Source organism: Urtica dioica, chromosome 12 (genome assembly GCF_054948205.1).
Source record: "Urtica dioica subsp. dioica isolate 48M chromosome 12, U.dioica_male_clone48M_v1_H2, whole genome shotgun sequence".
Taxonomy (NCBI): domain Eukaryota; kingdom Viridiplantae; phylum Streptophyta; class Magnoliopsida; order Rosales; family Urticaceae; genus Urtica; species Urtica dioica.
Window position 1 is genome coordinate 9,169,848 of NC_142767.1, and position 72,089 is coordinate 9,241,936.

General features: G+C 39.5%; 1 protein-coding gene, 1 long non-coding RNA gene and 1 pseudogene across 4 annotated transcripts; 1 reads left to right on the top strand and 2 right to left on the bottom strand.

Moving 5' to 3' along the window:
• Positions 1-7,078: 7,078 nt before the first annotated feature.
• Positions 7,079-19,303, bottom strand: LOC149378972 (transcriptional activator DEMETER-like; annotated as a pseudogene).
• An 11,178-nt stretch (positions 19,304-30,481) lies between these two features.
• On the top strand, positions 30,482-33,286 carry LOC149378973 (uncharacterized). The gene is made up of 2 exons (XR_016294166.1): positions 30,482-30,788; positions 32,820-33,286. It is a non-coding gene; the product is annotated as an uncharacterized LOC149378973 (long non-coding RNA).
• LOC149378974 (transcriptional activator DEMETER-like) lies at positions 31,482-41,905 on the bottom strand. 3 transcript variants are annotated; one of them, XM_089603191.1, is made up of 22 exons: positions 41,750-41,903; positions 41,545-41,665; positions 40,489-41,287; positions 39,242-40,012; positions 38,440-39,153; positions 37,965-38,327; positions 37,243-37,333; positions 35,815-37,168; positions 35,615-35,694; positions 35,415-35,499; positions 35,213-35,304; positions 35,069-35,137; positions 34,891-34,927; positions 34,704-34,786; positions 33,789-34,232; positions 33,524-33,560; positions 33,382-33,439; positions 33,000-33,136; positions 32,850-32,915; positions 32,370-32,484; positions 32,243-32,281; positions 31,482-32,144 (listed from the first exon to the last, which is right to left on the bottom strand). In XM_089603191.1, exons 3-22 carry the CDS (start codon positions 41,120-41,122, stop codon positions 32,029-32,031), a joined length of 5,385 nt encoding a protein of 1,794 aa, XP_089459317.1. In that variant the 5' UTR covers positions 41,123-41,287; positions 41,545-41,665; positions 41,750-41,903; the 3' UTR covers positions 31,482-32,028. The 3 variants fall into 3 exon arrangements, with proteins under 3 accessions (XP_089459317.1, XP_089459316.1, XP_089459318.1); XM_089603190.1 differs by lacking the exon at positions 41,545-41,665 and having other exon boundaries at positions 41,750-41,905; XM_089603192.1 differs by lacking the exon at positions 41,545-41,665 and having other exon boundaries at positions 41,736-41,903.
• Positions 41,906-72,089: the final 30,184 nt, after the last annotated feature.

Sequence of the window (72,089 nt, forward strand, 5' to 3'; positions counted from 1 at the left end):
AATTTAGTTAAAGATCAGAGACTATTTGCGCCAATTAATCTTAAAATTAATTGTTTGGCTCTCTCAACATTTTAGATTGACTCCAGTACCTCGTTGCTTAAGTCTATATAATTTGTATTGGAGTAAAACACGTCAGCGTTGAGTTAAAATTACCTTCATGCAATAAAGCTCAACTGAAATGTACAAGTTTGTTATGCTTTAGATTAGTGTATTGTATGCTATTTTGACTTGAGTATAAAAGCTCAGCTTGTAAACGTTGATTATTTGAGATAGTTGAATAGAAACCTTATTTCTCTTTTCTCTCTATTGTAGAAAGTTCTTTCATGGTATTGTACGTTTGGAAGGAATAATTTTTGTATATTGATCTCAGTCAAATGGGCTTAGCTAAATAGATACAGGTTAAACAAATAATGCATAAAAGTAGGAATATGTATCTAACACTATCTTATATAACTATATATGTATATAACAATATCTGATCTAACTAATTATGAGATATTTTAGCTAACAATATAGACTAAAAATATACGATTTTCTACACTCCCCCTCAAGTTGGTGCATAAATATCATACATGCCCAATTTGTTTACAAAAAATTCAAACGTTGGCCTAAACAACCCTTTCGTCAAGATATCTGCTGTTTGCTCCTTGCTTATGACGAACGGAGTACAAATTATTTCATCCTCCATCTTCTCCTTTATGAAATGTCGATCAATATCTATGTGATTAGAGCGATCGTCTTGTCACTACTACAAATTAACATATTAGGTGCGGAAGGGTATTAGGTGCGACATGTCGCACCTAAGCACATATTAGGTGCGACATGTCGCACCAGATAATCCTCCAAGCGACTAACAATTTCGCTGATGATTAGTGCTATCCGGTGCGACTTTGTCGCACCCAATATGATAATGTCGCACCTGATACTATTGGGTGCGACATCTGTCGCACCTAATACCATTAGATGCGACATTTGTCACACCATATGGGTTTAAAAATTTAAAACGGTCAGAAATTTCCCCCGAATATTTTTGGTTCTGGAATTTCACATTAGGTGCGACATTGTGGCACCCAATATGACTATTAGGTGCGACACTTATGACTATTAGGTGCGACACTGTCGCACCTAATAGTTTTAGGGTATTTTAAATACCCAAGCGTCTTCTTCCTCGCCCAAACCGCCTCTCTCTCTCTCTAACTCTCTCTCTCTCTCTCTCTCTCTCTCTCTCTCTCTCTCTCTCTCTCTCTCCGACGCTCGTTCTTCTTCCTCCGCCGTGACCTCCCCGCCACCGTGACCCCTTCGTCGTCCTCCTCCAAGGTACGTCTCTCTATCTCTCTCTCTATCTCTCTCTCTCTCTCTCTCTCTCTCTCTCTCTCTCTCTCTCTCTCTCTCTCTCTCTTATTCTATGTCTCTCCGACTTGCAGGTCGTCCCCCGCGCCGCCCGTGACCACCTCGGCTCAGCCCGGTCGTCCCCGCGCCGCCCGTGACCTCCCCGCCGCCCGTGCGCCTCTCTGCCGCCGTGACCTCCCCGAGCTGCAGGAGATGCGGCAACAAATCGCCTTCCTCATCCAGATGCACAACCAGCCTCCCACGACTCCCCAACCTCCACATGCACCGCAACCAGGTGGGACTGATCAGCAGACGCCAGGTTCCACGCCGGGTTCTACGCCTGGTTCTATGGATTTTTTGCGAGACCGTCCTTACGGAAGCGGCGGAGCGAGCGGCAGCGCGTCAGGCAGCGGTGGACGAGGACGCGGAAGCGGTTCCCGAAGTTCTGGCAACTTATTCGGTAGAGGGAATTCTACAATCGATAAGTTTTATAGGAAAAAAAATTAGGAATTCATTTTTTCGCTTTTTTGGAAAGAATTTGTATTTTTAATTAAGAATTCTATTTTCAGAATATTATTTCTAATTAATTTAGAATTTTGTTAATTAATTTTTATTTAATATTAAATGAATTTTGATTTAGTTTTTTAATTTTGTATTTTTTTAAGGGTAATTTAGCAAAATAGCCAAATCAAACCTTTAACATTGCTAAATAGCCAAGGTTTTGTAAATACTAAGTAAATAGCCAGATATCATTTAAGACACTTCTACATTTACTAAAAAGCCCAGGCATTTCCCGCCCATAAGCACACGGTTTACTTAATTAAAAAAAAAGGAGGTAACGTGTAAACGAGAATCAAGGAAGTAATAACTGCAAATTAATTACCGATTATCTCTCCACCAATATTCAATCTGCCATTAAGAAAAAAATCTCTGTTAATGTATCTTGATGCGTTGTAAAATGTAATCATGTTTCAGTGTTAATGTATGGGAAAAACCATTGCGAATGCGTTTAGAATTTTGGGTGTTTGGATGTTAGAATGAAAAAATAGGTGTTGACATATTTTGCAGTAAATCTAAGTAAATATTGGGCAGTTTAAATTTTTGTCGTGTGTAAATCTTTATTTACACATATTTACACCGAGTATGTCAATCCTTGGATTTTACAACAATGTATGGTTGTTAATATCTGTAGTAAATGTGTGTAAATATTAAGTACTATTATATTTGGTTATCTGGAAGTGTTTATTTACGCATATTTACTGCATAAGTTGTCATAACCTTAACTTATTTACATATATTTAAAAAATAAACGATACAATATATTTCTGGCCGAAAATATCAGAAATAATCTATAAAAAGAAACAAATAAATTACAACTTCCACGTCCATTTAGTTCCTAAAATAAATTGAATCATAAATTGACTAAATCATGTTCACACTTATATCAGGAAAACAATTCAAAAAATTTCGGGAAAAAATTTGAACCAAAAATTCAAATATGTAATTCAAAATTCAAACGCACATGGGCAATTTTCGGAAATAAAAAAACCTATTATTGGGCCACGTCATCGGCATGGCTATTTACTTAGTATTCACAAAACCTTGGCTAAATAGCAAATCATAAGGTTTGATTTGGCTATCTTGCTAATTTTTTGTTTTTTTAATTTAAAAACCATATTCGGTGCGACAATGTCGCACTGAATAATATGGCGGGAATGGCATTAGGTGCGACTTTGTCGCACCCGATATGAATTTACCCGCCAATGTTATTAAATTTGGCAGGAAAATAGCTTGGGCAGTAGGTGCGACATGTCGCACCTAAAGGTGTACTTATTCGGTGCGACATGTCGCACCGAATACCTTCTGCGACGGGTTATCAGGTGCGACGCTGTCGCACCTAATGTTGCACCTAATAAACTTTTAGGTGCGACATTTTAAGCTTTGGGTGCGACATTCGTCTCACCGGATAACGTTTTTTGTCCTAGTGTGTACTGGATTTTGCGCGGTGCTTATGGCTGCCTTCTTGTCGCAAAACAATCGTAGAGGTAGTTCGGCTATTTCCCGAAGGTCTTCAAGTACCCGTTTTATCCATAGCCGTTCACATATGTCATCTCCCATTGATTTGGATTCAGCCTCGGCGCTACTTTTTGACACCACATTTTTTTACTCCTCCAATTAACTAGATTTCCCCATACGTAGGTGCAATAACCTGAAATAGACTTCCGGTTAAATGAGCCAGCCCAATCTGGGTCTGTAAATGCTTCTACAGCCTTGGTTTCGTTCTTCTTAAACAACAACCCTTTTCCTGGACAGCTCTTCAAGTATCTTAGAATTCGGTTTGTGGCTTCAAGATGCTCCTCACACAGGCTATGCATAAACTGACTTACTAGGCTCACCGCAAAGGCTATGTCAGGCCTTGTGTGTGCTGAGTAAATTAACTTCCTACTAGTCTCTGATACTGTTAGACATTCACTGGAACTCCATTTTTTATATTTCCAAGTTTTTGATTTGGATCTATGGGAGTTTCAGCAGGTCGACACCCGCTCATTCCAGTATCCCTCAAGAGATCTATGATGTATTTTCTTTGAGAGGCAACGATACCCTGCTTTGATCTTGCAACTTCCATACCTAAGAAGTACTTCATTTCTCCCAAGTCGCTCAATTCAAACTCATGTGCAAGTTTTTCTTCCAATTCTCCATAGTCATCTCATGTGAGAATTATGTCGTCTACGTATACGATCAGCACCAAGATCTTCTTTTCCTTCGAGAACTTTGTGAACATGGTATGATCAGAATGAGCTTGGTTATACCCCTGCCCTTTTACAATTTGGGTGAACTGATCAAACCTGGCGTGCGGTGACTACTTGAGCCCGTACAATGCCTTCTCCAGCCTGAAAACTTTAGACTTGAAGCTGTCTTCAAATCTGGGTGGTGGACTCATGTAGACTTCTTCTTCAAGCTTTCCATTAAGGAATGCATTTTTCACATCGAATTGTCTTGGTGGCCAACCATAGTTTTCTGCAATAGATAACAGAATTCTTACAGTGTTTAGTTTAGGAACTGATGAGAATGCTTCTGTATAATCTATTCTGTAATTATGAGTAAACCCTTAGGCCACAAGTCGCACTTTGAGATGTTCAAGAGTACCATCAGCTTTAAATTTCAGCCGACTATGTGTTTTCCCTTAGGCAGCTCCTCCACAGACCAAGTCTGATTCTTCTCAAGAGATTCTATCTCCTCAAAGACAACATTCTTCCACTCTGGTTGAGTTAATTTCTCCTGAACACTACTAGGAATAACAATTTCGGATATATTTATGGTGAAAGTGGAATAAGCAGATGAGAGTTTAGAATATGAGACATATGAGGAGGTAGGATATAGAGGGTATTTAGTACAAGCACGTTTTTCTCTCCTAAGAGCAATTGGTAAATCAGGTTTAGAGGTGGACTTACTGATTTCAGAATCTTTTTCCGGTTTGGATTCTTTGCTTGCCGGAGATGTGACAACTTCTATATCTTCAGCTGGAGCCTTCCTCAAGTAAGTTTTTTCAAACAGACTACTTGTCCGATTATTGTACCAGTCCTTTTGAGATTTATTTTCTAGTGTTGTGATACTTGGTTCTGTTTCTTTGATAAAAATCGTTGACTCAATATCACACTAGTTTTGAACATCAATATTTTTTATATTTTTTATTGTTTCTGTTTCCTGATTTTTTGCAAGCATTGGATTATTGTCTTCAAATTTTCAAAAAAGGGAAATCATTAAGTGAATCTTCACCTCTTGAATCTCCCCCTGAAGATTAGTGGTAAAAAACAGTATGTTTTTTTTAAAAAAAAGTAGGGTCCATTGTAATGATGGTTTTTTTGTGTAGATGGATCAAAAGAATTTGTACCCTCTTTGAGTTGGGGCTATCCCTTAAAAACACAATTTTTTTCCTTTAGGATCGAGTTTACTTGCACATGTTAGGGTTTCGAATAAACACACTGCACCCAAATATCTTTAATGGCATAGAATGAAACACTTGATTTTGAAAATTCTTTTTGAAGAAGGCTGATTGGTGTTTGAAAAGACAAAACCTTAGAGGGCATGCGATTTAAAAGATATGTAGAATGAAGAACACTGTCTCCCCAAAGGTAATTTGGAATTTTTGTTGAAAACATTAATGCACGAGTGACCTCTAGAATGTGTCTGTTCTTTCTTTCAGCTATGCCATGTTGTGGTGGTGTGTCAACCCATGAGCTTTGGTGAATAATTCCCTTTTCTTCAAAAAGATTGTTTAAGGTTTTTGCAAAGTATTCTCGTCCATTATCACTCCTAACCATTTATATTTGAGTATTAAACGGAGTTTGAATCATACTATAAAAGTTTTTGAAAATATTTTCAACATCTGATTTTTCTTTTAGTAAGAAAACCCAAGTTACTCGTGTGTGATCATCAATTAAGGTTATAAACCATCTTTTTCCAGTGCATGTTGGTACTCTAGATGCACCCCATATATCACTATGAATCAGTGAGAATGGTTTAGTTGGTTTATATTCCCGGGGTGGATAGGAGTTTTTATGATGCTTTGCTAATGCACAGATTTCACAATAGAAAGACTTTTATTGATGAATAAACCAGGAAACAATTTTTTTAAATAGTGAAAGCTAGGATGTACTAAGCGGAAATGCAGTAAGTAAATCTCATTATTACTTGGACTTGATGTTCAGGCAAGAACTCTCTTGACCTCCATTATTTGTGTCCGTCCCTCCCTGTAGGATAAAGAGTCTGTCACATTCTCTAGCACTACCAATCGTCTTCCCCCGAGTCTAGTTCCTGAAATACACAATAAGATGGGTAAAAGGTTGCACTATAGTTTAGGGCTTTTGTTATATTGCTGATAGAGAAAAGATTACAGAAAAGGTTTGGAACATGTAGCACTTTAGATAATGGCAGAGAGGTTGAAATATTGATATTTCCTAGTCTTGCGATTGCCGAAAGGGTTCCATTAGCAATCCTAACTTTTCTATTGCCAGCACAAGGTTTATATGTTGAACAAAGGTTAGAATTTCCTATCATGTGATCATTTGCACCTGAATCGATGATCCAGGTGTGTTTGTATTTTGAACACAAGTAGGAAGATTTTGTGCGAAAGAACATGAGGGACTATCAAGGTTGGATTTTTTTGATAGTTGTAGTAGTTTCAAGAGTTGTTCGATCTGATCCTTTGTGAAAGTTGGCTGCTCTCAGTTAACTTCTTCTTCTTGAGAAGTTTCAGTTGTAGTCTGAAAGGCCTTCTCATTCTTCTTCTTTTCTCCAGGTAGTTTCCAGTGAAATTTCCAGCAAGTTTCTCTCGTGTGCCACACCTTTTTGCAGTGACCGCACCAAGGCGTCTTCTTTTCTCCTTCTTGTCCATTCCCTCGGGTGAAGAGAGTGGACGATTCTGTTTGGCTCGCAGATTCTTCGCTAATGTTAATCATGATCTTTCTTCTGTTTTCTTCCAACCGAATTTTGGAGAAGACTTCTCTCATTGACGATAGTAGACGTCTTCCTAGAATTCTTCCTTTTACTTCGTTGAGATCCCTGTTTATACCAGCAAGGAACATGTATACGCAATTGTCTTCTTCGTATTTTTGTTGTCGAGCATAGTAAGTCGCACTCTCCTACGTGTCATCATGGCACTGGTCCAACTCCTGCCACAGAGACACCATCTCATTGTAGTAGGTGGTCACATATCTTCCTCCTTGTTTGGACTGCCATAACTTCATCTTCAATTCGAAGATTTGAGATAGTTGCCCAGATCCGAGTACGTCTCTCTGACTGACATCCAGATTTTGTTCGCCGTCTTCATGAATAGATGAGGCTTGGCGTTCGATGCGTCCATCAAGTTGAGCAGCCACGCCATTACGAGCGAGTTTTCTGATCTCCAGGCGTTGTAGCAATCTTCGCATTTCTTCAATTTTTTCATTTCGCCAATTAGGTATCTTAATTCCCCTCCCCCCGGTCAATTGCAAGCTTCACTGATTGAGCCCATTCCAGAAAATTCCTTCCATTCAGTCTATGTTCTGTGATGAGTATAGAAGAATGAATGGACGACTGAGATGTCTCCATGTTGTTTGCTTGAGGAAGAGGATTTTTTATTGGTTAGTGTTTTTTCCATAGGATCGGTTTTGAGCGTAAGCTCTGATACCATGTACATTTGGAAGGAATATTTTTTTTTTATATATTGATCTCAGCCAAATCGGCTTAGTTAAATGGATATAGGTTAAACAAATAATGCATAAAAGTAGGAATACGTATCTAACACTATCTAATATAACTATATACGTATCTAACAATATCTGATCTAACTAACTAGGAGATATTCTAGCTAACAATATAGACTAAAAATATACGATTTTCTACAGTATCAAAGCTCTAAAGGTGAACGACCTTGCTAAAAAATGGCGTCGTCAATGTCAGATCCTAGAAGTAGCGAATCGTCAACAATGTTTCAAGCTGCTCCCAATTTCCTCCGCTCCTCAATCTTTTCTCAATCAGACTCAATTGCAACAATTTTGTTCTCTAGAGGTCACAAGTTCTTCCTAAAGTTTGTTCGCACGGATTCAAGGAGATTCTCAATGGAACTGCACCAATTCCAGCTCCGTTCATCAAGATTCGGCCAGATCCAAGTCAACCTCCATACGAATCCATAGTTTATGAATTGGATGAGATACAATTAGTTCTTAATGAGTTGGCTATTCACTGAGTCATTTTCCCTTGGCAAGAAACATGACATCCCAACCAAATGATAGAGAAAAGAGACTCGCCAAATCCGGCCCACAAGGAGCTAATACAACCCAAAAAGGCATGTTTAAATGGACGCCCAAAAACGGCAAGTGACAAGACCGTCTCGAGAACGGCAAGTGACAAGACCGTGTTATGAATATTGTTCACTAAATAAAATAAATCAAAGAAGAATGATTAATGAACGTAATAGAAAGTTTACTTTAATAGCATTATTGATTAGCGGGTTGTTTTCTAGTTAGAATCATTAACAATTATCATTCATAGCATATGTATTAAACCGAATTACATGTTGGGCATCTAAGTTGCGACGGTGAGCTAAAACACGGTCGATTATTAATCTAAGCTTTGGTAGCTGAATTGAAAATCACATATATGGAACACTGGCGAAAGGCTACTCACTTAGTGGGAGCATTCTACACAGTTTCTCTATGTACGGCCTGGACAGACTTTAAATTGTTGAAGTGTAGCTTAAGCAACAAATACGACACACTAACCAATATCGCTATGTCACAGTGAGACTTGATCTTAGTCTTGAAGTGATCACGGATTTCTAGGTTATATTAACTGTTGGTGATTATTCACTCATATAACCATGCGGAAAATTAATCACACTTACAAGGTTAATTAATATTGATTATATAATAAGATCTAGATTTACTTTAATTAATATTCAGCATGAGAGCAATATCAGGCAACCGAATTAAACAGAAGAGTCATTATAAAAACTTACGGGATTCTCCTTAGCTACAGAAACTTTAATCGAGTTCTTCAAGATCCCGTTCTGAGCGTCAATAACTCGATCTTCTAGCTTTAGCTCCCACGATCAGATCTCCGAGAATGGCTTTAGTACACTTGTCGTATGGCACTCAGAAGATGATATTGTAGTCTTCTGAAACGTAATCTCCGGACAAATAAGAAGAAAGTGTGACACACTCTGAATCTCACTACGACTCTGATTTATGATTTCAGATCCTACCATGTTTATGGGAATAGAATCGCGGAATTTCGAGGGAGAGGGAGAGAGAGAATTTTGTCCAACATAGGGAGAGTTGGTCGAATTTTTAGCTATCAGCTCTTAAGTCATTTTTTGCTTTCTCTTAGACGCTTATTTATAGTGGTAGAAATGAGATATTCTATGAATCTCCTAGAGATATTTAATTCTTCTTTATTCTTTCCTATTTTATAGTTAAGCATGAGCCATTGAATCTTGACTACAAATCCTACTTTTCTCTCATCCATCAGATCATAAATTAGGATATTTATTTCCTTATTTTTCTCATATATTTAATGAATCTAGATATTTGAGAATAATGATGACAATATCTCTACCATTATTACTCTCCTAGATATTAGAAAATTAATTATGAGAGAGAATAAAGCACAATATTTTATTTCTTTATTTAATGGAGAGAGAATATTTCAACCATTATTATTCTCTCACTTATTTAATTAGTTACCTGATTTCTTTTTCACAAATCTAGTAACTAATTAAAGAGAGAATATTGGGTACTTAACACCAAATGTAGGAGCCAAACTTAGACTAGTATTGGGCCTAGGAATTTTGAAGCACATCACCGCGCTGAGATCGCTTTCATCACTGGTCGATAACTGCCATACTGACTCCAAAATATCCCCAAACTCGAGTCGATTTTCCAGAGGAAGGCGTGTTAGGAGTATTTCTCACTAGAAGATGATGAGTACTAAATAAGATAAGAAGTTACTTTATTACCATCATATGATTAGTGGGTTGAGGTCTGATAACATTCAGAATCAATAACAACTATCATCCATAGTCTCAGTATAAAACTGTATCGCATGCTGGGCATCCGAGATCGGGCGGTGAACCAAAACTTGGTCGATGACTGATATGCTCCTGGAAAGCCTTATCTAAAGTCATATATGTGGAACATGAGTGAGTGTTGATCACTCAGTGGGAACATTATACACTTGCAGAAGGTGTACGACCTGTACATACTTTGGTTTGGATAGATGCGTCGTTTAAGGACCGTTACGATGCACTAGCCAAGACCGTTTATGATGATCACAGTGACGCTTGATCTAATATCCTGAAGTAATCATGGACTTCTAGATCATGTTACCGGCTTCTTTGTGTCACCATGTTAAATGCTAGTTAGACGCTGATCAAATAGGTGGTTAGTGGTACACCGGCTTCTTTGATGTACATGTCTGTTGTAGTTTGGCCGATCATGTGGAGTGACATGGATGACTATGTAGAACTGCAAGACTAAAGAGTTTTTGTACATTTGAATGAGGACTAGGTGTCCCCCTTTGTTTTTTTATTTTATTTTTTCATTTACATTAATTTTAATTTTTTAATATGTGATCAAGAATTATCTTAGGAAACATGGTTAAGCAGCTCATGTTAGGACGACCAACCTTGTTAACTTGGAAATATGCGCCGTTAAGAGGAAAGCTCCCTCGCATTATTGTTCTACAAGGTACCTGGGTAATCCAAAGGAAAACTTACAAAAGTAATTACATTTTTCTCTTAAGATCTCTTCCTAAACAGCATGGATACTAAGTTTAGTTACCGGTGGTTGAATTGAGTTTGCAGTTTCACCTAGAAACGTCTGTAAACAATTAAGCATACAGAATTTGCAAAATCAATTTTATATTGATGTATCATATTAAATGATTTTGATTTAGTATTTTTGTCAGTATCCTGCGGATCTACTCATTTTCCTATTCAAAGATCAGCCATTTGTGTCTGTGTTTTCACATCGATAGAACTATTTCTTGAAGTTTGATCTCACCCCCGGATGAACCATATCGCCCAATCAAAATACATAGGTGTTAGGTCCAGTTTTATAATATTAATAAAGGTCTGTAAAGCGCCAAAGACCAAATTAGTTTGTTTTTCTAGTTACTTGCAATACTTGCAAACTATGTCCAAATAACTATTAGTAAAAAGATTCAGTAATGTTACGCCGTGCCTACCTCGTCTCCATATAGCAAAAAGATTTGGGCTCGGATCATCAGGTTCGCGGCTATCAAACTGTAAAGTGTTATTGTTATTAATCACTGAGAACATCATGTCAAAGTTAATTAAATTCTAGTGGAAGTACATGAATAAACTCACCTGGTCCAACAGAAGATGTGAATCTGGGAGTTCATATCTGCAAATAGAACAGAGAGTGAGGCGTTAGATGGTGTTTCTTCCTATTTTGAGTTAGTTCCGGTGAGCAATTATTTATCTTTATTTGTGTTTTCAGATGAATAGCATAGACACTATTTGCTCCCTGAGTATGGCCAAGCTAGTAATGGACACACCATAAACATATTAGACATTTTCTGTCATATATAGCAAGCTATACTTGCTCTCTACAACAGGGAGATACTTACACTTGATGCTCTTTACGGAGTCTACTGATATTCTTCAACTTAGGTATTGGGCTATGAGTCATATTTGGATTCAAGGCAACTAAGGATTTAGACATATCAGCCTTTTGGAGCTCCATGTTGTTTTGCATGTAGCTTTGTAAATTCTCCGTGAACTCTTTTATGTCGACTTCTATGATGGGGATATCGTTGGGGTCCTCGAAGTCCTCTATATCACTCAGTGCTATCTCCTCTATGCATTCCTGCTCCGAGGATGCGGGCTCTTCTATGATGGGTTCACACCTTTTGCTGTCTGAAGAACAAACTTCTGCGATAGAGCTGTGATCTGGCGAAGGTAGGGCCATAGGATGGATAACAACACCTGGATTACTATCTTCTGTTTAAGGAACAGTTGAGCTCACAATACCTTTTTCTTCTGGACCTGGAATGGCTAGTCTTGCACTGCATGAACAGAGTTGATGTTTAATCACTGTAGGACCGAGGATGTCTAAGAAGAGTGATATCTCTTTCGCAAGTTATGTTAAACATACATATAGTTGGCTGTTTTACTCTAGCTTTGTTTCTCTTTTATTTTTCGTCAAGGACGTACGGTTTATCATTTAAATATTTTTCTTGATCTTGATAATTTTTCTTAAAACCAAATAACTGCAAATAAACTTAGCTATTGCATCATCTCCTAGATAGCGTGGCTTTTTATTTTTTTCATGAATCTCATGATTGCTAATTTAAGTACAGCTGTCCTACTTTAATTAATCTAAATGTCTTAAGTTTATTTAACAACAAATCTGTACCTGTTATGTGAATTAAAAGCTAGACATAATTTCTCAAGACTAGTACCGTATTTAATACACTTTTTTTTCAAGGCTTGCTCACAGAAGAACAGAGATATTATTTGCTGCATTTTTTTGTTTGTTTGTTTAGCTGCATACCTTGCGAAAGCACTAGCAAAATGTCTGCACTCTCCTCTCATTGGACAGGCGTTACAATTTGGTTTGCTCTTTGTGCAGAACACCTGCATAGGAATTTGTTTCAAAAGATGGAAAATCTCAATTTTTATGCTAATTCAGAAATACATATTCAGCCAAGGAATGCAGGATTGACAGAAAAATGGAATACCTTCCCAAATGTTATCATCTGGTAGTGTAGCTCATACCTGCGCCACGGTAATTCATTATTTATTAACAATTCTCTAGATAAACAGTTAATTACAGCTATTCGAGTATACCATGCTATAATTTGTGTCTAAGGATGACTAATTAAGATAACTTATTAATGGGTCGAGCTATGGACTTACAGTGTCCGTTGATCAAGCTTGCATAACCTTGACCAGAGATACTTTTGAATTGACTCGAGTATCGGGTACCTACAAAGGACTGGTCAGGAATCTCCAACGATGACATTATTAATTCAATTGTTATGGGATTATATGAATACTTACAGTTCCAGAAGTTGTAATTGAAGAGACTCAGGAAGTGGTTGGAGAGGGACCCAACCTAGACGTACTGCTATTCTTCCGACGTTTGTATCAACCTTTATGAAAATGAAAATGCAACATGTCGATTAGCCTAGGGAAAAGAAAAGACAAGCAACACTTTGGTTCATTGTGTTTATTAACTAATATGCAGATAAAGGACCCTTACTGGGAATGCAAGATGGTGGAATGTTAGGAGCTGAACACACTCCACACTTTTTATGGAAAATCATTACTTAATGGGTATCAGATTAGCTAGAATATCTCTAATAAGTAGGTTAGAGTTAAAATAAAAAGTAAATTATTCTATTCCTAAAATCAAGAGATATTAGTTATTCTGTTAGTTATTAAGAAAGTCTGTAATTATTGTGTATATTACTTGTACGTGTATATATTGCCTTTCTCTACCAGATGAATAATAAGAAAAAATTCATTCCTTCCAAACTTGCACGGTATCAGAGCCTAGACTCTTAACCTAATTCGATGGTAATCACACCGACCACCAAAAATTCCTCATCCCAAAACACTCAAGCAAACAATATGGAGACATCTCAATCATTCATCCATTCATCTATGCTCATAACTGGTCATAGGCTGAATGGAAGGAATTTTCTGGAATGGTCTCAATTAGTAAAGCTTGGTATCGACTGAAGAGGAAAACTGGGCTATCTAATTGGCGAAGTGAAGAAACTAAAGGAAGGCGATGAAGGCTACCAAATCTGAAGATCGGAGAACTCACTGGTGATGGCGTGGCTTCTCAACTCCATGGAAGCTACAATCGCTAAGCCTCACAGGTTCATGAAGATGGCGAAAGAAATATGGGACTCAGTTAGGGAAACCTACTTTGATCTTGGAAATTCATCGCAGATCTTCGAGTTGAAGACGAAGCTATGGCAGTCCAAGCAAGGCAGCAGAGACGTGGCGATCTACTACAACGAGATGATGTCCCTGTGGCAGGAGCTGGACCAGTGCCACGAGGATACATAGGAGAGTGCCGCTGACTACGCGCGACAACAAAAACGCGAAGAAAATGATCGCGTATACATGTTTCTCGCTGGTGTTAATAGGGATCTCGAAGAAGCAAAGGGGATGATCCTAAGAAGGCGTCCACTTCCTTCAATGAGAGAAGTCTTCTCCGAAATCAGGCAGGAGGCAAACTGAAGGAAGATCCTGATAAACACCGAGGAACCTGTCTCGGCTGAACCATCTGCACTTTTCACACGGGGGAATGGACAAGAAGGAGATAGGAAGAAGCCATGGTTCGATCACTACAAAAAGTTATGGCACACGAGTGAAACCTACTGGAAGATACACGGAAGACCACCAGGAGGAAATAAGAAGAATGAGAAGGCTTTTAAGACCACGACTGAGTCTTCACAAGAAGAACAAGTCAACTCGGGACAGCAATATTTCACAAATGAACAAATCGAGCAACTCCTGAAACTACTACAGTCCTCCAAAAATTCCAGCCCCGACACCCCTTCATGTTCCTTCGTCCAAAATGGTAGAACAGTATCCATACCCTCCTCTTACCTATGTTCAAAAGACAAAAATACTTGGATCATTGACTCAGGAGCAAGTGACCACATGACGAGAAATTCCACCTTATTCTCAACCTATAAACATTCTACTGGAAATAGGAAAGTAAAAATTTCCAATGGTAACTTTTATGCAATTGCAGATAACGGAAACATAATTACCTCACCTTCACTACCCTTGACCAAAGTGCTACATGTCCATAACCTTTCATGCAACCTTTTCTCTATTAGCAAAATAACCAAAGATCTAAAATGTCGTGCTATCTTTGAATCTTCTCATTGTGTATTTCAGGATCTGGAGTCAGGGAGGATGATTGGCAGTGCTAGAGAAAGTGATGGACTCACATAAAGGTCAAGAGGAGACTTGCCTACACATTGTCTCATGTCCAAGTAATAAAGAGATTTATCTAATGCATTTCCGTCTAGGACATCCTAGTTTTTACTATTTGAAAATGTTGTTTTCGGATTTATTCAGGAATAAAAAACATTTCTTCTTTTCACTGTGACATTTGTGCTTTAGCAAAACATCATAAAAACTCCTACCCACCTAGAGCTTATAAACCAACTACACTTTTTTTTCTTATCCATAGTGATATATGGGGTGCTTCTAGAGTACCGACATGTTCAGGAAAAAGATGGTTTTTAACTCTAATTGATGATCACACACGGGTAACATGGGTTTTTTTGCTGAAAGAAAAATCTGAGGTAGAAACTGTTTTAAAAAATTTCTATAATATGATTCAAACATAGTTTAATACTTAGATACAAATGATTAGGAGTGATAATAGACGTGAGTATTTTGCACACACCTTACACAAATTTTTTGAAGAAAAAAGGATTATTCATCAAAGCTCATGTGTAGATACACCACCACAAAATGACATAGCAGAAAGGAAAAATAGACACATTCTTGAAGTCACTCGTGCTTTAATGTTTTCAACCAAAATTCCACATTATCTATGGGGGGACAGTGTTAACATGCAACTTATTTTATTAATCACATGCCATCAAAGATATTATCCTTTAAAACACCCATTAGCATTCTTCAAAATGAATTTCCAAAATCAAGGGTGTTTCATTCTATACCGTTAAATTTTTTTGGGTGTACCGTGTTTATTCGAAATCCTAATAGGAATGCGAGTAAACTTGATCCTAAAGGAAAGAAAATGTGTTTTGTGGGAATCGCTCCGACTCAAAGAGGGTATAAATGTTTTGATCCATCCACACAAAAACAACAATTACAATGGATACCATATTTTTTGAGCATGCATAAACCTTTTTTTACCACTCATCTTCAGGGGGAGACTAATTTTGAAGATTCTGTCTTTAAATTTACATATTAATCTCTTGATTTTGTGCAGGGTCATGACTTTGAAAATGAGGAAATAATTGTTGTTAATGAAACAGGAAATATAAATAAGGAAATAATTGATGTTCAAATTGCAAGTGATATTGAGTCCACGATTTTAAATAAAGAAAATCAACCAAGAATCACAGAGTCAGCAAGTAAATCAGGAAATATTACTGAGGACATATACAATGATTGGGCAAGTAATCTATTTGAAAAGGTATATGTGAGATTGGTCCCTACTCGAGATATAGAAGCTATTACCTCTCCATGAAGCCAAGAATCCGAACCGGAACCAGAATATGAAAACAGTAAGTCTATCTCTGATTCCGATTTATCAATTGCTCTTAGAAAAAGAAAAATGCACATGTACGAAATATCCTTTATATCCTACCTCGTCCTATGTTTCATACTCAAAACTCTCTTCTTCTTTTTCCACATTTACCACAAACATATCTGAGATCCATATTCCTTGTAGTATTCAGGAGGCATTAGCTCAACCTAAGTGGAAAAAGGCTTTTTTTAGGAGATAAATGCGTAAATGGGTCTTCACACCGAAGATGAAAGCTGATGGCACCCTTGAACGACTTAAAGCGCGACTTGTAGCCAAGGGATTCACTCAAACATATGGGATAGACTATACAAAAACATTCTCTCCGGTTGCTAAGCTAAACAGTGTGAGAATTCTGTTGTCTATCGTAGCAAACCTTGACTGGCCGCTGAGACAATTTGACGTAAATAATGCATTCCTTAATGGAAAGCTTGAGGAAGAAGTCTACATGAGTCCACCGCCAGGATTTGAAAGTGAGTTTGAATCCAAGGTCTGCAAGTTAGAGCAGACATTCTATGGGCTGAAGCAATCACCTCGCGCCTGGTTCGATCGATTCACCCAGTTCGTGAAAGGGCAGGGTTACAATCAAGCTCAATCGGATCATACAATATTCACAAAGTTCTTAAGAGATATGAAGATTTCAGTGTTAATCGTTTATGTCGATGAAATCATCCTTACAGGAGACGACTATGGAGGACTAAAAAAATTGAAAGAGAAGCTTGCCAAGGAGTTTGAAATAAAAGATCTAGGTGAAATGAGATACTTTCTTGGCATGGATTTTGCTAGATCAAGAAAGGGAATTGTTGTCTCTCAAAGAAAATACATACTAGATCTTTTGAAGGATACTGGAATGAGTGGATGTAGACCTACTGAAACTCCAATAAACCCAAACCAAAAGCTCGGGAATATTGTAGACGGTGTTCCAGTTAATGTTCAGCAGTATCAAAGGCTAGTAGGAAGACTGATTTACTTAGCGAACACAAGGCCCGACATAGCCTTTGATGTGAGCCTAGTGAGTCAATTCATGCATAGTCCATGTGAGGAGCACCTGGATGCTACACACAGGATCCTCCGATATCTTAAGAGTTGTCCAGGAAAGGGACTATTATTCAAGAAGGGCGAAAACAGAGCTGTGGAAGCATTTACGGATGCAGATTGGGAAGACCCAAGTGATCGGAAGTCTACATCAGGTTATTGTACCTTTGTGTGGGGAAACTTAGTCACGTGGAGAAGCAAAAAACAAAGCGTTGTGTCAAGAAGTAGTTCTGAGGTAGAGTTCAGGTCCATGGCTAACGGTATATGTGAATTGCTACGGATAAGGAGAGTCCTTGAAGATCTGAAGAAAGAGGCTGAGCTTCCTCTAAAGCTGTTTTGCGACAACAAAGCAGTAATCAGTATCGCTCAAAATCCGGTGCAACACGATCGAACTAACACATATAGAGATTGATCGTCATTTCATAAAAGAGAAGATGGAGGATGGAATCATTTGTACGCCCTACGTAACCACCAAAGAGCAGACAGCAGATATTCTGACTAAGGGGTTATTTCAACCAGTTTTTGAGTTTTTTGTAAACAAGTTGGACATGTATGATATATATGTGCACCAACTTGAGGGGGAGTGTGGAAAATCGTTTCTTAATTGGTATCAGATTAGTTAGAATGTCTTAATAAGTAGGTTAGAGTTAAAATAGAAAGTAAATTATTCTATTCCTAAAATTAAGAGATATTAGTTATTCTGTTAGTTATTATGAAATAGTCTGTAGTTATTGTGTATATTGTCTGTACGTGTATATATTTCCTTTCTCTGCCAGATGAATAATAAGAAAAAATTCATTCCTTCCAAACTTACACTTTTCAATCCCAGCCCTCGAATGCTTAGTAAGTAATCCCTGTATCGCTCAAAATACAGTATCGCTCAAAATCCGGTGCAACACGATCGAACTAAACATATAGAGATTGATCGTCATTTCATAAAAGAGAATATGGAGGATGGAATCATTTGTACGCCCTACGTAACCACCAAAGAGCATACAACAGATATTCTGACTAAGGGGTTATTTCAACCAGTTTTTGAGTTTTTTGTAAACAAGTTGGGTATGTATGATATATATGCACCAACTTGAGGGGGAGTGTGGAAAATAGTTTCTTAATTGGTATCAGATTAGCTAGAATATCTTAATAAGTAGGTTAGAGTTAAAATAGAAAGTAAATTATTCTATTCCTAAAATTAAGAGATATTAGTTATTCTGTTAGTTATTAAGAAATAGTGTGTAGTTATTGTGTATATTGTCTATACGTGTATATATTGCCTTTCTCTGCCAGATGAATAATAAGAAAAACATCATTCCTTCACAACTTACACTTTTCAATCCCAGCCCTCGAATGCTTAGTAAGTAATCCCTGTATAAAATAGAGAAAGCATGGTTATTTATCAAGTGATGTCTTAAACATTGGCATACCTAGCCATTTGTTGATATTCTTAAAGGAACCGGTGATATTATTGGGAGCAACTCACTTTGCCTTATCTGGGGGAACATCTCTCAACCATTCAAGATCAATGCTCCCATGATCTTTGACCACTCGGTTTAAGAATTCTTGCAACGTGATTGTGTGTAGTATTTATGAGATAATCTGATTATATTGCAGCAACTTTGTACGAAATGTTGCTGGAAAGTGTAAAAGTGTGCATGCAAGTGGATTGAGAGAGGAAAAAAACCTTCATTCTTTCTGCCAACATATCAAAAATGTCTTTAACATTAGTCATTCTAACAGCTATTCGTAGTCCAACGAGTCCACTGAATCTTTTGTTCTTTTAGTTTCCCTACCACTGTTCATCACCTTCCTTCTCAAGTCGTCCCAATCGACCACATTCTTCCTATTATCCTTAGCCTTTGCTTTTCTCGGCTTAGGATTTTTTGTTTTTGGAACAGTGGAAGGTTGGCTGTAAGGTGATATTTTCTCATTTAAATTCGCCTCGACCAATTTATTTTTTGTGCTCTAAAACGTTGCCGAGAACTCTCCGAACACAGTTTCTTCTTATCAAGCCTCAAATCTCCTAAATTATTATCTATGAATATCGGTGCCTCCACCTCAAGCATAACAATCAGAGTAATATTGAACGTCGGAGCGCATGCCAGAGGCACTGTCTCTGCGCCCATCTAACTTATTTTCTTCTATTTCTTATTCTCATATCTTTACGACGAACGAAGAACGTCCTTCATCTAGAGGAGCGACACTCGTGACTTTCGAGTTCCGCATACCCGGCTCGGACTCAGCCACTTGGTCCGGCCTTGGGTTGAGCCGTCTAAAGTCTTAAATAGTTGTTCCCTTTACATCGACAACATTTGGCGCTAGAAATAGGAGACTTCCCGACTTAACAGCCTCAAATCCCTTCCACCATCTTCTTCTTTTTTCTTCTAAAAAATCTAATATTTCTCATACTCGAGAAAAGATTTACAATCAACAACCGACACGTTCTGAGTGAGGAAAAAACCCCAATAACGTGGTGGGTAGTTCCTAATACTTCTTGCGCTCTCAAGCGCGTGGTGATAAAGAGTCACTCCCAAAGGGAGATCGACTCGTTCTTCATCTCCAACTCAAAACGTACGGGACACCCATATGAACGAGATATAGGAGAATATTCGTGAGCTTCAAGAGGCTAGTGGTAGGTTTCGTTGCCAACTGGCTGCGAAACAGCCTATGCAAATAGAGGGGATTCCCAACAAGGGCCCCGAAAACCTCAACAATGAGGATCAAGAGGATGATCCCAATTACGAGGGTCTTGAGGATTCTTAACACACTAAGACTTTTCTAGTTGACGATGGGGTACTCCCCATAACAAATGGAGCTGGACCTTCGGATCCTCAGCCTAAGACAACGAATGCACCTGTCGCTTCCCAGGAAGGAAACTCCCAACGTTCGGCCCATGATTGACTTGGTCAAAGGGAAGGCGTTGTAGAAAGCCAAGGTGCTCGAAAGATGAGACGTCCAAGGCGAAGCTCATGCCTTCTTGCATGAACCAAAATCTAAGGGATCATTTGACCGCCCAACGCAACGCGCGAGGTGAGGTCTTGATAGAGCACATGAGCTCTCGGCCTAATGCACCCCTTGTGGCTTCCACGAACGATAACCGCCACACACGAACCAAGGGTCGAATAAAAGGCAAGTAACTCTTCCTGAGCAAGAGGTTACTCCGACCATTGCTCTTGATATTGTCACAATGATTCACAACCTCTGAAACGAAACTCATGACATCTGAGAATCCGGCATAAACGGCTACCAAAAATACGGTGCCGTGGAGGAAACTTCCTCGCCCTTTGACGACACAAATATTGGTCAAGTCCTACACGGAAAACTTCAAACTTTTGAATCTCGCTCCCTACGATGGGAAGGAGGATCCTACTTATCACATTCAGCATTATGAGATCCGGATGATGATGCAAGGGGTGACTCATAAGGCCATGTGCCAGGCGATATGTCTCACACTCACCGGACTCCATTTTGAGTGGTTCAAAAGTTTAAGACTAAGGAGCATCCAATCGTTCAAAGACCTGAATGACATATTCCTCGAACGCTTAGCTACGTCTATGGTCCAAAAGAAGACCAAGATGTACTTATGACCTATCAGGAAAGAGAATGACGAGTCTCTGAGAAAGTATCTCGCTTGATTCACTGAGGAATCAAATAAGGTCGATCGATTCAATGACGGAGATACGACTTCCGCGATCTTCGATGACGTGTGCACAAGCGACTTCCTAAAGTCAGTCGTCGGTCGTGTACCTTATACTATGGCCGAACTTAAGACATACGCCAAGACTTTCATGGGAGTCAAAGATTACCTCGACGACCGAAAGAGCAACAACCAAAGCTCTCGTCGCCGAGATGAACCTAACAACGAGCGTGAGACTCTCGGAAAAGAAGGAACATGGGAGGTCAGTCTTCAAAGAGTCAACCGCCACCACATAAACCACAACTTATGGATAATTTCTGGAAATACTCCACGTTTACACCACTGAACACAACGACAGGTCGAATCTTGACCTTGACGTGTGACAAGTCACTACCGTGGTTCCTATCCAAAAAGATCTTGCGACTTCCGACAAGTCCAAATATTGCTAGTTTCATCAGGATCATGGTCATCTAACCTCAAAGTGCTATTAGCTCAAGAGACATAGATAGACTTTGATCCACTGGGGTGAACTCAAGGAGTTCATGTTGCGTTTGATCGGTGTCACCGATCTTTCTCCAAGTAGACCGCAGTCTAACAAAAGAGGAAGGACGGTAATTGTTACCAACCAAACTGGGGTAACATGCGCCACTGATCTGCAGCTTCGCGTTCTGACCTCCATACTGGATGGTCCACAAGGCGGTGATTCGGTGTGACAAAAGAAGAATCTAGGTTTTTTATTTCTCATTATACTTTCGCATGAAATATTTGTGGAAGATGATGTATGTGGCTTCATATTACTTTTTGCTTTCGATGATTTGAAAAGTGTATCTTGGGTACATAAAGAAAAGACTGTTTGATACAATTTTTTAAATATTTATTTATGACCATTCAGGTTGATTGTGTTGTTAACTATAAGAATGGAGAAGAATGAGGGGCGGACTATACGCTTGCCTCCATAAGAAAGAAAGTAATTGTTGTATTACTTAATTTTTTTATATGGACCTATGTAAGTATGGATGTTTTCGGGGTTTTGTGGTTAAGTGGATTCTACTGATGCCAAGTCAATTTCCTTTAAATTGGTGGTAATTTTAATTGATTGCATCGTTTTATAAACTAAATAGAAATTTGATGCCATGATTTAGCTTTTGTTGCTCTGTTGGAATCTTGAGGGATATTTTTAGTGGTTTTGTTGGTCAAGTAGAAGATGAACACGATCGGGGAAATGGCTGAACCAAGTCTGACTCTTATTGGTCTCAATTTTTTGTGAGTATTTTTTCTTATATGTTAGACTATTTGTAAGTTGTATGTTTGGTAACATGTAAAAGTACATGAAATGTCAAAAGCTGTTGGAAAATGGGCCGATGAAGAATAGGAACATTATTTTCTTTTTATCGTAGGTAAGTATTTATTTTATTTTATTTATATTTATTTGTACTTCTAGTGTTAATTTTTCCTTGTTCATGTATAAAATGACCCCCGATATAAGAAGAAATGGTTGGTATCGAGCTTAAGGAAAAATTACATGGTACAAACGGTTATTCATTACTTCACATATCTTGTTTACATTGAATTTGTGCTTTTTCGTTGTTTGTTCCAGATCTTTGGTTACTGTCTATTAGGAATTGGAATTTGATGGAGTATACCTCAGTTTGGATATAGTTGCGAGCTATTTGGCGGAAGTGAAATATAGTTTTTGAGACAACATATTACACTTTCATTTGTGAGTTAAATTATGTAATAGGTTGTCTCAAAAACTTGTATTTAACATAAATTTACTTGATAAAAGTGTTTGTTTGTGTTTTTGTATTTGTATTTGTATTCTGTAAGAATATTTCATTAATGAAGAAATATTCTCTCCAATATAATGGTCCATATGTAAAGTTGACCAACTAATTAATAGTCAAAATCGTGTTCAAATTAATGACTGAAATCAAGTAATTATCTACAATAGTAGGATTGTGATTTTCCTCATTGATGTCTATGAGGCTATAAATACAAGTGTTTTGGGGTCCCTAAGCTCACTCACACATTCAGAAAACCAACACCATCTAGGGGTGAGAGCGAGAGCTTAGAAGAACCTCGAAATAGCTCGTCGGAGTCGGAGTCCAAAACTCGCCGGAAAACACAACAATGGCGGAGGTAACTCAATCCTTTTCGCTTCCACTTTAATGTGTTCTTGTCGTTAGAACACCTTTAGTATGTGTAATAAGTTCTTACATTTGGTATCAGAGACTCAAATAACCTCTGCCTTGTTTTAGAAAAATTACATGATCTTTGGTGTTTATGAGTTTTATGTTTTTGACGTTAAAACATGAAAAATAATTATGGACATCCTTTGGAAAATTGTTTTGTGATTCTTTTGGCTTTTGAAACGCTTAATTCGGTGCCATAATGAGAGAGAACGAGCCGGGTCACTATATGAGTTTCAACTGGGTTATTACGATCCATCTAAAGGTAGAAAACGATAAAAAAACGACATGTAATTCGGTCTCATGTCGTTTGGCATGTTCTGGCATAATTGGCCGTGTTATGCCTTTTAATTGGGATCTCGTGTAATATTGCTACGTTGTTTTGCTATGAATTGAATCAATGTTTTATCGTATTCTTTTATTTAAGGTTGAGACATTGTTAGGACATATATGTTTATGTGCTGCTATTCATATCGAACCTATTCATTCAATATAGCATTAGATGAAAGATAAATAATATAAGTGCATATAATTTATTTATTTGCATCACTATGTATTATATGCACATGTTTCATTTTAAACTATATTGTGTCAATATGTCATTTAGTTAGAAGTTATATGTTTTATTATTATTTTTGAAATATGCATATAACATTTTGAAAATTAATGACTAGCACAATATTATTTGTTATATTGTTTAGTGATTTATATGGTCTTAATTATTAGAGAGTAGCCACAACATCTTTAATTAATTTAGATTGTATATTTATAGTTAATATCACATAAAACAATAGTTGTGGTTAATTATATTATAATATGGAATCTACCCACAGGAATTTTGTAATATTTGTATGATTAATTAGGATAAAATATCAAATTATTTTTCCTAACTAACCCACAGGTATTAGGAAAAGAAATATAGTTTGATAGTTTTATCATGATCGTGTGAATCTATTGGAATTAAAACTTTAGCCCACATACAAGTTTTATGTCTCTAGATTCATTGAGTAAACACATGATTTTATATTGGTAAAACATGATATAGCTTTTTTCTTCAAAAACAAATTTTAATAAGCATGTTTAATCTATGTAAATTGCAGCTAGTCAACTTGTTAGTTGCTCTGATGTTAAATGCGATGTTCCCGAACTCGAGGGGACAGTTTTAAGGTATGGAAAGAGAGAGTTCTCCTTCAGCTTGGATGGATGGATATTGACTATGCCATAAGAAAGCCTGAACCACTTGAAATCACTAAGATGAGTACCCCCATATCAGGTTGATCTTTATGAGAAGTGGGAGCGATCTAATCGCATCTGCGTTATGTTCATATAGACCAAAGTATCTGATGGGATTAAGGGTTCTATTTAGATATATGACAATGTTTATCTCTTAATGAAAAAAATAGATGGACAATTTGTCACTTTGGATAAGGCTTTGGCAAGTACTCTTATCATGCAATTCTCATCCATGAAGCTTATTGGGATTGGAGGTGTGCGTGATTATATCATGCGAATGAGGGATATTATGGTTCAATTAAAGACTTTGGAAGTTGATATGTCAGAAACCTTTCTGGTTCACTTTGTTCTGTGCACTCTACCCCAGCAATATGGCTCTTTTAAGATTTCTTATAACACACATAAGGATAAATGGTCACTTAATGAACTTATGACCATGTGTGTTCAAGAAGAGCATCGGTTGGCTATGGAATGGGGTGAGAAAGTGAATCTGATCTTTTTTGAAAGGAAGAAGAAAGATCATGCCAAAGACAAATGCAAGATCCCTGTCAAACAGGACATTAAGAAAGAGTCAAAGTGTTTCTTTTGCAAGAAGAAAGGACACATGAAGAAAGAATGCTCTAAGTTCAAAAATTTGCTTGACAGGAAAAGTATTCAATTTTTGTTTGTATGTTATGAATCAAATCCAACAAATGTTGGTCATAATACTTGGTAGATTGGCTCTGATTCTAAATCCATGTCTCAAATAGCTTGCAGGGTACGCAAAACCTACGAAAGCCAGTGGGAAGTGAGCAATACATCCATTCAGGGAGCATGATGAGATAACATGTTGAGACTATCGGTTCTTGCAATTTGGTGTTGAGTAGTGGATTGCATTTGGAAAAGACCGTTTATGTTCCTAGTTTTCAAGGAATTTAATTTCAGTTTCAAGACTTGTGCCCTTTGGTTTTGACTTTAACTTTTCGGATACTGGTTTTACATTATTAAATAAATCCGAAATTGTAGGTTATGGTATGTTGTCTGATGGTCTTTATTCAATTACATTACTTATAACTCCTTGAATGTTACTGCTGGGTTGAAGCGTTGTGTCATGAATAAATATTCTTCTCTATTGTGGCATCGGAGATTGAGATATATCTCCATTTTGAGAATTAAAAGGTTGGTGGATGAAGGAGTACTTAGTGCTCTTGATTTTACTGACTTTGAGACTTGTGTGGATTGCATTAAGGGAAAGTAAACTAACAAATCTAAAAATGGTGCAAAGAGAAGTACTGAGGTGTTAGAAATCATACATACAGATACTTGTTGTCCTGACATGGATGCAAGTAGTCCAAAACATTTTATCACCTTCATAGATGATTTCTCACGATATATGTATCTCTATTTACTTTTTTCTAAAGACGAAGCTTTAGACGCCATTAAAGTTTTCAAGGCTGAAGTAGAAAAATAATGTGGTAAACAAATCAAGATAGTGAGATCAGATAGATGTGGAGAGTATTATGGTAGATAAACTGAGAATGGACAATCATTTGGGCCATTTGCGAAGTTTCTTCAAGAACATGGGATTGTTGCCCAATACACTATGCCTGGTACTCCAGACCAGAATGGTGTGTCAGAAAGAAGAAACCGAACTTTAATGGACATGGTGAGAAGTATGAGGAGTAACACAAAACTTCCTCAATTCTTGTGGAGTGAAGCACTAAAGACGGTTGTGTATATATTAAACAGAGTTCCAAGGGTGGCTGTTTTAAAGACACCTTTTGAGTTATTCAAAGGTTGGAAACCTAGTTTGCGACATATACGCGTTTGGGGATACCCGTCCGAAGTAAGAATTTATAATCCACAAGAAAAGAAACTAGACCCTAGGACTATTAGTGGTATTTCATTGGATATGCCGAAAAGTCTAAAGCTTATAGATTCTATTGTCCATCTCACAGTACTAGGATTGTGGAATCAAGAAATGCGAAATTTCTTGAGAATGACTTAATTAGTAGGAGGGACCAACTGCGTGACTCAGTCTCTGTATTAGATCATAATGAAGTTCAACCTTCTAGTTCAAGTGATAGATTGATTATCATACACACTACTCAAGCTCAATTGTGTGTAAGACAATCAGCTGCTGAAATTCCACAAGCTAATAATGCTGATCAAGATCATGTTGAACAACCAATCAAACAACCGATTGAACAACAAGATCCTCAAGATAATGATGAACAACATTGAGAAGATCTACTAGAGTTAAGAGATCAGCAATCCATAGTGATTATGAAGTGTATTTGGAAGAAATAGACTGCAAAATTGGAGCCGAAAATGATCCCGAAATGTTTTCACAAGCTGTAAGTTCTAAATAATCTAACTTATGACACAAAGCCATGATTGAGGAGATGAACTCTATGGAAACTAATAAAGTCTGGGATCTCATCGAGTTACCTGATGGTGTAAAAGCCATTGGATGCAAATGAGTCTTTAAAACAAAGAAAGACTCACAAGGCAACATCGAGAGACATAAGGCAAGACTTATAGCCAAAGAGTTTACTCAAAGAGAAGGAATCATTACACATATACATTTTCTCCCGTATCAAAGAAAGATTCTCTTCGCATGATTATGGCATTAGTAGCTCACTTCGACTTTGAACTACATCAAATGGATGTGAAAACGGCATTCCTTAATGGGGATCTAGAGGAAGAGGTTTACATGAAACAACCTGAAGGATTCTCCTCTAGTGATGGTGAGCCTTTAATCTGCAAGCTGAATAAATCCATTTACGATTTGAAACAAGCCCCCCGCCAATGATATTTAAAGTTCCATGATGTTATCACTTCATTCGGTTTTGAAGAGAATGTCATGGATCAATGTATATATCAAAAGGTTAGTGGGAGTAAGATATGCTTCCTTGTTCTACATGTGGATGATATTTTGCTTGCGACTAATGATAATGGAATGTTGTATCAGGTGAAACAATTTCTTTCAAAAAACTTTGATATGAAAGATATGGGTGATGCATCTTATGTCATTGGCATTAAGATACATAGAGAAAGATCACGAGGAATTTTGGGTTTGTCTCAAGAGACCTATATCAGCAAAGTTCTAGAGAGATTTCGGATGAAAGATTGTTCATCAAATGTAGCTCATATCGTGAAGGGCGACAAAATCAGCTTGGATCAATGTCCAAAGAATGACCTTGAACGAGAACAAATGAAGGATATTCCATATGCTTCCGCAGTAGGAAGCCTTATGTATGCTCAGGTTTGTACCATAACTGATATTTCATATGTTGTTGGAGTATTTGGTAGAAATCAGAGTAACCCAGGTCTTGACCACTGGAAAGCTGCAAAGAAGGTTATGACATACCTTAAAGGAACAAAGGACTACATGATTATGTTCAGACGGACCGATGAATTAGAGGTGGTTGGCTACTCTGACGCTGACTTCGCTGACTACATGGATTCAAGAAAATCCACTTTAGGGTATGTTTTTATACTGGCTGGCGGAGCTGTGTCTTGGAGAAGCACCAAGCAGACATTGACTGCTACTTCCACTATGGAAGCTGAGTTCGTATCTTGTTTTGAAGCTACATCACACGGTGTTTGGATGAAGAGTTTCATATCTGGGCTTAGAGTTCACTACTACAAATATTACATTTTAAGACATCAAAAACATGACTTAAAAAACATTTCATGACATTAAAAAATGACCTCTATATGAGTGACTTAAAAAGTTTATGCTTTTTAAGACGTTTAAAAAACATCTAGAAATCTTTAAGAAAAACGACTCCAAATATTTATGAAGCATCTTAATAAAGGGGTCCATGCAGGCAAAAAAATGTTGATGTGGACATATTTATGGAGACATTTAAAAAATGTCTTAAACTCTTATAAAAATATGACTCCAAATGCATTATAAAACGACTTGGAATGCTGACATGGATATTCTTACGAAGACGATTTTTATTATAAAAAAATATGCTGATGTGGACACTAAGATTTTTTTTTCTTCCTTGAAACTTTTTTTAATGAGATTATAATACCAAATATTGCATGGATGCGTGCCTGTCAATTTGTTTATGAATTCAATTTTTTCCTTCACAACTTTAATTCTTTACATCGCCTAATAAAAAAAATCTTACACATAAACAATCGAGTTTCGTACAAAAAAAATCACTTATACCAAGCACAAATATCAATTGTAGAAGTAGATGAATACAAATACAAAAACACAAAAAAACACTTTTATCAAGTAAATTTATGTTAAATACAAGTTTCTGAGATAACCTATTACATTGTAATAGGTTGTCTCAAAAACTTGTATTTAACATATCAATTGTAAAACTAGATGAATATGTAAGAACTTATTACACATACTAAAGGTGTTCTAACGACAAAAACACGTTAAAGCGGAAGCGAAAATGATCGAATTACCTCCGGCCATTGTTGTGTTTTCCGGCGAGTTTCGGACTCCGACTTCGGTGAGATATTTCGAGGTTCTTCTAAGCTCTCGCTCTCACCCCAAAACGCTTGTATTTATAGCCTCATAGTCATCAATGAGGAAAATCACAATCCTACTATCGTAGGTAATTACTTGATTTCGGCCATTAATTTGAGCACAATTTTGGCCATCAATTAGTTGGTCAACTTTATATATATATAGACCATTATATTGGAGAGAAATATTTCTTCATTAATGAAATATTCTTACATTCTCCCAATTGGTCCATATAGCTCAAAAGTTACAAAGAAACAAAATATATGAATCATGGCGGTAGGTTCTCTATGAGTGAGTATTATCTTCCATGTATTACAATATATCAAGTCTCTCAATTCAGTAGCCCTTTTTTTTTATTCTTTAGTGAATAAACCATATGTTTATTATGGGTCCACTGATACGATTTTTCTTGATAAATTAAAATGAATGTGCACAACTATACGAGAAAATATCAAACTGAAATAAGAGTTTATCAAATAAAAGTACCGTACAACGAAAGATTCCATTATGGAACCAAGTCACATGCTTTCTACATGATCCTTAAATTTCTTTGGTGGCATGCCTTTAGTTAAAGGATTGGCAATCATCAAATCAGTGCTAATGTGTTGGATGATCACTTTATCATCTTTAACACGTTCTCTTATGGCTAGATACTTGATGTCGATGTGCTTGCTTCGACTTCCACGTTTGTTGTTCTTAGCCATAAAAACATCAACTGAATTATCACAGTACAACTCTAAGCGGCCTAGAAATGGAGTCAACAACTCTAAGCCCAGATATGAAACTCTTCATCCAAACACCGTGTGATGTAGCTTCAAAACAAGATACGAACTCAGCTTCCATAGTGGAAGTAGCAGTCAATGTCTGCTTGGTGCTTCTCCAAGACACAGCTCCGCCAGCCAGTATAAAAACATACCCTAAAGTGGATTTTCAAACATATTCTTTTTCATAAAATGTACTCGTATATGCAGACTAATGCAGTTTTCAAATTGTAAATTAAGAAATTTCCAACAAAAAAATGATGAAGTATATAAAATAAAAGTCAAATTTTACTATGGATGATAGGCTTATCAGCCTTTTTCTATGGCTTGTATAGTAAAAATTAAAATGTTAGCAGGGGCTAAACAATTGACCACGTGCACAATTCGAGGGAGATGTTCATAATACTTCACCGTTACAAAATTTATGGGCTACAAACTTCACAATTAGAAACGTTATTTATCAAATCCCTTAGATTTAAAAAGTATTATTAAATTACTTATATATACTATAATATATAACTACAAAAAATATTACAATAACTTGATTTTATAAATCAATTTACTCTTTATATTTCTATTATTGGTCTATGTGTGTATAATGTTACTACCTTGAAAAATTGTTGTTACAAAGCTATGTTTTATTTTGAAAAAAATAGTATTGTGCTATGTTAATCTTTTGGAAACTATATCATTTTTTTAAATTATTCTTTTGTTACATATGTACATGTGTTATTAAAAAAAAAAATACTCAACATATATGTGGACTATGCGGGGCATAGCCCAAAAAATTATTATATAATAAGAAACAAAGTTGTTTCAACTTTGATTCAGAGTAATCACGTGATTTCGTCAGACGACGACATGTGACGACTTTTGTGACGACTTTTGTTTTGTTTTTTTGTTTTGTTATTTTTTTACCTCTTTTTTTTTTGTCCTTATGATCGTCTTTACTTTCCCAAAATGTCTCTCTCTCTCTCCAAAATAAAAATATTGTTTCCATTTCTAAAAAAAAAAAAAAAAGGTTTCCAGTGGGAATGATGTGTGTGAATCCATAGAGTTTGCCAATAGAAACCATTTTTTTCAATAAAGGAGGGAGGGAAAATGAGTAGGCGCGAAACCAAAACAAATCCAATCCTAAAAAGAAATTTAACAAGTTTCTTTCAATCAGTCCTTAGTAAGACTCGGACCTCTTTCTCATAAAATGGAGTTTTGCAAAAATAGTATCTCTGGTCTCGACTCTCGTCTAGCGATTTGAGGATTTCGCTTCCATGGCGTCTTCAAGTTCCCTCTCCCCATGGACACTGTCCGGTTCGTTTTTCTTCTCTCATCACCGCCTTTGCAATCTCTGAACCCTAGCTTCAGTGTCCGAGGCATTTTTTGGGTTTCGTTGTAAGTGTTTCCAGTTAGTATGTTGTGGTTTTAGATGTTTGTATTAGAACGATCGTAACCATTCAGCTTTTGAGAATTTCATTTCCGTGATTATCCTCAATGCCTATAGATTCTTTAGTTTGTGAAAGGAAATAAACTTATGTTTTGGGAATTGAGTTTGTTTAATATTCTTAGGCTCATCTGTGTATTGTGATTCATTCTTATTCTTTTTGTTTAGACTAACGCCGTGGCAGGAGTTAGAAATTCATCTTTCTTTGTTCGATACTGTATAAGTTCTCGTATTGTTATTAAACCGTCCGTGAAATTGGATGAATTTCAGTTACTTTCTTGTGTACGAGTTTATGCGTCTACTCTACTCTTGTGAAGTGATTTGTAGCAGGATAATCATAATTTTGGAGGTAAAAAGGGGTTAAACTTTTATGTCAATCAAGGTTATAGTTTAGAATTTGTATAATTGAGCATTTCCCTTGTATTGTTTCTGAAATTTTACACATTTTGCCAAAATTTCCTGTTGGAACTTGCATAGTAGCAGATTAAGCTTCAGGAAATTTGGCACCACAGAAATTTAGTTTTGATATTGGTATATGTTCTTATCAAGGCTGACAAAGCAGTTAACGGGATTTACTCTCATTTATGATTGATAAAAGTAAAACCAGAGATAGAACTTCTGTTATAGTTGTAACCCTGAACCCAACTACCCAAACAATGCTTTCCAAAACTAGTGTCTCCAGTCAGTGATATAAATCTGTAGATGTCAATCAACTGTTCCTTTATTGCCAAAGAATGCCTCTCTTTAATCGCACTGGATTGTACCTTTTGAACTCGTACATCCCATTTTTTAATATCGATCAATTATTTCCTTTTTTTTGGGAAAGAAACAATTGCCTGACGATGAAGAATCGCTATGGTTCAAACAGAAAAAAATGGTCATCTAGTCTTGTACAAACTACTTCCCTCTTATTATGGGATCTCCCGTGGTGAGATTGCTTTTGCTCTCCCTGGCCGAAATGTGGTTGAACTCATTTCATGTTAGAGGAAGTATAAGTGCATGTACAACATGTTAGCGAGCGATCTTGATATCATCCCGTTGGAGTCTTATCCGATTACATTACAGACCCTGCTTTGTACCCTCTGCTAGTAGTGACTGTCAGTCTCAGCCTCAGTCTTTCTCATCCTTCTTTGTCTTCATCAACTTGCTTGCGACAAAGTGTAGTCTGGACGACAACGGACGTGGTGCTCTTGTTTCCTGTTCAAACCCTCTTACACAAACAAACCCTGCATGTTTAAGTCCACACCAATTAGTTAAATCAAGGAAAGTAAATACCTCCACAAAAATCCCTATCTAAGAGTTAAAAAAAAGTTGTATTTTATACCCTTCCAGAAGCAGTATTGGATCCCCTGCGTTGTGAGGCCTGCAAGATAGATAGTTTATTGATCAGTAAACTGTTTATCCTTCGGAAAGATTATAAGGTAAACGATTATTGACCGGTCTTTCCATACCTTTGAAGATTGATGATACTGAGGTTCCAAAGTAAACGGTTCGTCTCGGCAAATTCCATATCCATTTTCTAGGAACGTCAATTGGATTGTGACTAGACTTGTGATCTGCAAACATCTGCATGGTAATTGAACTTTCACAGCTTAGAACAGTCACTGTCATAAGGGAATTGAAAAAGCAGCTAATCTATATCAAACTGAGAACAAGGTGGCTTGTGTTACATCAGCTTTTAATTTTTTTTAGAAAATGCTATTATATTTGTGGAAACATATTGATGTGCATGTCTGTTATAGTTTTCCCGATCATGTGATGTAACATGAATGACTTAGTAGAACTGGAAGACTAGAGTTTCTGTTCATTTAAAAGAGTACTAAGTGTACCCCTTTTGTTTCTTTTTTAATATATTTTTTTAAATTTTTTAATTTATGATCGAGAATTATCTCGGGAAACAGGGTTAATCAGCTCGTGTTTGGACGACCAACCTCATTAACTTGGAAATATGTGCCGTTAAGAGGAAAGCTCCCTCGCATTGCTGTTCTACAAGGTACCTGAGTAATCCAAGGCAAACTTAAGTAAGTAAATTATATACATTTTGCTTTTTAAGTCTCTTCGTAGACAGCATGTTCAGTTACCAAAATTGTCCCTCTGACTGTCTGGGAATTACTTTCTTTCACGCTACTGCATGAATAGCATGTTGGGTCACTGCACAATGTGTCTGCTTCCGAGCCACAAGATTTCTCTGGTGGTTGAATTGAATTTGCAGTTTCACCTAGCAACATGTGTAAAAAGTTGAGCATAAGAAATTTGTAAAATCAGTTTTATATTGCTGTATCATATTGAGAGATTTTTATTTAGTATTTTGTCAGTGGAGCCATGGAGACGAGATTAGTTTTTTAATTATGTATTTATTTAGTTAGAACAGATTACTTTCTTTTTCTGGTTACTTTCAATACATGCAAACTATGTCCCAATGAGTACTAGTATTCAAATTCATTAATATCATGCCGTGCCTACCTGGTGTCCATATAGCAAGAAGATATGGGCTCGGATCATCAGGTTCTCGGCTATCAAACTGTAAAGTATCATTGTTATTAACCACTGAGAACATCATGTCAAAGTTAATTAAATTGTAGTGGAAGTACATGAATAAACTCACCTGTTCCAACAGAGGATGTGAGTCTGGGAGTTCATATCTGCAAATAGATCCAGGGAGTGAGGCGTTAGATGATGTTTCTTCCTGTTTTGACTTAATGCTGGTGAGTATATACTTATTTTTATTTGCGTTTTCAGATGAATAGCATAGGCTTTTACTATATGCTTCCTGAGTATGGCCAAGCTAGTAATGGACACTAGAAACATATTAGACATTTCTGTCATATATAGCAATCTATATTTGCTCTCTACAATAGGAAGGTACTTACACTTGATGCTCTGTACGGAGTCTACTGATATTCTTCAGCTTAGGTATTGGGATATGAGTCATATTTGGATTCAAGGCAACTAAAGCTTTAGACATATCAGCCTCTTGGAGCTCCATGTTGTTTTGCATGTAGCTTTGTAAATTCTCCGTGAACTCTTTTATGTCGACTTCTATGATGGGGATCTCGTTGGGGTCCTCGAAGTCCTCTATATCACTCAGTGCTATCTCCTCTATGCATTCCTGCTCTGGGGATGCAGGCTCTTCAATGATGGGCTCACACCTTTTACTGTTTGAGGAACCAACTTCTCCAACAGAGCTAGCGCTGTGATGTGGTGCAGGTAGGGCCATAGGATGGATAACAACACCTGGGTTGTTATCTTCTGGTTGAGGAACGGTTGAGCTCACGATACCTTTTTCTTCTGGACCTGGAAGGGCTAGTCTTGCACTGCATGAGCGTTGTTGATGTTAAATAAATGTAGGACCAAGGATGTCCAAGAAGAGTGATATCTCTTTCCTAAGTTAAGTTAAACATACATATAGTTGGCCGTGGTTTACTCGTGCTTTGCCAATTCTCTTTTATATTTCGTCCTTGACGTACGGTTTATCATTTACATATCGTTTCTTGATCTAGATAATTTTCCTTAAAACCAAATCACTGCAAATAAACTTAGCTATTGCATCATCTCCTAGAGTGTGGTTTTTTATTCGTTTTATGAATCTCATGATTGCGAATTTAAGTACAACTGTCCTACTTTCATTAACCTAATTGTCTAAGTACTTGTTCTGTGAATTAAAAGCTAGACATAATTTCTCAAGACTAGTACCGTATTTAATACACTTTTTTTTCAAGGCTTGCTCACAGAAGAACAGAGATATTATTTGCTGCATTTTTTTGTTTGTTTGTTTAGCTGCATACCTTGCGAAAGCACTAGCGAAATGTCTGCACTCTCCTCTCATTGGACAGGCGTTACAATTTGGTTTGCTCTTTGTGCAGAACACCTGCATAGGAATTTGTTTAAAAAGATGGAAAATCTCAATTTTTATGCTAATTCAGAAATACATATTCAGCCAAGGAATGCAGGATTGACAGAAAAATGGAATACCTTCCCAAATGTTATCATCTGGTAGTGTAGCTCATACCTGCACCAGGGTAATTCATTATTTATTAACAATTCTCTAGACTAATAGTTAATGACAGCTATTCGAGTATACCATGCTATAATTTGTGTCTAAGGATGACTAATTAAGATAACTTATTAATGGGTTGAGCTATGGACTTACAGTGTCCGTTGATCAAGCTTGCATAACCTTGGCCAGAGATACTTTTGAATTGACTCGAGTATCGGGTACCTACAAAGGACTGGTCAGGAATCTCCAACGACGACATTATTAATTCAATTGTTATGGGATTATATGAATACTTACAGTTCCAGAAGGTGTAATTGAAGAGACTCAGGAAGTGGTTGGAGAGGGACCCAACCTAGACGTACTGCTATTCTTCCGACGTTTGTATCAACCTTTATGAAAATGAAAATGCAACATGTCGATTAGCCTAGGGAAAAGAAAAGACAAGCAACACTTTGGTTCACTGTGTCTATTAACTAATATGCAGATAAAGGACCCTTACTGGGAATGCAAGATGGTGGAGTGTTAGGAGCCGAACACACTCCACACTTTTCAATCCCAGCCCTCGAATGCTTAGTAAGTAATCCCTGTATAAAATAGAGAAAGCATGGTTATTTATCAAGTGATGTCTTAAACATTGGCAAACCTGGCCATTTGTTGATATTCTTAAAGGAACCGGTGATATTATTGGGAGCAACTCACTTTGCCTTATCTGGGGGAACATCTCTCAACCATTCAAGATCAATGCTCCCATGATCTTTGACCACTCGGTTTAAGAATTCCTGCAACGTGATTGTTGTAGTATTTATGAGATAATCTGATTATATTGCAGCAACTTTGTACGAAATGTTGCTGGAAAGTGTAAAAGTGTGCATGCAAGTGGATTGAGAGAGGAAAAAAACCTTCATTCTTTCTGCCAGCATGTTGTTCATCCCACGTTCTTTGATTGTATCAGAAATGTCTTTAACATTAGCCGTTCTAACAGCTTCGTAGTCCAACGAGTCCATTGAATCTTTTGTTCTTTCAGTTTCCCTACAACTGCTCTTCACCTTCCTTCTCAAGTCGTCCCAATCGACTGCATTCTTCTTATTATCCTCAGCCTTTGCTTTTCTCGGCTTAGGATTTTTAGTTGTTGCAACAGTGGAAGGTTGGCTGGAAGGTGATATTTTCTCATTTGAATTCACCTTGACCAATTTATTTTTTGTGTGTACATGCGAATTTGCGGCAGAGCTACAATCTCCTGCTCCGACAATCATCTCTGCAAGCTTACTGGAATTCTGCAGCTTGTTGAGCGCTTCGGTATGTTTTCCTGGTTCTATCGAAATATTGCTCTTCACTGAGACCGTCTTGTTTCCCTTCTGGTGATCGCTAATGCAAGAAGATTGATTGTTTGCAGTGTTGGGTATGGGTACAGCAGAGCTTGGTTGGTTGGTAAAATCTATGCTAAAAAATGCATCAGGGCTGGTTGTTGGTGTTTCTTGAAACCACCAAGGTCCACTTTGTACCCTAGAGGAGTTATCAAAGCTTAAAACGGATTTTTCAGTTCTTGAGCTCTTGGAAACAGTTTCTGGTCCCTTAGCAGATGTGGACGGTGGTGATTGCCACGAGGATGTGCTTTCTTCACTAAAGGGTTCGCGCCACCAAAGGTCTGATATTCCATGGCTCGTCAACCTATCATTTCTGTGCAGATGGTGAGGATTGTCTGGAATGGTGAATGAAGTACAGCCCAGATGTCTCATTGTTTCTGTGCTTGTCTGGGACAGATTCATCTGTCCATACTTTGATTTTCCATCCAATACCGTGCATCCGTTTACTTGACTGCAAACTTCCTGTACCGAAGAAGACTTCTCCCACAGTAGAAACTCTGGTAAAGCTGAAACTTGGCCATTTCTGGGTTTGCATCCGATAGAAGGATCTTCTGTTTCGGAGTTGGAGCCTGAGCTGGATCTTATCCCTCCAACAACTTCCGTTACCGAGGAATTAAAGGAATCTTGTGACAATATGAACTCTTCCTCGGAACTTTGAATTGGTGCCTCTTTGCTGGTCCCCAGGGTATCATTTCCGTACTGATGCTGAACTGGTTCCCGGGGTATTCTGTTTTGGTTGGTTGGTTTACTTGATACTTCATGCCATCTAATGGCCTCATCTGGATTTATCGTCGCTATTGGCACTTCAATGTCTATTACGTTTGTCACAACCTCAACTTGTGTTCTCGGCTTCAGAGGAAACCGCGCCGCCATGGACATGAACGCAGAGCTGCGGGACAGTATTAAGTAAACGTCATTCAAGTTACAGGTACGCTCAAAATTGTTCTGCAAAATTGATTGTACCTTGACAGGTGGTCTGAGACATTTTGAGTAAGGAAAACTCCAATTACTGAGTCAACAACTGATCCTTTCCATCGTGAGAAACGTCTATCTCCTATATAGTGTAATAATTGGATTAATTGCTGATAATCACTACGATAAATACATTATTAGGGACTGCTAGCAGACAGTTTATTAATTTTGCTTGCTTTCCCATTGCCACAGAAATGCACGGTAACTATAAGTCACCCACTTGAATTAAGGTTTATCCCTGTTCAATAACTTTCTGTGTTGAACTGAGGTATATCAATTTTCATTACATGTGCAGTAAGAGCAAAGACAATACGCTCAATTACGTTAGTCCTTATTGCTTCCCAGATAATTTTTGTACACACAAAAGTTTTAAAAAGCAGGCAAGTAACAGTCCTAAAAATTGTACGCTGCGTGCTTGAAATGTGAAGGAGACTTCCGTTCACTTTAAACTTCCTACAATCATCTATATAAATAAATGAATAAATAGGATTTTTTTGGAGTGATGTGTGTGAACCCTCAATTATAAAGGCACCAATTGTTTGGCCATGCACAATCGTCTCTGTGTCCCCCTTTTTAGACTTTATAAGTAATTATATAGGGTGATTTTTTCAAAAATTGTTGGAATAAACAATGATTACCAACATTATTGTTGCAAATATTTGAAGTAATCTATGAGAAATAAAAATTGGTGGGGATGAAAGAAATTAATGCACCTTGAACGAGGTGCATACGTGCGATGAAGGAATCAACCCGTCCCGTAAACACCTTCCTTTCCTCTTCCCACCACTTCTCCTTCTTGTCGTCAGCTGCTTCTGCATTTTCGCTTCCCTCCTTGCCCATCAAAAGATTCCAAATCCTGTTTGTTTCTGAATCCAGGTCCACTTTGGGCCGTGGTTTACGCTTCTTTAAAATGTCACCCTGATATGGAACAAGTGTTCCACCTCCCTGATATGGGACAAGTGCATTTTGGTTTGTACTATTTTGTAAACCAGCGCTGTTTCCATTTAGATCAAGGATCTGAAGTCGATATGTGATCTCATCTATTGGTGTAGTTTGTGGAATCTTCTCCTTTGCACCTGCATTACATGGTAATTGATGTCAGGACAATTCAGTAGAACAGATAAGAGCACACAAACAGTACTTTTGAAGATATCTATCAATGGTTTTAATCAAAATAAAAAAAATTACCTCTTCTTTTTGTAGGTTTTTCCTGTATCGGGGTGCGCATCATATGGTTCTTTTCTGGTGTGCTAACACAGTCAGTTTGGAACATCTGGATATGCCCTTGTGCAGCGGAGTTCACTTGGAGGGAGGCTGTAAGAGGATTATAAGCCGAAGTAGATCCTATGGTTCCCGTGTGTGATTTATGACCTGAAGCTATAGACTGAACATAATTTTCACTGGTGAACTTGCTTGCATCACTGACGTCCCTGTCTCCAAGCCTACTGGTATTGTGCTGAGAGTTCAGCAGTGCACTATAGCTTTGTTCTAAATTTCGTGACATCAGATGGAGATCGTGTTTTTGAATCCCCCCTTTGGCTACAATGGCATCAAAAGACATGTTCTTGTTCTGCCTATAGCCGTCTCCACTTCTCGATTTCTTATCGAATCCTTGTCCAATGTGCATGGTGTGGCCGTTCGACAATGAGGCCGTGCATTCCTTTGCAGAGAGACGGGCTTGTTGGACGGTTTGAGAATGATCTCTCTTCGATCCTCTTCGTTCACTGGATTTGTAGGGAGTCTTGGGTACCGGTTGAAACACATTCCTCATCAGGTCTTTAACCCTCTGAAGGTCCGCCGGATCAACTTGTGTGACGTTTTCCAGATTAGCCTTTCCTATTCCTTCAGCGCATACCTCTCTTGTCTGCTGCTGATTAGCAGTTCCGTCAATTTCACGTCTACCTGCTCAATAAAAAAAACAATTCATCTTAATTTCTTTCACTAAACCCAATGAAACGACTGTTTTTCCTATCAAGTAGAGAAACATTACCGTTTGGCTTTTGACTTTCTGATCCTGTAGGTGCTTCACTCTGCAGGGTTGACACTATTCTTGTTCCGTTAAGGTCTGTTGATTGGTGGTTGATGGTATCGTCAGGATTGCCTCTATTCTCGTTACTGGTCTCCTGCGGTACAGCCATGTCGAGGTTGTTCTTATCAATCTCTTCCAGATTAAAGCTTAAGACTCTTTTGCAGGCTTTAGGAACCGAAGTGCTGATAGATTCTGTTGTCTCTCCTGTAAGGTCGATCACTTCTACTCCCGAATCCCGAGGAAGCTTCTTACAAACGTATTTCCTCTTTCCCGATCGGTTCTCATTGGACTCTGGATTCTTTGGAATGGCGGGCTTTGGGGTTCGTTTGGGCTTTCCTTCCCTGACGACCTTGGGCCTGTGTTTTCTTCTCTTGGGTGGTTTCTGCTGAGGCGTCTCGTTCAGATCAATGCCCAGATCACCTTTCTTCTCGGAAATCGCAGTTTCTTTGACTGGTGTCGAAACGACAGTGGACGACGAATCCACGATGTTCTGAAAAAGTTGGTCACAATTTTGCTGAATTGTTCCATCGGCGCATTGGACTAAATTCCCCGACATTTCTTTTCCGCGGCTTATACCTTCTTCTGATATCGACGTTGACTCAGATTGCTGCTTCTGTAAGGACTCGAATGATGTGAAGTGGAGCAAATTGGTATGATTTGTGAGATGGGCTGCGTTGATGGTTGGCGAGAGATTCAGATCATAGATTGGCTTGGAAGGCATCGATGAATCATCTGCGCGCATGTAATATCAGATCATCAAGTAGAGATTATACATTTAATCCCAGTTCCATATAAAAGTTAGACAAAAAAGTAAATCATCTGCCTTTGAGTACCCTGGTAAATACGCTGGTGGCAAAATCAAGGTCATCTAAAAATTAACTCATTTCATGAAGTGATTGTGTGAATAAGAAATTCTGAAAAACAGAAAACACTATCTTTTTTTTTTTTCTTTTTCATTTTTTACTGTAAAAATGGTCATCTTATTATGCATGGTTTGAACAAATATATCAAACGAGTTCCTAGGAATGTTATTTGTGTTAGAGCAGAGTTTCACTTGAATTCTTGAGGGAGCAAAGGAAACCATTGTGGAAGAAGATTTGTAAAAAAAAAAAAAAAAAAGAGAGAAGCTATTATTCAAATAATAAAATCATATATTTTTTGTTGGAATTTGACAAACTTAACAATCAAGAGAATAACTGAACACTTACATAGGAATTCCTGTGTAAACCCATTGACATTACGATTATCCAAATCTTCCATTTGATTGCGGTGCAACTGAATGCCACCACTTGATCCAATCCAATTTCTCTCGTTTTGGCTATGCAGATTCGCAAATTCAGACTGATAGCTGAAACCCGAATCGAAACTGACTGAGCCACAATGCTCTTGTTCGTCCCTCAAGTGAGCCTGTCGATTTGGAATCAGAGGCCTCTCTGGTGCCATTCTCAAATCTGCGCTCTTTGCATTCTCCGTGACGGCATAATCAGAAGAATCTCCTCCTAACAAAAGCTCCATCAATGGAATATTGTTCCAATCACGTTGTTGATAGGGACCCGGAACGTTGTTCGTTGTCGGGTTTCTCTTCGCCATATTCCCGCCCGACCCAAACTGCCCGGGAATCCGACCCATCTGCGGACCAGTGTCGAAAATCTGAGCCAAGCTGTCGTAACTTGGCACCGTTTGTGTCCAACTCTCGGGGCTCGGCTGATTGTCTACTGGGTCATCAAGGATCGAATCAAATCTTGCCGGAATGGCCGTCTTTTTGGGCTTTGCTGGAATCCAACAACCGTCCAGCTGGAACTCTTCGCGGTGTGGAATCGAGAAACCGCCAAGAAAGTTCATCCTCGAAAATCACGCCGAAGCTCAGAGAAGATGACCCCAAATTTTATGCTTCTCTTGGTTTTTTGGCAGTTTACCTTCTTGGGTCGATCACAAAATGTTTGAAGGGCATGAATTTTTTTTTGGGTCTATCCTTTTTTTCTCTCCACCCTCATTTCTTCTTTATTCCTACAGGACACGGTAAAGAGAGAAAATCATATCTCATCTGAAGAGGAAAGAGAGGAATAAAGGGAAAAGTGAAGATAGAGTCATTGAGTGGTTAATGCAGAAGAATCATGTTTTTACCCAAAAGATCCTCAACAGCACAACCCCAGCTAATGCAGTTTAACTCCCATGGAAAAACGTGTAAAGCATGAATGACAATATAAAATTATAGCATAATTATGGCTCTTTAAGTGAGGGAAAAAGAAGAAGCAAAAGCCAACCTGAAAAATCTTTCAGATTGACGTGATGGTGAATCCGGGTTTGATGGTCAGGATTCAGAATAGAAAAAACAACTAATGACACAAAATCTTCAGCATAAAAAAAAAGGATCTTCATTTGGGTCTGTCAATAAATTAGAATTGGATAATAAATAATTGTGAAATGCAGTTTCATAAGTCTGGAAAAAGCTCACCGATCTGGGTTTACCTTAAGTGGGTAATCTCATAATATGCTTAGTCAATGCCGGAGATTTCTTTGCTAGTCTTCACCGTGAAACAGACGTAGGGAGAGAGAGAGGGAGAGAGAGAGAGAGGAGAGAGAAAATTAGATACCCACCTAACTAGTGAAAAAAAATAAGTTTGTAGATTTTAAATATTAAAATAATGCCAAGAGAGTCAGACTGAGCACCTCTCGTGCTCATAAAAACAAGTCTAGCTTTAAATAGCTTATATTGTGTTTCGAATCTCTTTCCTTCTTTATTATAACACTTCTGAAGGATTTGTTTTGTCTGACACCACTGGTGCCAAAAGTCGGTTAATTACCGTTATTTTTATGTTTGCTTTTGTGGGTGTCGTAGGTTTTCTTTATTATTATTTTTTTTAAAAAGAAGAATAAATGACATTGGGAGGACAATTGCAAAATATTGACCTGAAACTAATATGGCACTCTAGTCTTTACGTGGGACCTGTATATAAAATATAACTAACGTACCACCTTAATTTCTCCCATATTTGATTGAATGTATAACGCAACTCCTTTAATAATTTAAATAATAACAATAATTCTAGTGTTGTTGTAATTGTACGTCAACAAAAAGGTTCCTTTTTTTTTTTTTTTTTTTTTTTTTTTTTTTTTTTCAATTGTGAAACATTTAAACGCTCCCTCAAGTATTTGGGATCCAAATATCATCATTATGTTATTGCATTTTAACTGACAAATTTCGTGCAAACCATTTCGGCTACAACTTTCAAGTGTAATTAATCAATATCGAAATCTGATTTGTATTTACTATTTTTTAAAAGCAAATATTGACTTTTCAAGAAAAAAAAAATTATAAATGGTATTGAAATATGTTTCTTAAAGTACGTGGAAGAAATGTAGTAATTTTATTTACCAGATTTATTAGATTACCTTGGGAGAAAAGATTTGCTGTCTCTTATTTGGTTTATTTACAGACACGTCATGTCAGAATCGTTATCGTTGTCAATAGTTAGAGGCTAGTGGAAGTAAAATGATAAGAGAATTGAGAATGCAATAATTAATCTACCTGTAAATTAGGATCTTACATATTAAACGACTTTTTAGTTTTGTTATATTTCTTGATGCCCTTTTTATATATATTCCTCTTTTTATATTCTTCTATTTTAATAAGAGACAATTAAACACAATAATTTAATAATCCACAATCTTTTGAAAAAATAGTTCATATTTCATTTTATTAAAAAATAGTCTACCAGACCAGCAATAAATTAATTTACCATAGATCTGATGGACTATTTTTTTGTAATAAAATTAAACTTTGAGTATAATTTTAAAAGTAACTAAAAGAATGAGTAGTTGCGATAAATATTTATTTTAATAATATAGTATTATTTTCTCATCACATCTATCATTAAAAAAATGTTGGAAACTTATCTTCAAATTTTGGTATGTCATGTTGTTTTTCCTATTTTTTTGTTAATTAAAATTAGGATAAAAATTTATCAGTTAAAATTTGTCACATTCCGGCGTCACCTAAATGCCCAAAGTGTCAATTCATGCGATAAACAAGGAAGAGGTAATTTACACTTTGGGCATTTAGGTGACCTAAAGGTAAAAAAATAATATAGATGATATTTATTTTATTTTTAAAAATTAAAGAGGTAATTTAAATATATTTGCATTTCACATTCCCGCTCGTAATAGAACGAAGTTCACTTTTTTAGAGCTAGTGAACCAAAATTAGATTGCCTTAAATGATGAAGTCTTAGATATTTATAGTGAGGTAATGAGCCGGGGTAAAATCGTCATTTACTAGTGTCCTCCCTCCGAGTTTGGGGTAAAGGCAGGCCTCTCTCGTCGAGACGAAATGAGAGTCGCCTTTTGCTGAGGTAAAGGCAAGCTTCGCTTGTTGAGATGGAATGAGTATCGCCTTTTGCTAAGGTAAAGGCAAGCCATCCTTGTTGAGATGGAATGAGCGTCGCCTTTTGTTGAGGTCAAGGCGAGCCTTCCTCGTCGAGATGGGATGGGCTTCACCTTTTGCCGAGGTAAAGACGGGCTTCCCTTGCCAAGATGGGATGGAGGTCACCTTATGTCGTGGTAAAGGCGAGCCTCCCTTGCCGAGATGGAATGGAGGATGCCGTTTGCTGTGGTTAAGGCAAGCCTACCTCGCCGAGATGGAATGAGAGTCGTCTTGTGTTGAGGTAAAGGCGAGCCTCCCTCGTCGAGATGGGACGGGGGTTGCCTTTTGTTGAGGTAAAGGCGAGCCTCTCTTGCCGATATGGAATGGGGGTCGTGGTTTGCTAAGGTAAAGGCGAGACTCCCTTGCCGAGATGGAATGAAGGGCGTCATTTGCTGTGGTTAAGGCAAGCCTCCCTCGGCGAGATGGAATGGGGGTCGTCTTTTGCTGATGTAAAGGTGAGCCTCATCTGCTGAGATGGAATTAGGGTGTTGTTTGTTGTGGTTAAGGCAAGCCTCTCTCCACCCTTCAGCCCTTTGATCAAGTCCTTGGAATTTCCGCTTTATTTTTTGGACCGGGCTCGCCTTGCTCCTTTGTTTTTGACTTGGGCTTTCCGCTTTGTTTGTTGGGATGGGCTCGCCTTGCTTCTTTATTTTTGAATTGGGCTTTCATGTTTTTCCGGATAAGAGGAATTTCTCATAACACTCCCATTAGTCACTAATGATGCAAATATTTATGGAGCAACTAAAATGTAACATGAAATATTTTACCTTCGAAAAAAATTAAGTATATATATATATATATATATATATATATATATATGTAATTTTGATAAACATTAAATACTTTTACAGTCATTTCCAAAAAAATTGATAAGGGAAAATAACACATTTATACCCTGTGTTTTAGTGAAATGTCGAGTTTAACCCTCGGTTTTCAAAAATGTCGAGTTCATACCCTCTGTTTAACTAAAATGACGAAATTATACCATCTGTTTAACTAAAATGACGAAATTATACCATGAAATAGACAACAGTGTCACGAATATTCTTTTTATTGACTTTTCATTGACGTTGACTATAATATTTATATATAAACACCAATTATCTTTATTCATTCGCGCCATATATGTAATTTATTTAAAAACTAAAAAATAAACAACAGTCTCTTAGTTGTGAAGAACACAGAAAGAGGCAAAAGGGTAAACATCGATACTTGATAGTCATCAAAATCGCATATTCGAACAGAGAATCCAGGATTTAGAGTTACAATTCGAACACGAAATGAAGTCATTTCTTAGGAGGTATGAGTTTTATTATTTAATTTCAATTTAATGCTATTTTTATTTCAAAATTGAGAATTTGAAAGTTAGGGTACTGATTTAGATTTGATTTGGTTTTTCTTATATAAGAGTTAATATCAATGAAAGGGAGATTTGTGATACTGTTATTTATTTTAGGGTATAATTTCGTCATTTTAGTTAAACAGAGGATATAAGTTCGTCATTTTAGTTAAACAGGGGGTATGAACTCGACATTTTTGAAAACCGAGGGTTAAACTCGATATTTCACTAAAACACATGATATAAATGTGTTATTTTCCCTTTTGATAAACATTAAATACTTTTACCGTCATTTTCAAAAAATATAAAACTAGAATATACAAAGGGAATGAAAGATTAGAGAGATTTCACAAATAAACATATGTATATTAAATACAAACTATATGTTTATCAGATTAATTTATACATAGGCGCGAGATCTAAAAAAATTATATACGGAAAGCTAAGGCCATGTTTGGTATTCATCTCAAAAACAGTTTTTGAGTGGAAAAAATTGAAAACAAAAAGTGAAAGTTATGTTTGGTTTAAGTTTTTGGAAAAAATTTTCAAAATTTTTTGAAGTTGTTTTGTAAAAGAGTAAAGAAAACTGAAAACAAATAAAAAGTGTTTTTGGAAAAAAAATTTATTCTCTTCTCTCCTCCTTCTCCTCATTTCTCTTTTCATTTTTTCAAAAACAAAAATGAAAACTGTACTAAACACTTTTTTTTTTTTCAGTTTTTTCAATTTCTCAAAAATAAAAATGAAAACTGTACCAAACAGGTTTTTGAAAACAACTGCAAAATAATTTTTCAGTACAACTACAAAAATTAGAAAATGAAAAATAAAAACTTTTTGAGTTAAATGTTATTGCATAACAACAAAGTACACCTCTATCATTAAGCAAAAGATGTGCTGGGGTGAGAGAGGCTCGAACTCTCGACCTCAGGATCACTCTTAAGCTATGAGATCACGCGCTAACCAACTGCGCCACCACCCCTGACCAGTTAGGGAAATAAATATATATACCAAAATTTAATTCATTAAAGTAACGTTATTTTTTTTCATTACAAAATATGTTGTACTTTTTTTTTTCATTAGAGAAATATGTTGAACTTGTTAGCAATATCACAAATAATATTGGTAGAATTCAAAGACAAAAGGCAAGCTAATAAAATAGAACATAAACCGGAAATGGAAAAAGAAACAGAAGAGGTTATCAAAGGAAATTCGTCGAGGTCCGTTGGACGGTTTCCTTGAAGCTTTTTATCGCCCTCCATAGGTGCGAGAAAAGTTGAGCGAAAACCTCCGAGGAAAACCTCCTAGATTCCCGAAACCCGAGCCCGGCCCGGCTAGGCTCGACGGCGGCGGGCGTGTGTGTGCGCGCGCGCGAGGGGTTAAGAATTAACACACCCACACTCTCTTCTCTTGCACTTGTTTATCCACTAAAGAAAGAGGATAATATATAAACACTACACAAAAAACTTACCCAACCCATGTGGGACTCTTGAAATTCACTTTACTTACACATAACAAATGTGTTCTTTAAGCATACTTTGAGTATCAATTTCTCATTTATTATAGTAATGATTTTGGAAAATAAATAATCAATCTTATACCCGTCGCAACGAAGAATAAGAATACGCAAGAATTAACAAATTTCGATGAGTGGACTCCACTCTAATATTAGCCACAAATCACTCATAAACTTGTTAATAAATACTCTTTATTTAACAATTCTTCCAACAAAACTTAGAAGCTGAGTAATTCGAAACTCACGACTTAAAATGTTTACCAGTTTATGTTGATAAAAAAGTATCAATAAAAAATGTTTATCCGCTTGTGTGGAATATCCAAGATTGAATTGAGTGTTTATCTTAGAGCACTCGACGCTTTATGTTCTAAGCTCTATCCGAATATTTGTCTCTTCTGCGGTATGCGATTTGTATGGTAATATTTATAATTATTCTTGTTCTATTTTTTTTTAGCTCAATTGTTATTTCTTAACCGCAATTCGTTCTCTATACATTCACATTGTGTAATGCTAATCAAAACAATTTCCAATCTATCTCGTATTCTATTAGTTTTTGTGTTATCTTTATTCAGACACTATTTAGATAACTATGTTTTTAAATGGATAATATATGAAGTCATCTTTGTTACTTTTTTGCTTGCTCAATAGATGATTTTACTTTCTTGTCTATTTTTTGTTGTTTAAATCTTTAACAAAATTTGGAATAATAAATAAATGGACAAGATGTTGAATGATTTTTGAAGCTTCTTTTGCGTACTGTTGATTTGTCCATAGAATGAACCGAATATTTAAAGCTCATGATATGCTACTGATTTACTTACAATGATTGGATTGTGTTGTCGGTCGTTTTCGAAAAACCCAAGACACGCCGCTCAAAGGGCCGATGGTCAGACCGGAGGTCCTGAAGAGTGGCAAGCCTTCCTTCACAAGTCGCCGGCAAGCCCTCGCGCCGAGACTCTCAATCCTTCGAGTCGAGCTTCGCTCCTCGAGTCGAGTCTTTCTCCTCGAGTTGAGCCTCGTTCCTCGAACGGAACCTCGGGATATTCTCTTTGAGTCGTTCTCCTCGAGTCGAGCATCGCTCCTCGAGTCGAGCCTTGAGTCACGCTCCTCGAGTCAAATCACGCTCGTCGAATAGATACTTTCGTATTTTGCACAACAAGCGCAATGTCCGAAGCCCAAAGCAGCCCAACGGGCCCAATAGAACAAAGGCTGCGAAGGCCCACGAAAGTCCAGCCAGGCGCGCGCCGCACGTCGCGCCTGGCTGAGGTCGCACCGCGCGCAGCGCGGCGCATTCCGTGCGCCACAGAATTACGCGCCGCGCACACGCTGCGCGCCTCCTCTTGACGGTGCGCGCGCCTATAGTCCCACATGGACGAGAAAGGAGCCTCCTAAGGCCCTCAAACAACTATAAATACCCCTCTCATTGTGGGGGAAGCAACCTAATTCATTCCAATCGATACGCTCGAATTCTCGCTCTCATCTTCTTCTTTTGATGCCATCTCTGGCCTGAAGCGCTCTCTACAAGTCTCTCTCTCGTTCTCAGAGGTTCCGAAGCACTCTCGGGGACCCCCGGACGTCGCTCCCTCTGATCGAACTCCGAGATTAGTGCCAAGGCACGCTCCTAGGGTTTTCCACCTAGAATCCCCTACGCGTCTAACACACAAGACACGGCCTCCCAAGAGGGGAACTCCCGACGTTCGGCCCTTGACAGACTTGGTCAAAGGGAGAATGTTGCGAAAAGTCAGGGCACGCGGAGAGCGCGCCGTCGTAGACGAAGCCTGCGCCTCCGTATGACAAGCCCTGATCTCAGGGACCATCTCACTGCTCAACGCAATGGACGTGGCAATGATCTGAGAGAACGACTGAGCTCTCGACCCAACATCCTGCTGGGAGCCCCAACTAATGGGAACCGCCGCACGGGTCAAGGGTGTAATGAAAGGCGGCATGTGACTCCTCCCGAACAGGGAGTTACTCTGACAACCGGTCTCGATGTGGTAACTATGATCCACAATCTTCGGAATGAGGTACGAGATCTCCGGGAATACGAAATAGGCGGAAGTGCCTATGGAGTCGTTGAGGAGAATTCCTCACCTTTCACGGCTCAGATATTGGCTGAGGTTTGTATGGGGAATTTCAAACTCCCGAACCTCGCTCCCTATGATGGAAAAGCATATCCTGCTTATCACATCCAGCACTATGAGACCTGGATGACGATGCAAGGTGTCTCTCCCGGCGCCATGTGCCAAGCCTTTAGTCTTACCCTCGCCGAACCCAGTTTCGAGTGGTTCAAGAACTTAAGACCGGGAAGCATCCACTCGTTCAAAGACCTGAAGGACATGTTCCTAGCACGGTTCGCCACATCTATGGTCCAAAAGAAGACCAAGATGTACCTGTGGTCAATCAGGCAAGAGAGTGGCGAGTCTATTAGGCGATACCTAACCCGATTCACCGAAGAGTCAAACAAGGTCAACCGCTTTGACGACGGTGACCCAATTGCCGCTATCATTGAAGGCTTGCGCACAAGTGACTTCCTCAAGTCGGTCATTGGCCGTGTCCCTTCCACCAAGGCCGAGTTGATGACTCGAGCTAAGACCTTCATGGGAATCGAAGATTACCTCGACGGCCGCAAGAGGAACAATCAAAGCTCTCGTCATCAAGACGAACCTAGCCACGAGCAAGGCGAATCTCGTAAAAGACGAAATAAGGGAAATCAGGCTTCCAATAGCCAACCCCCTGCACCCCAGAAGCCACGACTTGCGGAAGACTTTAAAGGGTATTTGTTGTTCACACCGTTGAACACGACGCCAGAACGGATCTTGGCTTTGGCACGTGACAAGTTCACTCCCCCGGCTCCAATGAAAAAAGATGCTGCGACTTGCGATCGATCTAGATATTGCGAGTTCCATCAGGAATACGATCACTTGACCTTCGAATGCTACAATCTTAAAAGGGAGATCGAGGCTTTGATCCAACGGGGTAAGCTGAAAGAGTTCGTGTTACGTATGATCAGCGTTGTGGGCCCCACCACAAACAGACCACAGTATGGCAAGGGAGGAGGAACAACCGCTTCTACCGACCGAACCGCGGCTACTACCAACACTAATCCAAAGCTCCACGTTGTGACCACAATACTGGGAGATCCGCAAGATGGAGATTCAGCCCGACAGCGGAAGAAATTCCTTAGGGCCGTGGCTCAAGAATATGCTGCTATGCACGTCAACTTTACGTACGAAGAACCTCCGTCCGTGCCTCACGAGACAATGTATTTCACCAACGAAGAGGCCAAGCGAGTTGTGCATCCACACAACGACGCGATTGTGCTCAAAGCCCAAGTGGCTAATAACTTGGTGAAAAGGGTTCTCATCGACAACGGCAGTGCTGCCGACATAATTTTCAAGTCCACCCTAGAGCGCATGAAGCTCGGGGGGCTACATCCGACTCTGACCCAAACGCCCTTGTTTGGGTTCACTGGGGAGAGGGTCATGACCGAAGTCATCATCGATCTATCGGTCACCTTCGGGACCCCCGGAGGCATTGAAGTCGTTCATATGGTCCCATTCCTAGTAGTTGATCAGGAGTCGCCCTACAACTTAATCATCGGGTGACCCACGCTGAACCGGCTAAGAGCTATTACTTCCACGTATCAGCTACTGGTGAAATTCCTGTTGTCAATGGTGCCCACAAGAAGAGTTGTAGTGTGTATTTATGTACATTTATTGTCATATAGTCTTACGAAGACTCTTGCTTGTAACTGCTTATTTATTAATAAAAGTTGAAACGTTCATTCAATCTTCCTTGTCTGAAGCTTTATGATAAAACCTTAGTCTTTTAGTCCATAAACAAACTTAACAACTTACGAAGAGACAAATGTAGATTTGCATGAACAAACTCTTCGTAGTTTGCTTAAAACGATATATTCGCAATCTAAGGGTCAAAGGACTATTGACCCCAGTATGATTGTTAGAAGAATCTACGATGTCTGGTTATGAGGCATTGAGAGTTGGAGACTCTATAGTTCTTCTAGGTATCTTCCGAAGGTACTGAATTGACCAGTGCACTTCTAGAGACAAGATAAGAACAAACCATTTAACCTCTTATGTCTCGAAGTCACTACGTATGAATTGCATCGTGCTAACCTTAATCCTGAAATGAGACATGTCATTTCACACCTTAGTATTCTCATTTGAGAAAGTCAGAGTTCGGACTCACTATGTGATTCCGAACAAGGCCTATTGGTGAAGTACTAAGTTGTGAGAATGTCATGAGTAACTTTGTGAAGATCTCATAGATATGGAATTCATGTACAAGATTGATGAAATGCAATGTATATCACCTCATGCTTTGTTCCTTGGAGTGTGAATAAATGAACTGGCCAGTGTCCAAATTGAGTCTTGACTTTTTGGATGAAACAATGTGACTTGTTAGCTCCTCGTTAATACATTGTTTCTAACTTATTCACAAGCGACAAAGGAGTTGAGGAAATAACAGCTAGAAGGGTAAAATGGTAATTTTATAAATCCCGATTAGCTGATGATATTCGTGAAGGGTAAACACTGATAATATTCTGTGGATCCACTCATTACAATTAGGTTGAATTCTTGAGTAGAAAATAAATTCATTTGAACCGAGAGATTTTCAGTGTCAACTCTTTAGCTAAACTTGGAAAAGGTTTGTGAACTTTTGAGTCCAAGTATTTTAGCTCAAGCTTTGTTCATTTGGATCCATGAGGTCACTGTCACGAATCACATCGATTAGGAATAGTTAAACTGGAAGCTAAGTCAAAACAAGAACGAAAATAGTCAAAAGGGTATTTTTGTCTTTTGAGACATAAGATGAAATGAATGTCAATAAATTTTTTGACAAGGTCATTTGATGACTCAATAACACTCGTCCATGACTTGATCATTGGGCCTTGTGGATTAATTTTATTTCATAAGAATTTTATTGAAAATCCTTAATGGGCCTTTTTCATGTTGTCATGAACAAATGAAGAAGCTTCTAGAAGATCCTTCTAGAATGATGTTGGGCGCCCAAATACCTAAGAGAAAGAGAGAATATTTTGTGCATAAATGTATCAAGATACTTGCCAAAAGAAAAAGAGGAAACAAATTTCCCATGCAAGCATAAGGAAATTCGGCCAAGTGAGAAAAAGGCAAGGCAATGAACAAAAAAGGAAACAGATCCAAGCCTTCTAGAAAGGCAGCCTTGGCCGAGCATCTCAAGTGAGAAAAGAGGTAATTGGCTCATGAATATGTGATATTCTATAGAAGAGGAAACTACCTTATTGAAGGTGAGACCTCTCCTATAAATAGGAGCCTCATTCCACACTTTTCATTCATCCAAAGTTTTAGAGATTGAGAGCTTCTCTCTCTAGCTTGGCCGCCCCTCTCCTCTCTCTCTCTCTATTCAATTTTGTTCTATTGTTTTGGCACCTAGGTCCTCATTTGACCTAGTGTTTAGCTCTGCGACTTCAAGACTCGTTCTTAAGTCGTAGTGTTTAAAAGTGCCCACTCACTAATTCCTTTTCTCTCGAGTGATTTAGTGATAGAAACTTTCGTGGTTGCTCGAGTTGCCGAGGAAGGAAGAGAGACGTGCTGCGAGGGGAGATGAACGTTGCAACCTTTTTCCAAAAGCTTCTCAACGTTCAAGCGTCCAAAAAGGTTAGTAAACTTCTATGCTCATAATAGTTTTATTTATATGTACTTCCTCTTTGTCTAGGTTAGTAAAAACTGTTTTTATTTGGAAAAGAAATTTTTTAAAATTTCCGCTTATCAAAGCGTTAAACTTGTTCTTAAACCCTAGAGTAATTCCAGCAATTCCCCACTGAAGAGGCAATTGGCATCATGGCCGGAGTCCAATCAAAGGCCAGGATATGCTACGTGCAAGGAGTCGATGGCAAGTCCGCGGGAAAAATGGTCAACACAATCTTCCAACTGGAAGACGATTACCATGCGACCCAAGGGACGCAAGGAAGTTCGGAGAACTTGACCCTCGGGACGAAGTCGAGAGACTCAAAGTGGAAACCTCCGATGATCTTGTGCCGGTCGTGCTAGACGAATCTAAGCCCGACCAGGCTGTAAAAATCGGCACTCGACTTCCACTCGCCATCAAGACTCAGCTCATTGCCTTCCTCTGGGAATTCAAGGATGTGTTTGCATGGACTCATGCGGACATGCCCGGGATTGATCCTCAGATAATAGTGCACCGATTAAACGACGACCCAAGGGTCGCCGAGAAAGTGCAGGCTAGACGAACGTTCAATCTCGAGCGATACATGGCTACCTAATGGGAAGTGGCGTATTTGCATAGATTACAAAGATCTTAACAAAGCCTGCCCTAAGGATTGCTTCCCGCTCCCGCGCATCGAACAACTGGTCGACGCCACAGCTGGCCATGAACTCCTCAGCTTCATGGACGCCTCTTCGGGTTATAACCAGATTCGAATGCATGAGCCCGATCAAATTAAGACAACCTTTGTCACCGATCGAGGTCTCTACTGTTATAAGGTCATGCCTTTCGGCCTTAAAAACGCGGGAGCAACATACCAACGTTTGGTTAATCGGATCTTCGCCAATCAAATCGGCAAGACCATGGAAGTGTACGTGGACGACATGCTCGTCAAAAGCCTACTGGCGACTAATCACGTACACGACCAAAGGGAGATGTTCATGATCCTCCGCCGGTATAAAATGAAACTCAACCCCAACAAGTGCGTGTTCGGGGTTGAATCTGGAAAATTCCTTGGATACATTGTCAGCCGACGAGGGATAGAGGCAAATCCTGAAAAAATCAAGACACTCCTTGAGATGAAGTCTCCAAGACGAGTCAAAGAGGTGCAAAGCCTGACTAGTCGGATTGCTGCTCTGACGCGCTTCGTGTCAAAAGCCACTGACAAGTGTCAACCGTTCTTCAAAGCTCTGAAGAAGACTGAAGGCTTTGAATGGACCAACGAATGCGAAGAAGCCTTTCAAGAAATGAAGGCTTACTTCGGGTCCCATCCATTCCTCTCCAAACCAAAAGAGGGCGAGATGCTATACGTATATCTCGCCGTCTCTGAAAGAGCCGTAAGCGTTGTTCTTGTCCGCGAAGAAGATAGGGCCCAATGGCCGGTCTACTACGTGAGCAAAGCCTTACTTGACTCGAAAACGCGCTACACCGAGACAGAGAAACTTTCTCTGGCTCTCGTAACCGCAGCCAAAAAGCTGCGTCCGTATTTCCAAGCTCACCCAATCGAAGTACGAACGGAGCATCCGATCGGTAAGGCTCTTCAAAAGGGAACATCGACTCGCATAGCGATCTGGTCCCAAGAATTGAGTGAGTACGGGATTGAGTTCCACCCAAGAGCGGCTATAAAGGGTCAGGCCTTAGCCAACTTTGTGGCAGTATTCTCCTACACTCCCGATATGGAAAGAGCAGAAAATGACTTAACCGATAACGCAATGACTCGGAAAAGAAAGGTTGACCCAATGGGTCCCATTTGGGAGTTATACGTAGATGGAGCATCTAATACCCGGGGGCTGGCGCCGGAATAATTTTGACTAACCCCGAAGGGGAAAAGTTGCGATACGCCCTCAACTACGGCTTCCAAGCCTCCAATAATGAGGCCGAGTATGAAGCTCTCATTGTAGGGATAGAGCTAGCACAAAAGCTCGGCTCAAAGAACCTGCGAATACACTGCGACTCGCAGTTGATCGTAAACCATGTTAAATGAGATTATACTGCCAAGGAACCTAATATGGTTGCATATCTGGCAAAGACAAACTCCAAACTCGATGCCTTATCTTGGATCGAGATCCTCCAAATCCCGAGAGAGAAAAATTCAGAGGCTGACGCGCTTGCTCGCCTCGGATCTAGCATTGACGAAGACGGGTTTGGGACCGTACCCATCGAATTTCTCCCACGGCCATCCGTCTCCCGAGACGAAGTCGAGACTATAGAGGTTGCGTCTCAGCCTACTTGGATGGACCCAATTATCGAGTTTCTGCGAAGAGGGGAACTTCCCGAAGATTGCAAAGAAGCAGATAAGTTGAGAGTCTTAGCGTCCAAGTACACGCTTCGAGATATCATACTCTATAAGCGCGGTTACTCAACGCCGCTGCTCCGATGCCTCAATAGCGTCAAGTCAACCAAGGTCCTCCATGAAATACACGAGGGCATCTATGGGAACCATGCCGTTGGAATTTATGTCGCGCTCAAAGCGCTTAAGCAAGGCTATTTCTAGCCTACCATGAAAAGAGATGCTTTTGAGTGGGCGAGGCACTGCGACAAGTGCCAACGCTTCTCTGAGATCCCGCGGCAGCCGCCGACCCCACTAAGCAGTATCATTGTCCCGCTGCCCTTTGCTAAATGGGGCGTGGACATTATTGGCAAACTCCCTTGAGCGCCAAGACAATATGAGTACGCCATAATTGCCATAGACTACTTCACCAAGTGGGTAGAGGCCGAGCCGCTTGCAAGAATAACTGAAGCGAATACAACGAAATTCATCTGGAAAAGTATCATATGCAGGCACGGTATCCCCGTCTCGATTGTGACCGATAATGACACACAATTTGATAACACGCGAGTAAGAGATATTTGCGATCAACTAAAGATCAGCAAGACATTCTCCTCGCCGCGTCATCCTCAGGCCAACGGCCAGGTCGAAGCAGTCGACAAGACTATTAAGAGCAATCTTAAAAAGAAGCTCGAAGACAAAAAAGGCGCTTGGGCCGAAGAGCTACCATTCGTCCTGTGGGCTTACCGAACGACCGCCGGTGAGACGCCATTCTCCCTCGCATACGGGATCGAAGCCGTGGTGCCGATCGAAACCGAGATCCCTATATTCCGAGTTGAGACATTCAACGAAGAAAACAACGACGAGGCCATGCGCCTGGAGTTGGACTTAATCGACGAAAAGAGGTCAGAAGCACTCAACCGCCTCGCGACACAGAAGCGCAAGGTCGAAAAATATTACAACTCCAAGATCAAAATGCGAACCTTTGCCGTCGGAAGCCTCGTACTCAGACGAGTGTTTCAGAATACACAACTGCAAGGCGCCGGCGTCCTAGGTCCAAACTGGGAAGGCCCCTACAGAGTCCGCAAGGTCATTCACGACGGGACCTACTACATCGAACACACGGACGGAACTCTGATCCGCCACCCGTGGAATGCGGAACACTTGAGGCAGTACTACCAGTAGCTAGCATTTCCCCCATTTTATTGCTTTAATTTCCCATTTTCAATAAGGCATGCGAGCCAATGTTTTAGGATTTTAAATTTTTCGCAATCATAATAAAGTTCAAGATTTCCCTTTCAAAATCCGTTTTATACAAGTTTTCAGGTTATCAAAAGTAAAAATTATAACCCAAAAACTCGGGGGGCTAGCAACGGTAAGGAAACCCTCAAGAAAACACGCTCCACCAAAAAATTTTAAGTCTCAACCCGAACACAAACGGGAACAAGGACACTAAGACGCCTACGTGGTGCACCTAAGACGCCTACATGGCGCACTCAAGACGCCTACATGGCTCAACCAAGTCGTCCCTCGGGACGCACCTAAGACGCCTACATGGCGCAATTAAGACGCCTACATGGCGTAACTAAGACGCCTACATGGCGCACAGGAAGCCTCGCTCGATGAGAGCTGACCCTGAAGAATGCCCACTTCTTCTGTACGCGACTCCAACTGGCGTCGAAGGTCCTGCACCTCCCTTCGGAAAACTTCCGTCGATCGAGTCGCCACTTCAAGAGCTTGACGTTCTGTTGTTAACTCCTCAGCCATTTTCACCACTGCTGACTGAGCACGGTCACACTTGCCTTGGGTGACTCCCAGTTCCACGCGAGCCTCTTGGAGCTGCTCGCGGAGACTCGCAAACTCTGCCTTTGAGTGAGAACCTCGCTCGGCACGGGCTAGCTGAGATTTCGCTTGAGCGAGCTCCTCTTGCGCAAGGCCCATGCGTCGAGTGAGATCGTGAAGAATCTTCTCGCCCCAAGTCGTGCGTGCAAGCACCTGAGAGGGCGAAAAGACAATTCAGCAAAAGACAAGATCCTAGCAAAGCAAAGCAAAAGGATAAAATAAAGGGAACTTACTCTCTATGCGTCGGCGACGCCATGGCGGAAGAACTCCACATCGCTGCTTGCCACGATGCCCTTCCACATCTTCATCGAAGATAGTGCAAGCCCCTGGGAACATTCCCCTCTTACCTCCATAGCCTCCAGCTCGATCATCGAGTTCGCGCGCTTCGAATCCGAAGATGTGTCCAGAAGAGCTGAGGAATAGGGTCCCTTCAAGGAAGCGCGGGGACCACTCTCCGCCGAATGACCGGCGTCGGACTTATCCCGGACGTTCCGCGCCCTCGCCCTCGCCCTAGCCGAGGAAGCTACAAAAACAACAAAGTCAAAACTCTAGACTAAAACAAAAAAGAGAGCAAACGCCAAAAGTACCTGGAAGACCGCTGCTCGAGGGAGATAACACGACACTAGGGGCACTCTCCGCCCACTGACTGTCGTCACAGCCGAGGGGAAAAGACGGGAACCACCCGGTAGACGCCATCAGCTCAAGTGAGCGGAATCGCTCGCCGGCTTTCCAAGCCTCCGAAATTCCGCGGATCTCCTTCACAAAGTCGAGATCGTCAGCTCCCGCGTCGGCAAAGAAGTCGGTCGAGGGACCGAACCGGAGTGGCGCATCTCTAAAGGCCTCGGCTGAGACCCACACCCACGCTCTCCGGTTGTGCTTCTCCGAGTATGTGATCAGCTTAGTGTTCCGGCGATCGCAGGCCATGGAGAAACTGGGTTGCCCGGGCGCAGGGAAGACCGTGACAAGGTTGCAAAAATTGCTCACGATCATCGCTCGCTTAGTCTGGCAATACCACTCCATGTGACATATCGCCACCATGCGGTAAAACACTGGGCTCATCTGACAAGCGTGCACCCGCAATTGTGCGAAGAGCTGCTGGACGATGGGATGAAACAGCAACCGCAACCCACAGTTGAGTGTCGCGACCGAAACTGCGGCGAATCCACGACGTGGACGAAAAGGACGATCGTCCGGCAAGGGACGGAGAAGCGCCACAGACGACAGAATGGCGTATGCCTCCCTGAGGTTGATGAATGTTCGGTAGATGAGCGAGCTCGAAGCATCGATCCCCGAACAATCGAAGCCCTTGGGAGCAGCAAAGCCTTCCTCGGGATACCATTCCGTCTTGGAAAGTGACCTCGCCGACACTATCATTTCCGAGTCAGGGGTCTTGGACCTAGCACCTTTTTGCTCCAATGGAGTGCCTCCGTCCTCTGAAACGGTCGCGAAAGTCTCCAGTGGTCCTTCTGGACGCTCCGGTGCAAGGCCTTCGGCCCCCGGGCATGTCTCTGAGTCGCCTCCTGGATCTTCCGACTCTGGCCCAAAGTCGTCCACGCAATCGATCTCGTCGAGGACTGACTCTAGCAGGGTCGTCGTGGCCGCGCTAACAACCTCTCCCAGCACGCAGCGGACGTCCAAGTCGGACTTTGCCGTGTCAGGTTGGGGTACGTCGCGTGCCCCCTCGCCAACCAAGTTGATCACGAGGCGTGGCACGGCTTCCCCGGACTCAGGTTGACCGGCGCTCCCATCCATACCGCGCCCAGTTGGCGCGCACTCCTCCCGAGGCTGAGGAACGGGCGCAGTCGCACGCAGCTCGCCTTCTTCAAGCCACTGCTCCACTCCACTTGGATTCTCCTCCACGTGCAAAGGAACCTCCCCTAATCCCGCGAAAAAGTCATCCTCTACATGCTCAGAGTCCTGAAACAAGAGAGAGAAATCAATCTCGGGATCCTCAGTTGAGAAGGGGGAAGGAATATCCATAATGCAAAAGTGTAGATAAGAAGAAAAGTGTAGAGAAAGAGAGAAAAAAAATAAAGTGGGAGAATAAGAGAAGGGAGGCCACGATTTATAGACTCTTGGGGGGTAGGATTCCAAATCCTACTCCCACAAGAGAGAAAAGGAGGAAAAAACCTCCAAAAACTCGGATTTCCCCGTGCAAACGCGTCAGCCCCGCGCACGGGGCGCGCGCTGTCGTGCCTAAAATAAAAAACAAAAGAAAAAAAAGGGCGAGAAAAAAAATACGAGTGACGGTGAGGACCTCGAAATAAAGTTTCCTCAAACACCCGACGGAAAAAGACTTAAAGTTCATCGCCAGGAGCCTCCCGATCGACGAACTTGGGGGGCTAATGTTGTCGGTCATTTTTGGAAAACCCAGAACGTCGAGAAGACACGCCGCTCAAAGGGCCGATGGTCAGGCCGGAGGTCCTCAAGAGTTGCAAGCCTTCCCTCACAAGTCGCCGGAAAGCCCTCGCGCCGAGACTCTCAATCCTTCGAGTCGAGTTTCGCTCCTTGAGTCGAGTCATTCTCCTTGATTCGAGCTTCGCTCCTCGATTCGAGTCGTTCTCCTCGAGTCGAGCCTCGTTCCTCGAACGGAACCTCAGGATATTCTCTTCGAGTCGAGCCTCGGGTCGTTCTCCTCGAGTCGAGCATCGCTTCTCGAGTCGAGCCTCGAGTCACGCTGCTGGAGTCAAATCTCACTTGTCGAATAGATACTTTCGTATTTTGCGCAACAAGCGCAATTTCCGAAGCCCAAAGTGGCCCAACGGGCCCGATAGAACAATGGCCGCGAAGGCCCACGAAAGTCCAGCCAAGCGCGCGCCGCGCCTGGCTGAGGTGGCGCTGCGTGTAGCGTGGCGCATCCCGCGTGCCGCAGGATTGCGTGCCGCGCACACGCGTGCCATGCGCCGCAGGTCACGCGCCAAGCGCCGCGGGTCACGCGCCGCGCGTTGTGCGCCGCGCACACACTGCGCGCCTCCTCTTGACGGTGCGCGCGCCCCTAGTCCCACATGGACGAGAAATGAGCCTCCTAAGGCCCTCAAACAACTATAAATACCCCCTCTCATTGAGGGGGAAGTAACCTAATTCATTCCAATCGATACGCTCGAATTCTCGCTATCTTTTGCTTCTTTTGATGCCATATCTGGCCTGAAGCGCTCTCTATAAGTCTCTCTCTCGTTCTCGGAGGTTCTGAAGCGCTCTCGGGGACTTCCGGACGTCGCTCCCTCTGATCGAACGCCGGGATTAGTGCCAAGGCACGCACCTAGGGTTTTCCACCGAGAATCCCCTACGCGTGTAACACTCTAGACGCGTCTGCGATTTCCAAAGTCCTGAGACGCTGCCGAGGACTCCTCCGCGCTCTGTCTCCTTCGTTGAGAACGCCCTCTCCCAGGCTCTGCGCCTCATTCCGCGTTACATACGCCTTGAACTACATTCTGACCCGATCCCACACACAGGTACGTACGCAGCCTATACACAAAACTAATATGAGCATAGAAGTTTACTAACTTTTTTAGACGCTTGAACGTTGAGAAGCTTTTGGAAAAAGGTTGCATCGTTCGTCTTCCCTCACAGCACGTCTCTCTTCCTTTCCTCGTTAACTCGAGCAACCACGAAAGTTTCTATCACTAAATCACTTCGAGAAAAAAGGAATCAGTGAGTGGGCACTTTTAAACACTACGACTTAAGAACAAGTCTTGAAGTCGCAGAGCTAAACACTAGGTCAAATGAGGACCTAGGTGCCAAAACAATAAAACCGAAAATTAACTAGAGAGAGAGAAAGAGAGGATCGGCCAAGTCTAGAGAGAGAAGCTCTCAATCTCTAAAACTTTGGATGAATGAAATGTGAAGAATGAGGCTCCTATTTATAGGAGAGGTCTCACCTTCAATAAGGTAGTTTCCTCTTCTATAGAATATCACATATTCATGAGCCAATTTCCTCTTTTCCTTCATGAGATACTCGGCCAAGGCAGCCTTCTAGAAGGCTTGGATTTGTTTCCTTTTTTGTTCCTTGCCTTGCCTTGACTCTACTTGGCCGAAATTCCTATTACCTTGTATAGGAAATTTGTTTCCTCTTTTTCTTTTGGCAAGTATCTTGATACATTCATGCACAAAATATTCTCTATTTCTTTGGGTATGTTGGGCGCCTAAACCATCTAGGAAAGGCTTCTAGAAGCTTTTCCATTTGTTCATGACAACATGGAAAATTCCCATTAAGAATTTTCAATAGAATTCTTATGAAATGAAATTAATCCACAAGACCCAATAAATCTAATTTTTGCCGAGTGTTACTTGTCATCAAATGACCATGTCAAAAAATTTATTGACATTCATTTCATCCTATGTCTCAAAAGACAAAAATACCCTTTTGACAATTTTCGTTCTTGTTTTGACTTAGCTTCCAGTTTAACTATTCCTACTCGATGTGATTCGTGATAGTGACCTCATGGATCCAAATGAACAAAGCTTGAGCTAAACACTTGAAATCAAAAGTTCACAAAACCTTTTCCAAGTTTAGCTTAATGTCAACTGACTCCACTAAAGAGTTGACACTGAAAATCTCTCGGTTCAAATGAATTTATTTTCTACTCAAGAATTCAACCTAATTGTAATTAGTGGATCCACAGAATATTATCAGTTTACCCTTCATGAATATCATCAGTTAGTCGGGATTTACAAAATTACCATTTTACCCTTCTAGCTGTTATTTCCTCAATTCTTTTGCCGCTTGTGAATAAGTTAGAAACAATGTATTGACGAGGAGCTAACAAGTCACATTGTTTCATCCAAAAGAGTCAGGACTCAATTTGAACATTGGTCAGTTCATTTATTCACACTCCAAGGAACAAAGCATGAGGTGATATACATTGCATTTCAGCTAGGAATGGCAACGGGTACGGGTTTTAGCGGGTACACCAATACCGGTACCCGTACCCGCCTATTAAAATACCCGTTAACCCGTTTAAAAAAAATAAAAAAAATAATTTTTAATAAGAATCAAAACAACAACCTACTCATTATGATGTAATCTAATGTTTTCTTAAAAAAAATATCTAGTTTTTTTTCCATAAAAATAATTAACGGGCGGGTTAGCGGGTTAACGGGGTGGGTTTAACATTTTCGCTACCCGACCCGTACCCGCTAAAATACTAACGGGTAATACCCGTTAGCCCGTTAACTCATTTTGAAAGGTATTACCAGACCCGTTAAGACCGGATAACGGACGGGCTAACAGGTTTCGGGTAAAAATGCCATCCCTAATTTCAGCAATCTTGTACATGAATTCCATATCTATGAGAACTTCACAAAGTTACTCATGACATTCTCACAACTTAGTACTTCACCAATAGGCCCTGTTCGGAATCACATAGTGAGTCCGAATCTGACTTTCTCAAATGAGAATACGTAAGCTGTGAAATGGCGTGTCTCATTTTAAGATTAAGGTAAGCACGATGCAATTCATACGTAGTGACTTCGAGACATAAGAGGTTAAATGGTTTGTTCTTATTTTGTCTCTAGAAGTGCATTGGTCAATTCAGTACATTCGGAAGATACCTAGAAGAACTATAGAGTATCCAACTCTCAATGCCCCATAACTAGACATTATAGATTCTCCTAACAATCATACTGAGGTCAATAGTCCTTTGACCCTTAGATTGCGAATATATCGTTTTAAGCAAACTACGAAGAGTTTGTTCATGCAAATCTACATTTGTCCCTTCGTAAGTTGTTTAGTTTGTTTATGGACTAAAGACTAGTGTTTTATCATAAAGCTTGAAACTTACAAGGAAGAATGAATGAACGTTTCAGCTTTTTATTAATGAATAAGCAATTACAGGCAAGAGTCTTTGTGAGACTTTATTACATCAAATGTACAAAATCAAGACTACAACTCTTCTTGTGGGCACCATTGACAACAAACTCCCACTTGACTCAAAGAAGATGTGTGTAGTCCTTCATGCCTAATCCCTCTCGATGTTGGTCGAAGACCTTGTTCGCTAGGGCCTTGGTGAATGGATCTACTAGGTTGTCCACCGTTGAGATCTTCTTCACTTCCACATCTCCGCGCTGCACGATCTCTCGAATCAAATGGTATTTCATCTCAATATGTTTAGAGCGCTTATGGCTTCGAGGTTCCTTTGAGTTAGCGACAGCCCCACTATTATCACAGTAAAGGGTCATGGGCTCGTCGACGTTTGGAACAACTTCCAAATACTTAAGGAATTTTTTAAGCCATACAGCCTCTTTAGATGCTTCACAAGCAGCCACATATTCTGCTTCCATTGTGGAGTCAGCAATGCAAGATTGCTTAATACTCCTCCACACAACAGCTCCACCATTAAGGATGAACAAAGATCCCGAAGTGGATTTCCTGGAATATTTATCCGCTTGAAAATCGGAGTCGGTGTATCCCGTCATAGTCAGATCAGTACTTGAGTATGTAAGCATCAAGTTCCTAGTTCTTTGAAGATACTTAAGAAAATGCTTAACAGTAATCCAGTGTTCGGGTCCACGGTTGGATTGGAAACGGCTAACTACGCCAACGGCGAAACATATATCAGGTCTAGTGCAAAGCATAGCATGTTGGAATTGATCTAGGGTTTAAGAAAAAGTTTAACGCTTCGTTAAGCGGCGGAATTTTAAAAATTTTCTTTTCAAGTAAAAACGGTTTTTACTAACCTAGACAAAGAGCAAGTACATGTAAATAAAAACTAATATGAGCATAGAAGTTTACTAACCTTTCTTGAAGCTTGAACTTTGAGAAGCTTTTGGAAAGTTGCAACGCTCGTCTCCCTCGCAGCACGTCTCTCTTTCTTTCCTCGGCGACTCGAGCAACCACGAAAGTTTCTATCACTAAATCACTCGAAATAAAAGGAATTAGTGAGTGGGCACTTTTAAACACTACGACTTAAGAACGAGTCTTGAAGTCGCAGAGCTAAACTCTAGGTCAAATGAGGACCTAGGTGCCAAAATAATAAAACGAAATTGACTTGAGAGAGAGAGGAGAGGGGCGGCCACAAGTTCTAGAGAGAGAGGCTCTCAATCTCTAACTTATGTGGAATATGAAAAATGAGAAGAATGAGGCTCCTATTTATAGGAGAGGTCTCACCTTCAATAAGGTAGTTTCCTCTTCTATCGAATGAGCCAATTTCCTCTTTTTTTCTCTTGAGATGCTCGGCCAACATAGGCTTCATTAAGCCTTGGATTTGTTTCCTTTTTAGTTCTTTGCCTTGCCTTGTCTCTCTCTTGGCCGAATCCCTTATGCATCCATATGCAAATTTGTTTCCTCTTTTTCTTTTGGCAAGTATCTTGATACATTTATGCACAAAATAATCTCTCCTATTTCTCTATAGGGTAGGCGCCCATTTCAAGTCTAGAAGGAGCTTCTAGAAGCTTCTTCATTTGTTCACGACAACATGAAAAAGGCCCATTAAGAATTTTCAATAAAATTCTTATGAAATGAAATTAATTCACAAGGCCCAATTATTCTAACTTGGCCGAGTGACATTAAGTCATCAAATGAACTTGTCAAAAAATTTATTGACATTCATTTCATCCTATGTCTCAAAAGACAAAAATATCCTTTTGACAATTTTCGTTCTTGTTTTGACTTAGCTTCCAGTTTAACTATTTCTACTCGATGTGATTCGTGACAGTGACCTCATGGATCCAAATGAACAAAGCTTGAGCTAAAATACTTGGACTCAAAAGTTCACAAACCTTTTCCAAGTCTAGCTTAATGTCAACTGACTCCACTAAAGAGTTGACACTGAAAATCTCTCGGTTCAAATGAATTTATTTTCTACTCAAGAATTCAACCTAACTGTAATGAGTGAATCCACAGAATATTATCAGTGTTTACCCTTCATGAATATCATTAGCTAGTAGGGATTTACAAAATTACCATTTTACCCTACTAGCTGTTATTTCCTCAACTCCTTTGTCGCTTGTGAATAAGTTAGAAACAATGTATTGACGAGGAGCTAACAAGTCACATTGTTTCATCCAAAAGAGTCAGGACTCAATTTGGACACTGGCCAGTTCATTTATTCACACTCCAAGGAACAAAGCATGAGGTGATATACATTGCATTTCAGCAATCTTGTACATGAATTCCATATCTATGAGAACTTCACAAAGTTTACTCATGACATTCTCACAACTTAGTACTTCACCAATAGGCCTTGTTCGGAATCACATAGTCTGACTTTCTCAAATGAGAATACTAAGGTGTGAAATGACATGTCTCATTTCAGGATTAAGGTAAGCACGATGCAATTCATACGTAGTGACTTCGAGACATAAGAGGTTAAATGGTTTGTTCTTTTCTTGTCTCTAGAAGTGCACTAGTCAATTCAGTACCTTCGGAAGATACCTAGAAGAACTATAGAGTCTCCAACTCTCAATGCCTCATAACCAGACATCATAGATTCTTCTAACAATCATACTGAGGTCAATAGTCCTTTGACCCTTAGATTGCGAATATATCGTTTTAAGCAAACTACGAAGAGTTTGTTCATGCAAATCTACATTTGTCTCTTCGTAAGTTGTTTAGTTTGTTTATGGACTAAAGACTAATGTTTTATCATAAAGCTTCAGACAAGGAAGATTGAATGAACGTTTCAAATTTTATTAATAAATAAGCAATTACAAGCAAGAGTCTTCATTAGACTTTATTACATCAAATGTACAATATAAGGATTACAACTCTTCTTGTGGGCACCATTGACAACATAGCATACATTAGGCTTCCTATGGCAGAGGCGTAAGGAATTTTCCTCACGTCTTCAATCTCTTGTGCAGTCTTGGGAGACTGGTCCTTAGAGAGTGAGACTCCATGCCTAAAGGGTGTTTGGCCCTTCTTGGAGTCTTGCATCGAGAAGCGATCCATTACCTTATCAATATAAGATGCTGGAGAGAGCGACAGTGTCCGGTTTTTCCTATCTCGAAAGATTTGGATCCCCATAATGTACGCTGCTTCTCCTAGATCCTTCATATCGAATTGCTTTGCCAGCAAGACCTTAACCTCAGATAACTTACTCACGTCATTACCAATGAGTAGTATATCATCGACATATAGTACCAAAAACACAACTTTGCCTTCGTGTATTAGCTTGTAAACACAAGGCTCATCTATTGACTGTTCAAAGCCGAAGCTCTTTACAGTTTCATCGAATCTAATATTCCATGACCTAGATGCTTGCTTTAATCCATAAATGGACTTACGCAACTCACAAACCTTGGTCTCTTGACCTTCTTCCACGAAACCGTCTGGTTGAGCCATGTAAATGCGCTCGTCAAGATTGTCATTCAGAAAGGCTGTCTTGACATCCATTTGCCAGATCTCATAGTCGAGAGCTGCAGCTATGGATATGAGTATGCGGATGGATTTAAGCATCGCGACTGGCGAGAAGGTTTCTTCATAGTCAATCCCTTCTTGTTGGGTATAACCCTTTGCCACAAGTCGTGCTTTGAACGTCTCGACGTTCCCACCAGGACCCATTTTCTTCTTGTATATCCACTTACACCCTACGGGTTTCATCCCTTCAGGAAGGTCTACAAGTTTCCAGACTTTGTTGACATACATCGAGTGCATCTCAACTTTCATGGCGTCAAGCCAAATGTTTGATTCAGAACAAGCCATCGCTTGGCTATAGGAAACAAGATCATCCATGTCAGAGACGGCTACGAGAGAGTCTCCATATGACATGTACCTGTCAGGCTTTTGAGTAGCCCTCCCACTACGTCGAAGTACTACTTGACGAGATTCTAATGAGTTAGGTTATGTTTCAGTTGGGGTAAGAACAGTTCTTACAGATGAGGTAGAAGCTTCCTCACCCAACTTTTCTTCAAGCACAATTTTGCTTCTAGGTTTTGCATCTTTCATAAAGTCCTCAAGGAAACGAGCATTCGTGCTAACGAAAGTCTTATCGTCCTCGGGACTATAGAAGATGAAACCCTTGGTTTCCTTTGGATATCCCACAAACAAGCACAATTCTGACCTACTAGCCAACTTGCTAGTCTTTTGCCTTAGCACGTGTGCAGGGCAACCCCAAATTCGGATGCGGCCAAGATTCACTTTACGGCCAATCCATCGTTCATAAGGAGTACCAGGAACCGTCTTGGACGGAACTTGGTTTAGAATATAAGCGACTGTTTCGAGGGCATATCCCCGAAAGGAAAGAGGGAGTGATGAGTAACTCATCATTGATCTAACCATCTCCATAAGAGTTCGTATCCTTCTCTCTGACACTCCGTTTTGTTGAGGTGTACCAGGTGCGGTAAGCTGAGAAGCGATACCTTCTTCTTTAAGAAAGTCATCGAACTCTCCAGACATATACTCACCACCTCGATCAGATTGAAGTGTTCTGATCACTTTGCCAGTTTGCTTTTCCACTAAAGTCCTAAAGACCTTAAATACATTAAAGGTCTCGGATTTGTGTTTGAGCAAATAGACAAAACCATATTGCGAGTAATCATCGGTGAACGAAACGAAGTATTCGTATCCTCCACGTGCCTGTTGGCTGAGCGGACCACATACATCAGAATGTACTAGTTCTAGCAACTCAGTGGCTCTTCGACCCTTATCGGAGAAAGGTCGCTTAGTCATTTTTCCTTCTATGCAGGATTCACAAGTAGGTAGTGAACCTATTGCAGAGGCTTGGAGTGGACCGTCCCTCACAAGTCTCTTAATCCTGTCTAGACTGATATGACCAAGTCTTAAGTGCCCGAGGTATGTTGATTTTGTTAGATCGGAGGATTCAGAAAGTTTGGTCCTCTTTGGCTCCCTAATTAGATCATTATCTATTTCAGTGTCTAAAAGAGAAGGTTGAGTGAGATAGATGTAGAAAAGAGCATTCTTCATACATGCATCCTGTTTAAAGTGCGGTCTTCAAAAGACAACGTCACGGATCCCACAGCCTTCGCAGACACCAGGCTCCCATCACCCCATTTGAAACAGAAGTCACCTTCCTCTAAGCTTTTTGGTTTTCTTGAAACCATTCAAGGAACATCAAATATGGTTAGTAGCAGCGGAGTCAAGAATCCACGTTGATACATTATCAGCTACTAAGCATGCTTCGGTAATTAGTACAATACTATGTTCCTTTGCTTTGAGATAGGCAAGACATTTCTTCTTATCGGCCTTTTGAGGTCTTTTCTTAGATCCAGAGGTGTAGGCTTTGTGCTCAGTAGCATGAGCCTCTCTTTGATTCCTCTTTCACTTAGTGAGACCTACAGCAGTGTGAAGTTCCATCATAAGCTTGGTAATAGTGTACTCTAGCTTGTTTATGGAGTAGTTCATCTTGGAGGTATCAAGAGATGCGGGGGGAGTTTCTAAGATCATATCTATGACATTCTTCCCATCAATCTCAGATCCTAGGATTTCCATTTTATTCAGAAAACTAATGATCAGTATCATAAAGTCTCCAACAGGAGTCCTAGCCTTCATATGACAGTTCATAAACTGCCGTACTGCTTGTTGCCTTACTTGACGCCTTTGCCCTTCAAACATCTCAGGGAGATTGTAGAGCATGTTGGCGGCAGTCTCGATGTCACAATGTTGTTGTTGCAACACATTGTTCATTGATGCTAAGCATCTCACAATCTCATCGGATTGGAGCCGGGCCGCTAAGGCGTCTTTGTCCTCTTGAGTCGAATCATCATTCGTCAAAGGAGGACACGGGGTGGTGAGTACCCATTTGTGCTTGTTAAAGGTAGGTATTATGTCGATGTTATGTTTCCAATTAACGTAGTTTTTGTTTTCGAGTTTGTTTGAGGAAAGGATAATTGAGGGATGCTTGAGAGACATGTTGCTTAATAAAGTTGAAACAAGTTTATGATTTAGTCTTTGGTTTAGGATTTAAGTTTTTAAACACTTGATAAAATCCAAAGGTATTATAAACCAAACGATAATTTACTCCTTCGAGGGAAGGCCGCAAAAAATCTCCATTTATAAGTAAATGACACATCATTAATGCTTAGCCAAGATGTCAATACACCAATTTTGACTAGCCACCTTTTAAATTGGTTTGATCACTCACATCCTTTCGCAGAGCCTCAAGGGAGGATTACTAGGGATTGAGCCTAAGTGTGCAACCAACCACTTAGTCCAAAAGGTCAACTTTGAAAAACAATCCCCCAAGGGGAGGCCTTGTCATCATCGTCTCACTCTCGGACGTAGCTCATTGCAATGATCGAAGCAAAAACGCCTTGGAGTACTCCTATTTAAGAGAGGGTCGCAAGAGCGACTCTTAGTCCCACGTTAATTGCTTCTTTCATTAGTGTTGGGGATCGTGGGTTACAAACAACAAATATAACCCTCCCACTTAGTTTTTGGAGTTGGTTTATCGACACTTATAAGTTCGGAAACAGATTTCTTAGTTAGAGAGCGACAAAGCGGACAACTAGAAGAGAATCCTAGATCTTCATGTTCAGAGCAGTGTTAGTGCATAAAGGCACAAGGGACATACTCGGATCTTTTCCTATTTTCTATTTCGGAAAAGTGCATGAGGGAAGTGTGAACTTCAACTCACTCGAACACTTGAAAGTTTGAGATTACACATCTTTTTATTTTTCGTCTTGTCTACAAGGAGACCTCCCACTCAAATTTTCAAGAGCATATAGATTTTGAACATATGTGATATAGATATAGTTTTGAAAACATTTAGAAAACTTATTTGAGTTGGATGACAAAATATTTTTCAAGTTTGAAAGCGAAAACGGTTTTTCAAAATTCAAACTAGTTTTGTAAAAATTCAGTTTCAATTAAACTTTCAAAAATCAAAACATTTTTATCTTACACATCATGTTTATAATCTTATGAAAAACATTTTTTCTCAAGAAATTTTTCTCTTTAGAGTTCTATAACTCATGGTAGTGGGGCTGAAAATCCGGAATTCTAAAAAACTGGACTTTCGGAACAGCCGCGCACCTCGGAGTAAAATCGCAATAACTGGCGGCTCCGATGTCCTTTTGACCTGAAACCGGTGACATTTAGCAGAGGACATACAGAGCTTTAATTTGATTCAATAATCATTAAATTTCAATTTTTGAGCATAGAGTTATGCCACTTTTACTGCGGATTTTACTCCAGCTCAAAGAAAAAGAAATAATTAAAGCTTGGTCCTTTTAGGTGCGAAAAAGAATCGAGTGTAACGGAACGTTTTATGATGTTTTTAAAGCTTGTATTTGTGTTTTATTAGCAAGGTAATAACTTAGTATAAAAGAAATAACAACAAGCATAAAACGATTCAAGTAAATAAAAGAAACTAGTAAGACAAGAAAACTAGTCACAAAATTTACTCGAAATTTTCTCAAAACTTTAAAACACGTTTTTCAATATAAAAAATTAAAAACTTTTAGAACTAATTCTAATGTGTTTTAATAACATCCCAAAATCATAGAAAAACAACATGATTTTTAATTTAAAGGCAAGAGCAATAAATTAAAAAAAATATAAGATAACAATTCTAACTTGTCACAAAATTAGTAAACTTTCGAAAACGATTTTCAAGCTCATAATTTTTAAATACATGCACATGCATATCTTTGACCATAGCTCTGATACCATTTGTTGGAATTGATCTAGGGTTTAAGAAAAATTTTAACGCTTCGTTAAGTGGCGGAATTTTAAAAATTTTCTTTTTCAAGTAAAACAGTTTTTACTAACCTAGACAAAGAGCAAGCACATGTAAATAAAAACTAATATGAGCATAGAAGTTTACTAACCTTTTTAGATGCTTGAACGTTGAGAAGCTTTTGGAAAAAGGTTGCAACGTTCGTCTCCCCTCGCAGCACGTCTCTCTTCCTTTCCTCGTTAACTCGAGAAACCACGAAAGTTTCTATCACTAAATCACTTCGAGAAAAAAAGAATCAGTGAGTGGGCACTTTTAAACACTACGACTTAAGAACAAGTCTTGAAGTCGCAGAGCTAAACACTAGGTCAAATGAGGACCTAGGTGCCAAAACAATAAAACCGAAAATTAACTAGAGAGAGAGAGAGGATCGACCAAGTCTAGAGAGAGAAGCTCTCAATCTCTAAAACTTTGGATGAATGAAATGTGAAGAATGAGGCTCCTATTTATAGGAGAGGTCTCACCTTCAATAAGGTAGTTTCCTCTTCTATAGAATATCACATATTCATGAGCCAATTTCCTCTTTTCCTTCATGAGATACTCGGCCAAGGCAGCCTTCTAGAAGGCTTGGATTTGTTTCCTTTTTTGTTCCTTGCCTTGCCTTGACTCTACTTGGCCGAAAGTCCTATTACCTTGTATAAGAAATTTGTTTCCTCTTTTTCTTTTGGCAAGTATCTTGATACATTCATGCACAAAATATTCTCTCTTTCTTTGGGTATGTTGGGCGCCTAAACCATCTAGGAAAGGCTTCTAGAAGCTTTTTCATTTGTTCATGACAACATGGAAAATGCCCATTAAGAATTTTCAATAAAATTCTTATGAAATGAAATTAATCCACAAGACCCAATAAATCTAATTTTGGCCGAGTGTTACTTGTCATCAAATGACCATGTCAAAAAATTTATTGACATTCATTTCATCCTATGTCTCAAAAGACAAAAATACCCTTTTGACAATTTTCGTTCTTGTTTTGACTTAGCTTCCAGTTTAACTATTCTTACTCGATGTGATTCGTGACAGTGACCTCATGGATCCAAATGAACAAAGCTTGAGCTAAAATACTTGGACTCAAAAGTTCACAAACCTTTTCCAAGTCTAGCTTAATGTCAACTGACTCCACTAAAGAGTTGACACTGAAAATCTCTCGGTTCAAATGAATTTATTTTCTACTCAAGAATTCAACCTAACTGTAATGAGTGGATCCACAGAATATTATCAGTGTTTACCCTTCATGAATATCATCAGCTAGTCGGGATTTATAAAATTACCATTTTACCCTTCTAGCTGTTATTTCCTCAACTCCTTTGCCGCTTGTGATTAAGTTAGAAACAATGTATTGACGAGGAGCTAACAAGTCACATTGTTTCATCCAAAAGAGTCAAGACTCAATTTGGACACTGGCCGGTTCATTTATTCACACTCCAAGGAATAAAGCATGAGGTGATATACATTGAATTTCAGCAATCTTGTACATGAATTCCATATCTATGAGAACTTCACAAAGTTACTCATGACATTCTCACAACTTAGTACTTCACCAATAGGCCCTGTTCGGAATCACATAGTGAGTCCGAATCTGACTTTCTCAAATGAGAATACGTAAGCTGTGAAATGGCGTGTCTCATTTTAAGATTAAGGTAAGCACGATGCAATTCATACGTAGTGACTTCGAGACATAAGAGGTTAAATGGTTTGTTCTTATTTTGTCTCTAGAAGTGCACTGGTCAATTCAGTACATTCGGAAGATACCTAGAAGAACTATAGAGTCTCCAACTCTCAATGCCCCATAACTAGACATTATAGATTCTCCTAACAATCATACTGAGGTCAATAGTCCTTTGACCCTTAGATTGCGAATATATCGTTTTAAGCAAACTACGAAGAGTTTGTTCATGCAAATCTACATTTGTCTCTTCGTAAGTTGTTTAGTTTGTTTATGGACTAAAGACTAGTGTTTTATCATAAAGCTTGAAACTTACAAGGAAGAATGAATGAACGTTTCAACTTTTTATTAATGAATAAGCAATTACAGGCAAGAGTCTTTGTGAGACTTTATTACATCAAATGT

Excerpts from the sequence above, each read along its gene's own strand:
- LOC149378974 (XM_089603190.1), bottom strand. The coding sequence starts at position 41,122 with ATGAACTTTCTTGGCGGTTTCTCGATTCCACACCGCGAAGAGTTCCAG. Across the intron at positions 39,154-39,241 it reads AGAAAGTCAAAAGCCAAACG|GTAGACGTGAAATTGACGGA; the intron begins GTAATGTTTCTC and ends TTTATTGAGCAG. Across the intron at positions 35,305-35,414 it reads TCCACCATCTTGCATTCCCA|GTTGATACAAACGTCGGAAG; the intron begins GTAAGGGTCCTT and ends ATTTTCATAAAG.